Source organism: Apis florea, unplaced genomic scaffold (assembly GCF_048593485.1).
Source record: "Apis florea isolate Af1SG1 unplaced genomic scaffold, ASM4859348v1 contig_3367_pilon, whole genome shotgun sequence".
NCBI classification, from domain to species: Eukaryota; Metazoa; Arthropoda; class Insecta; order Hymenoptera; family Apidae; genus Apis; species Apis florea.
In genome coordinates, this window is record NW_028256746.1 from 543,087 (window position 1) to 615,175 (window position 72,089).

Sequence of the window (72,089 nt, forward strand, 5' to 3'; positions counted from 1 at the left end):
TTAATCGTTTCGATTATGTACACGCGATGAATCGAATGGAAGATGAACGATTAGCGACAATAAGAGGAAAGGAAAGTGGATGCGTAGAAGCGTAAAGTTGGTAGAAATTCACGAGTGATCGCAAACTCGGCGAAGGGCCGAAACCGGCGGCATAGCGGAATTACTCGACGGCTGCCTCCCACGGGGCCGAACTTGTCCGCGACAATTTCAAACTTATTTTAACATTCATATAAGCCCTACCCCCACGTCCAACGCACCGTCGCCTAAGCACGTCCCTTTCTCCACGTGTAACCCGACCCGCGTAACTTGCTTTTCCTATACGGAAAGGGCGTATAAGCATAAGGGAAACGCGGGATTTACATAAGATTATGCGTTAACCTTCTCCACTATCTCATAGAAAAGGGAGCAACGAAACGGCACTCGAGGGTACGCGCTGTACTTTGCCCGATAATTAGAATCGGTCGAGATTGGGCGCGATTTTCACGGACGTAGCTTTATAGTAGAGATCATGTAAGTGGATTAATTAACGCGAGATTCTAATTCGTGTTTAACAGCGAGGCTTTTAATCGTTCTTTCAACGTTCTTTAATTCAGTTCAAATTTTTTGAACGATGAATATGCCAAATTCGAGGATTAATACATTCGAGGATTTTCTTTCAAAATGAATTGGGTGTATCGTATACAGGTAGTTGTATATTCTAATGAACTGGAAAGGATTTATTATTACGCGCCCTATTTCTCGTCCCGTTGTTAAATCTCTTCACCACTCCCCGTAATGCTTTTCGTATTCATAGTCTGAGCGAAAATTGCTTCTAGAGCACAATAAAGGTTATACGGGCCATAAAATAAGTTCAGCCTACCTTGCCGATGTTTATTTAAACGGAGGAGAAGGGCTTTGAATTTTCCTCCCTACCTCTATCCCTTCACCTCCTCGCCGTTATCCCATCCCATTCTTTCGCTTTTCTCCGATTTTCGCTTCGCTTAGCACAGCTTCGAACCACGGCACGAACTTATCGATCGAGCGCGTGTAACTCGGGAAAATAGTTTGCGCCAATCGCATCGAGGACTCTTCTTGTAATTCCGGCCCATCCTGCCCTCTATGGTGAACGCTCGGAAATCGAGATTCAAATTTACGAACACACCCGATATATCACCCGCTATCGAACACAACAGCAATACCATTCTCTTCTCTATTTTTACATTTAAACGAAACAGGCGAATATCGCGAATTGATAAAATGGAGAAAATTATTGGTTAAATAAAGATCCGACTCGATAAATTTTAATAAAGAATAAAACGTTCGTTTTATTTTTTATCACATACCTTTTTATATATTATGTTACGACGAGTACGATTCTTGTCAGTGTTGCAAAATGAATCTTTCGTATTTGGAAGATTTATTTTATCGTCTAGTTTTCACACGTCACAAATTGTTAATAGAAAATGTAGACAACAAAGGCATAAGTGCGATAGAAGTCCAATACCCGTTGCTGTTGTGAGTAATTTATACGCGTTATACATGTTATATCCTATTTGATAAATTATTATTATTATTATTATTATTATTATTATTATTATTATTATCATCATTATTATATCAAATACTCGTACGTATAATTAAGATGGAACGGGCGGATATTTAATTTCGCAATTAATTTTGCAGAGCGCGAGCTAGATAAAAATAATCTTTTTCTAAAAAATAAACGATTTCGTCTATTTCTTTTTTTTTTTTTTTTTTTTTGAAATGTTATTCTCGTCGTAGATTTTGTGCGGCTGCGGTTATCTAGATGGTACTGAAATTTCGGAAGCCATGTCGGCAATGATACATATCTGCCTGAAAGATATGAAGCCACATTTTTACGCGCCAGACGTAAACATATGTGAAACTGTCGATCATTTTACGAAAAAACCGGATCCAGATAGTCCAACCAGAAACGCTCTAGTCGAAGCTGCCAGAATCGCTAGATCGAATATAAAACCGTTATGCCAATGCCAAGCCTGTAAACACGAGGCACTCGTTATCCCCGGAGGATTTGGTGCTGCAAAGACATTGTTAGTATTCGTTGTGTGTCATCGGTTTGAAAATCGAGAATAATTATAAGAATTTCGACGAATATTCCATATTAAATTCGATCGAACGAATGCAAAAAAGCTAGCTCTTGTTCGTTCGTTCAGTTTGTAAAACCAATCCCCGTCGACGTATCGCGTTCTCTCGTTTTTATTTGTCGTATTTCTCAAAAAGGAGCAATTTCGCAGAGAAAGGTGCAGATTGCACTATACATCCCGATTTAGAACAAATTATCGAAGATTTTCACTGCGAGGGCAAACCAATCGCATCGATCTGCATTTCTAGCGTCCTTGTAGCGAGAGTACTCAAGGGTGTTAAAATTACACTTGGAAAAGAATGTGAGTCGACAACAAAGAAATATCTTTTATCCTAAATTCGATCGAAGAACGCGTGCAACAAAAATTAATGTTACAAATTTGAGTTTATATTTTTTTGACCATGTATATCGTTCGCGTAATAATTACGATTTCAAATTTTTCAAATTCGTATTTAGCACCAGCGGAAGAGTGGCCGTTTGCCGATGCTATTAAAAAGGCTAAAGCGATGGGAGCCAAGGTCGAGCAGAAAAGCGTAAAGGGAATGACAAAATGTAAAAAATACAACGTTTTTAGTACACCGGCTTGGATGTATAAACCTGCGACGTATGCAGAAATTTATACTGGAATCGGAAAACTAATCGGCACGATGAAGAAACATATGAATTAGTAATATCATAATTTTCTTCCCGTGTTTATTTTCGCGTTTATTTCTTTAAAACGCTAAAATCCTATATAAGATATATCTATAGGATATGTTTATAATGAATTATAAATATTTCGATTAATGTTAAACTTTATTTTATAGCTCTTTTTTAAATGTATTGTTCGCGTGTAAATATTTATTAACTAAAGAAAAAAAAAAAAAGAAAAAAAATAGTGATGTCGCGTGTATCTATTATGTATTCGAAATATGTTTTTTTAACCATTTTTACGATAAATAAATTTTATTACGATTGTAAATGGTAAAGTTTACTTACCTTGAGAGAGAGAGAGAGAAAGAGAGAGAGAGAGAAAATTTTTTTTTTTTCGTATTAAATCGCAGGAAATGATCATAACAGGTTTTCACATTCGCATGAATTATGAAAAATATACTTTATTTCGATATATACTTTATCACGTGTCCCTTGCAGTGTACAGTCTACATATACGATACGAGAGACACAGTGATCGAGTGATCATTTAATTATCATACCTATACTACTTATTGTACTTAAAATAATCAACAACAAAATCTTTATATAACAACACGTCGAAATCTACAGCGAAAGATTCACTTGTGGACTTTTCGTCTTTGTATTGAGTATTTCTAGAGTATATGCGATGGTGGGATGGTGAATCTTTTTATGCTTTTTATATGCCACGATTCGAATCATCGAGAAAACTTTCGAAACGAACGACGAATCGTCGTAATCGACGATTTGGAAACGCAATAACTCGACTCGAACTTGAGAAGAGAGATATCAAAAGGATCGTGATGTGAAAAGAAAAATCGTTTACGTGTATATAAATCTGAACAACAAAAATTCGATTCACTTTTGTGGGGAAATATTGGTTTAATTTAATTATGACAAGAAGATGGACAAAATTCTACGCCAAGCCGATAATAATAATAATAATAATAATAATAATAATAATAATAATAATAATAATAATAAAAATAATAATAATAATAATAAAAATAATAATAATAATAAAAATAATAATAATAATAATAAAAATAATAATAATAATAATAATTAGTAGATGAACAGTCTTTGTGAATTTAATAAATGCAGCGAGACAGTCTGCAACCGTAGAAAAGAAAAAAAAAACAAATACGAGGATATATACTTATCTATACGATAAATCTTAGTGTAGTTTACAACTACAATCTCATACATATAGTTAAACGCAAGAAATACACGGTCCGAACGAACGATTAATACACACGCATGTTCATCGAATGAAGACGCAAATGTTAGTCCGGTTCCGCTTTAGCTAAAACACTAAAGAAAACGCGAGGCAGAGCAGTAGAAATTTATTTACAAAAGGCCGTGACAAACGCAAATGTTTCTCCTTCCGTTTTCCGTCTAATGCGAATTTTCCCTCTTTTTAAAACACTCGTGTACAAATACACGCGCGTGTCAAGCGCGTGCGCGCAGCCTGTGAACGGAGATTAACGGTGTGTTGAACGTTACGCGCGTACACGGACTCAGGTTTACTCGAGCATAACGAAGGTGCACGCGCAAAATCCATTCGATCGATTTAAAACGTGTCCGTGAATCGGCCATGAACGAGTTTGACACGATCTTCTCTCGTTCGATCGATGAATGATTAACTCCGACTATTTCCATGCAAAAAAAAAAAATTAATCGATCCACGATAGAAACGCGATTTTAGATACTGCGATTTAATATCCTTCGACACGAGTATCGGATTAATTAGAGTCGGACGCGATATCATCATTTTCCGATAGTCCAATTCGGATATCTCGTTCGATCGAATTAGAGTAGTTGGAGCACTCTTCGATTCGAAATTTTTGAAAGTAATTTCAGTCAAGTGTGCGACTGTCCACGGTTCCATTATTTCACCAGTTCGATTTCGATGGCAACCTATATTTTGACGCTTTTAAGTTTTTCTTTCGGAAAGGTCTGAAACGTGGAATTACGAAAGCGAAACACGATGGATACACACAGTTTATCCTTCGTAGCGAACGATTTAAATAATTGGAGAAATATAATACTCGGTTTACACGCAATCCGTACAATTGCCACGAAAATTGGAAAGTACGTCGAGGCGCGGTTACGTTAATTCCAATAATTCAAAAGTACGAAACGGAACAACGCATCGATATAAAATTTCTAATTATACGAACGTTCTTCTCGTTAAATACAAAAAATCCAGCCTCGAGACGCATCGAATTATTGAAAATTAGCGAAAGAAAGAAAGAAAGAAAGAAAGAAAGAAAGAAAAAGAAAAAATTCACGCGAGTGTCCCCCTTTGATCGATCCTTTTCCTCGAATTCTCCGCGCAAAATCCTCCCTCTACGTAAAATAGGATGCAAATGACGTTATGTTTTTCACGTATATCTTCGATTCTAATCTCGTGATTCCACCTTTTTTTTTTGATGGGGAAGGGGAGGAGGTGGAAGATTTCTTAATTCGCGTCCGCACTACCTTATACAATTTCAATTGGGAAACGTTCAACTGAGCGCCAACAAAGGCTCGACGGTGATGCGGGATCTCCTCGCCTTGTCCTCCTCGTATTGCTTCATTTTCATCAACTTCCTCTTCCCCTTGCTCTGTTTCTTCCTCGGCAATTCCTGCTCGGTGCCGGCCGCCACCTCGGAGCTCGTTTGCCCCTCCTCCTCCAGCATCCTCAGGGTTTCGATGATATTTCTCGGCTCCGTGACACGCGCCCCCCCGCCGGTCGCGTTTTTATTCGCGTAAACCACGGACAAGTGGGAGAAACTGGACTTGGGGGGAGCGGTGATGTCGGCGAAATCTCGGAAATTGGCGAAGAAATCACCACCGCGGATCGGTTGCGGTTTAGGATTCCTGAAATAATTCGCTCGGCCACGGTTCCCCGCGTGATAGTAAGGATTGTACAGCGTGTCGTCCACCGAATACTCGTCGTTCTCCTTCTCGTCGGGGTAATAAGTGCCGCCCCGGATCACGCCGAAGTTGCCCGATCCCAGAAGCGGGTGGTGAACTTCTTTGCCGATCCCGGTCCCCTGCGACGTTTGATAACCGCGATCGCGTTGCAAGTATCCCAGGAATCTGTTCCTGTACCTTTGCTGCTCGGCGAACGAACTCCTGTGATTGGCGAACAAGTCGGCGAACGAGGGGAAGAAGTTCTGACTCTCCGTTTCTAAGCTTTTGTCTTCCGAATCGGGTGCCGCGCCCTCGGTTCGATCCGTCTCCTTCGTATTTTCCGCTTCCTGATCCTTCCATTTGGACGCCTCGCTTTTTCCCTCCTTTTCGACGACTTGGCCGCCGCCACTTCCCTCGCGAGGGATCGTCGGACGACGGCCGGTTGTTGCATTCGCGTAACTCTCGCTCTCTCGCCGCGTCCCCTCCTCCTTATCGATCCGATCGGCCTCGCCGCTCTCCGCTTCCATGTACATGTCCGAATCGTCACCGTCGTCCTCGTACTCCTCGCCTACTTCCGAGGCGGACGCCACGGAATCCTAAAACACAGAGGAGGGAGGAGACATTTTTCAAAGTTATATTAACATTTATTAGAATGTAATGTATTTAATAATATTATAAATATTTCGTAAAATACATATATCTTTATGTCAAATGTGTCGTTAAAACGTACCTACTTAAATAAAAACTCGTTTTCTAATGATGCCTATGAATTGATTAAATTTATTGCGCACTTGGGTGAAAGGATAATGTCAATAAAAGTATATATATTTATTAAACAAAGGATTAAGCACTTGGCCAACGACTCGCTCCTTTTTAATAAAATGTCTTTTACTTGGGAAAGAATATTAACTTTGAATAAATTATCGTTACCGTCCGATAAATATTGTATATAACTCAATTCAAGAATCGAATCAGGAATCTGTGAAAAATCGTATAAAATCGCATTAAAACTTGTACGATTATAAATGAATATCTATCATCGTTACAAACTCTGATAAATCCCGTCTTTATCCCGTTATTATCGATCGTAGTTATTACAAATTTAAAATCGATCAATGTCGCACAACGAAAGTGCAAGTGGAAGAGATTCGTAAAGTGTTCGTAAATTTATCAGAAAAATTTCAAACTCTCTCTCTCTCTCTCTCTCGAGTTTTTTTCTCAAACGGATTAGCCCCAAGCAACGTTTCGAAGATAACACGACTCCGGATGAAAGATAGGCGAGGATGACGCGTGTTCCTTTCGCGGAGCTCATTGACCGATCGCATAAAAGGCGAGGATCTATCCTCCAGCAGGACAACCCCACCGTGTCCTCGCCTTGACATTTAACGCATCTTCGTGGTGGCGACGACCGGCTGCAAAACTGGTATCGTGGATATGACGTGGATTACGAGCTGCGCCTATATCTGTTCGCCGTTCAATATTACGCGTGGTGTACGACGTGTATACTGTTATCTGCACGTGCGAGCAATGCTCACGCGTCGATGCTAATACGGACGCGACTCGAGTCGTATTGAAATCGGTTGCAACACGCAGCCGACACGCCTAGCATTGTTACCGATATGTCAGGTCAAACTTGCCCGCCGTTATAACTGTATCTGCCTGCTTCGTATTCCTCGAATTTTTCCCCTCTAACATCATTCCTAACCGCCGTGTTTTCCCCTCCGATTCGTATCTACATCTCCATCTTCGAATTATTTACCGAGAGTTCAAGATACGCGTTTCACGATTGTATGGTAAATTCGACGCGTTGTGTGCATACGTCGAGATGGTGGCCAATTTAAACGGTAATAGGCGTTTTCCATGCGTCTTAGGTGAATTAAAATTTCTTCTTTTCCACGTGCATCGTAGTCCACGATGTCGCGATGTTCGATCGAACACGCGAAATAGTTCCAAATATATATATATATATAATGATAACTTTATATATCCGAATGTAAAGTATTAGGTAAACGATCGATCGTTGTGTAAAGATACGGGTACAAGTAAATTTATATTTTCATGCTGGAACGACAAATATTTTCTCACGTATGTACGACGTGTGCGTGTACGAGGCTGTGTTACGCGCGAGAACATAAATAAAGTTGGTTACAAAATTTCAGATGGTTTACGGATGTGGCAAAGTTATAAATCAACGAGGCGCGAAAGATTTTCCGGCAAACTGACATCGGGTTAACGTATGCGCCTTTTTCACGACTGACCTATAAACGAGTATTGCGTCACGAATCGTAGACGACCGAATACCTTTTGCCCTCGTAAATGAAAGTGATAGATGAGCCCCGTTGTGTCGCGTAAGAAGAGGTGATCACGATTCTGCGCCAACAGATCTGACCGTGATTACAATCGCAAAGAAGAGAACGTCCCGGTAAATTATTCCCCTGTAATTCCTTTGTCGTTTTAATTAACGCGATAGTATTTTTATTTTTTTCGCTTGCTAATGAAGCGAGTTTTGCATACCGTAGAAATTTGTTACGAGCACAAGGACGAACGATGTTTCTTACTAAAAACTACGATCGATTTATAATGATATAAAATGCGACAAAGAAAAAAATCTTTATTATTCATATCACAACGGAACATTACACTCAATTCGTAGAAAATTGCAAAGTTTGAGTTTTCGTGTAGAAAAAAAAAAAAAAAAATTTATCATCAAAAACTATTCTAAAGAAAAAGCGATACACCGTTCGAGTCACTTTTTGCTTTAATTCTCGAGCGGACGTCAATCAAAGTATCTGCTATGCTCAACATAATACGAAGAGATTATGAATGGACTCGGTGACTTATATCTTTTCCTAGAAAATGCCTGCTTCCAGGAATCGCGTCTGCCACTCGTCTGAAACTTGGGATAGGTCGGTGAAACGAGTGCGAGCGAGAGATCCGAGTAAGCGACAAGAATAAGGATAGTAAACGAGCGAAGAAAAATAATATCCTTTCCATCGCACGACGATATCTCGGGGACCGGAAGTGGTATCGAGATAATTCGAAAAGCGTTTTAAAGGGCAAGATTGTTGCAACCATTGAAAATTTTTTAATTTTCAGTTTTGATAAAGCGATAATTGCTAAATATTTAGAAATATTTTAATCGATTTTTAATAATTTGATAATAGTATTAAATTATGCGAATAATGCCAAATTTTCTGTCGCTTACAATAATATATAAAAAGTATACTCGTGAAAAATTTGTATTTGCATAAATTTTGTGACGTTTTAGAAACCGCGTATCTTTAAAAAATGTAATTAATAATACGTTTTTATTAGATCCTTTTTTAAAAAGATTCACGACGAAATTTTGCGATATCGTTTTTTATTTGTGATTAAACTTACTGATAGAGAAAAGGGAATGAAATAACGGAGAAGTGAAAGGGTCGTTCGGTTGAAAAAGATGAAAATCGTGACAGATCTGCCGAGTATTCCGAGCAACGATCCGAGGACACAAGAAGATGGATCGTTGGATCGACTGACCGCAAAAGAAAGAAAAGGAAGTGTTATTAACACGCGATTACGGAACGCGAATTAATCTTGCGGCTCGTTCGGTAATGGCAACACAACGCACCCATGATTATTATATTAAGTCAATATTTATATGCGTGTACGTATATATATATATATACACGTGAGCGGAATCCAATTAGATGCAACGTCCTATCATCCCTCTCCTCCCGGTATAAATTATATGTGTATTAAGGGCAATCAGTCTGCCAAGTGTGCACAGGCTATAGGATAGATGATCCGCCGTGCCAACAGATATAATCGTGCGAGCTTTATTACAGGTGTACGGGCGCGAAAGTATCGCAGAAATGGAGCGGCGGTGATACGTTTCGACGACTTCGATCGTGGGATCTACCACCACGTTTTCGTCCCATTCCGAAACAAAATGATCGGCACGTTGCAATAATGATTGATCGAGATCTTTTCGTTTCTAGAAATCTGACTGACGTTTCGCCTTATTTCTTACATTCATACGCACAACACCACGCGATTCATTAAAATTCCATCCTCTGCTTTTTGGTCCGAGCCAGGTGAAGGTATGTTTCTTTTTTCCTTTTTTCTTTCTTTTCTCGCAAATTTTCTTTCCTCGATTCGAAAATTCGAGGAGAGGGGGTAAAACTGTTTCGATCGAATATTTTTCTGAAAGTATTAACCATGTTCTAGAGAAATCATTATGCAATTTAGATAACGACCCGTGTCACTACTACTCCATCATTTTTTGCAACAGCATTTAAATCATCTTTTGAAATAAAATTTACATGTCGTTTGAATATTTTTTTTTTTTTCTTTTTAAATATTTATCAAACTCGTTGCGTCCATGATGCTCGGTTGATTTCGCAACGGTAACGAGTCTAAAGTCTTTCGCTCGATATTTCGACCATCATTTTAAAATATTTCACCCGGCATCGTCGTTTTTCCTCTGAAACATGCATCAACGTGTGTCAAGTTTTTAAAGTTTCAGCATCGATTTTAACTTTTACTTTACTTTGTTTGACAGGAAAGCGTTGCGAGACGATAATCTAAACGCAGATTTTGCCACGCAGTTACATAAAGAGCTAATGAGCGCGTTTTTAATCGATGTCATTATCTTCTTTCGTAACGAGAGTTAGTTTAAATACGTACGTGAAAGAAGAAGGTGTGTGGTGGATGTCTTCTCGCTTGATTCATTCGCGATTGATCTACATACTTCTTGTATCGCTAATTTGAATTGAAAAATACATCTCGCGTAATACGGCAATCTCATAAATCTCTTGGTATTTCTTCTATCGCGCAATATCGATAATGAAATTTTTTTAACGTAACAGCGGAATGCGTTTGACACGCATTATCTTCCTAACAAATCGCGTTAACTCTCTTCGAACGGGAGTAATTCCAAATGTAAATGAAAAAAGAAGAAAATAACTGTCTTTCTTCCTCCATTCGATATTATTCGATTTATTTATAAAATTCTTTCAACGATGGATACACAAGTGGCGTATAATATTGTAAAGTATAATGAAATGTGAGTTATTTTACGATATTTTCTAAAATTGACCCACGATAAATAATCATCGAGCATCGCGTTTCCTGATATAAATCAAGTCGCCAACTTTCTCCTCCTCCTTGTATTAAAAAGCTAGAATTATATTAAACTGTTGTCCATACGTGTGTTTTCCGTCCAAGATTTTCTTACCTCGTGTACAACAGCGTCCGTAAGAACTGGCGCTCCATCTGAAATAAACAACAGACAATTCTTGTGAAATAAAATAATTTTATACATAGATACGGTTCGCTTCGAAAGCTTACAATTATTAATACAATTTTTAACACGATTCATTGCGGTTGACATTTTCGAACGCCATATAAAAGATTCTATCGAGTATTGTTAAAGTTAAAATAAATATCGATCCACTTATTACGCGTTAAAATACGCGGAAAGGAACGATCGTTTTATCACGGGCAAATCTGTTGATTAATTCGCTAATAAACTTGATCACAAAATTACTCATCTAATAAGGGTTAAATTGAATACCGGAATACAGTCGTTGATAAATGATCGTCCTCTCGGTGTTCGAGCCGTAGCGAGGCGCTCCTTGAAATTTTCAATCGACCAGCAACGAAGCTGCCTCGGAATGATAAATGCGACCACTCTTGACGATCTACATAAAGACGATTATTATCGATACGTTTACGATGCATTTTATATGGAATTTCAACGGTTAAAATGACGACCGTGACAACGATTCTTTCACACCGTGTTCAAAACGTTTCAATCTCCTACGATTATAATAATCCTACGCGCCAAGTATAACAAATGCACGAAATTTATATCGAGATATAAATTGGCCGTAGAATTCGCGCGATATCTTCTATCCACGTCGCTCGATCTCTCTAAAATTTATTCTGTTCCTCCCGTCACAAATAAAAGGATTAATCAACGCAAACTATTCGAGCAGGACAGTTTTTTCTTTCATCGTTGGCAGGAGAGAAAGTCAATTACTGGGATGACAAGCCGCAAACGTTTAGCGATGACGTAGTACGTCTCCAGAGATCCTCGCCGGTACGTGTTCAAAGTTAAAACAGCTCGAACAGTTGCTCCCTTGGCTCCACCTGTCAACCGTAGTTCGAAAGACAAGACGCTTGGATCACCTCGCGCGCATTTCCTACTCACCGTTCCTTTAAATTTTCGTTTCGCCAATGCGACCAATTTCACGACCACGTAAAAAACTCGGGACAAACTTTTTTCCCATCGTATCGATCCATTCTAAATCGTTTCGAAAATAGTATTTGAAATGATGATAAAGAAAAAAAAATATCGCAAATTTCATTCCATTTTATAGAATTTTATTGCGCGTGCTGATTTTTCGAAAATGTGTTAATTTTTAAACAATCAAATCGTGAAGTTATCGTCGCGTGATCGTTGGAAACAAATATCATTGGAAATATCGTTGGGAAAAATGTTATTTATCAAACAAACTTGTTAAATCTAGGAGACTATTGGCAGTATTTCACCACACCGATTACGGCCACCGCAACCGTAATGCGGCACCGGCCGGTAATTTGTTGAACCGATTCTCTGAAATTCACGCAATTTATTGAGATGCGAACGAAAGATGTATACGTGTTCTCCGGGTTTAGAAAGGATTTATCAATTTTGCCCGCATAGTTGTACTCGTTGGAAAATTTTCGAAGACGAAAGATATTTTTCAATCAAGTCTATTGTCCTACTGCACCGATAACATTTCCTTGTTTACTTTCCCGTATTCTTACAACAGCATTGCCGTGAACTTTAAACATTTGATTCAGCGATACGTGGAATAAAATTGCAGCATTTCATCATTAGTGAATACTATACAATTTTATGGCTCATTAAATTATTTATTTCTTCGAGAATTATTATCGTATAATTAGATATGAATTGTTTACAGAAAACTTATATTTTTTTTAAAATATGTTCATGCGAAATAGAATATGCCGTAACTCATTTATATTTGAAAATTGAAAAAAATATAAAGATTAATCATAATAAAAAAAGGACGCTATATAATATACGTATTGAATAACAAGTAGTAGTGGTATAATAAAATTTTTACAACTTCATAATTTAAATTCGTGAATCATCAAGATATTCGAATAACCGCTTACGCGTATAAACGTGAAAAATGCATCGTAAAAACTATCGAAGGTGTGAGTTTAGCATTTGCAGAACTCGATGTAAATATTATGATAGTTTAATATTAATTTGTAAACTTCAAGGATAGTACTTTTCTATCGAAGTACGCGCAGACGCACGCATACAATACACGCGCGCGCGCAAAAAGAAAAAGGGCGGGGGGAAAAAAAATACCAGGAAATATCGTCTACCGTCAACGATAATTATTAAAGATAATTTACGACAAAGACGGTAAAGAAGGTTTTAAAATTAAATTATAATTATTCGCTTCTTCGTTATTTTAGAAAAATAATAAACAGAATGGAATAATGCACCTGTGGAACCTATAAACGTGAAAATAAAAATAAAAAAAAAAAAACCACGCTTAAAAACGGGATGTCACTCGCGGTATATACACGCTGTGTGATGCGTATTCCATATTGATCTCATCGTTGTGTACTCTATGTTACACGATGATGACATAGAGATACCGATCTTTTAAATGCATCGATGTATATACACCTCCACTTTCTAAAGAAACGATGCCAGCAACATCTTCGACCGAGGGAACAATCGGTAAGAAGATGTCGAAATATACGTAATCCTCGCACTGTGTACTCAGGTAATAATATATATATATATTATATGCTTGACGCGACACCGTTGCTTTAATACACATACGCCACTTTCAACGGGCGACAGTGGCGATTATCAAGCATTAATCTGTCACGACCTCGTTTTTCAACGTTCGTATATATACTTTCTGAGATCAACAATAACGAGGATGATCCCGAAGGGAACATGCGCGTTCGCGTTGCACTTTCGACACACTATTTCACGCCATTGTTATACGTAATAACGTGAAGACGTGATCTTTTATTATTCTCTCCATTTATCGCGCTGAAAAAGAAGGAAAAAATAAAAAAAAAAAAAAAGAACGTGCGATCATCGCGCGATAGAAGAAAAATTGTAAAAATCGCTTTAAATTATTTAAAACGTGTCTTCGTAGAAAATGCATCGAAACGAGCGTAGAGATATCGGATATCTCTTTGACCAAGCGTGGATAGTACAAATATAGCATACGAATCGATTTGATGGACGAGCGATCAATGTCGTCGACGGAGAAAAATTCCACGCTTGTTTCTGTGTCCCATCGAAGAGACAGCATACCGTTTTCCGTTTCTAGATAGAGCCGGTGCTTGCTTTGAAATTGTAATACGCACGCGAACGACATAATCAAATCGCAAATCAGACCGGGTTTTCTTATGACCGCGCGGCAGCACACCGACGAGGAAGTGATTGCCATCGTTCGAAATACGAACCTCTCTCGTTTCTTTTTCGCCCTGGGTTCCAACTTGAGAAAGGGGACTACTCAGGATATTACGTACCCACCACGAAACCGGAGGAAAATTTTTCCACTCCGACGATTGGGCGGCGCTTCCTACTTTCAGATCTTTTTCAAAAATCTGGTTAAAAGCCAACGGCCACTGCCTTCTATCAGTATTTACTGCCTATTTAACGACACGTTTCAGAGACCTTCTCTAAGTGATATCTCGACCATATTTTACAGTCTGGTGAACTCTAGCCGGCTCTTAACGATCGAAATCGTTTAAAATCGTTGAACGTGATATAATTAATATAATCTAATTGCATTAAGAGGAAATTGTTCGTAACTTCTCATATAATACAACTTCAACTTCTCGAACTCGTCGAGAATACGCGTTTTTCTCTCAAAAGCGATAAAAGCGAGATTCTAAGATCGTAAATTTTTCGAAAAACTCGTGAAACTTTGTGTCGAAGCCGATCGATAATCGATAGCCATAAGATAGCCATCTCTCGATTCCTGTTGCGTTAAATGGTAAAATCGGCTCGTCCATGGTCACATCAGCGGAGATTATCAAAAAAAAAGAAGATATCTACTCGATGTATATGCAAATATACGTCGAATAACTTTCTTCGATATATTTCATCGTTTTAGCTTACAAGAGTAAAATTAAAAATGGTTCTTCGACCATGATTTTTCGTTTACTTTGTCACAACACGAATCCTCGATATTTCTTGTCGAGTCATAGAATTATTGTTCGTAAATCAAACTTATCGCGCGATAATTACACGCATTCTAGCCGAAGAAATCCGATTTTGAAGATCACGATTTCACGTGGCTCGCGTTCAACGATTACGCACGGATTACGCGGACTATAAAGTTGTATCTCCATCCGTTGCATTGAACGGTGGCACGAGAAACGATAGAATAAACTACTTCCACGAAGGAATCGTATATAAAACGTATATATTGAAAACGTTCGCGGTCCCATCGATAATCGGTAATGAGACACAAGCAGGTTTATCGACACGATTTATCCCGAATCCGCGATTTCGTAATGTAATTTAGTTGTGAACGGTTTCGTCTCAAGTGGCGAATCCAAAACGTATTCCAGGAACTAACGCTGCCAGGCGCGAGACTACCTCGTTAATTCAAACTATCTTGATCGCGGAGCCTCGTGCTGCAATCGCCACCACCGTTCTCGGATAGACGTCACCGACATCGAGATGCGGGTAATTGAAAGTACACCGAGGATAGAATACGCGTACACAGCCGACGAGTAGTAAACCGTCCCGATAATTTGCATTTATTCACCGAATCGTGAGCCCGCGCTCGTAGAATCGTGGGCGCCGTGTCGAATTTAATTGAACGGGATTTCATTAATCTTCGCACGAGTAGCACAGGAATCTTGTCGCTCGTTTCTTTTCCTTCGTTTGTTGCTACGTCTGTCGACTATATCGAAACTAACTCGTTTGCATTTCTCGTGTTACGATTTTGCATTACGCGTGTTTCACGCGCGGTTCAATATCGTCGAAACAAGATAAAGATGATTTTCACACCAGATGAATAGATAGAGTAACGGCGAAGAAGAAGAAGAAGAAGAAGAAGAAGGAAGGCGATGCGCATCGCATTAACAAAGCATGCACGGTATCATGGGAATGAATTGGGAGGGAAGGAACGTGGGAGTTTACGGCCACACCTTGCTCGTCGAGGAATCGTATTGAAAAGGACGTCCCGCGAACAGCATGAAGGAGGAGAGAGGGGAGAAAGGAGAAAGAATCTCGAAAATATTTCTGTTCGAGAGTGAAAGCATCCGGGGCTCGACGCAGCATCTGTGGAACTACCTCCGGCCACGAGGTACTTCGCAACACGAGGTAGCCAGCCACCCAGCCAGGCCGCCGATCGTCTCCTCCTGGGGATCGTGACGACTTAAACTTTCGTTTAATTTATCATCGCATGTGCAGAGGGTCCAATCAACGGGGACTTTCTCTCCAAGGGAAAAATCCAACCGATCGCGTACTTTGCCTCTTTCACTCTCCTCCACTCTCTTTTCTCTCGTATCTTTCGTTCCTTTCATCCGGAAATACGCGCAACGTTTCTATAACGATCGATGCTCGCCCGATGGAGAAATCTAACGTTGCCTTCTCGACCGCGATATCTCGTCACGTAATATTCGCGAAGCCAAGGACGATTCGTTCCGAAACGCTTATTTCGATCCAATTCTACGAATCGTTTAACGAGTACAACGAACAACAATATTATTTCGCTACGGAAATCGTAATTGACTCGTTATTCACCGTAGCAAAGTTTAATAACGCCCCTCGACGAGCTTCGTTTCTCGTTGCCGAAACCAATTCACGATAAGATAGAGTTGATCCGTCACTTTCGATCTTTTAACTCCGATTCGATACTTCGATAAGTGCAGATCGAGCATATTTTATTTTGCAACGAAGTTGCGCGAATAATAATAAAGAGGTTCGCGATCGAAAATAAATGCATACGCGTTACAGTTTCTGATTACCCACCAACTTTCTCGGTGCATTCAAATTGAAATCTGATAAGTCGGGTAGATTGGATCGTTATTCGGCCCTCGTAACTCTTCAGCCACGAGGCCGAACAACAACATCGCCGTATTATCTAAGATCGGATGCACCGAAAGCTTCCGTATCCTTACATGGCGTGCACGTATCGCGATCGATACGTACGATAAGTAGGAAAAGATTTGCGAGGGATCGAAATCAAGATTCGATTTCGCGAATTAATTCTTATATTCTATATTATATATATATATAATTCTAATATTATATATATGTGTGTGTGTGTATAAATAAATCGAATTATTGCGAAAAATTACGAAATAAACTCGTCGCATAAGAAATTTTAAATTCCGAGTTTATAGCTATTATACGAAATTTTTCAATTAATGCTTCCGACGCTTGTAAATAACATTTTTTATATATTATATAGCAAAAAAACATACGAAAGCATGAAACCAATTTTATTTTCTACACTCGGAGTGTCGTTTCGAGTAGTTAAAAAAATATTTATGAAATATATATTTAATAAAGAGGATATTTTTTTCATATCGGATACGTTTCCCGTACCGTTTAATTACATTTTAATTACATACCTCTCTATCTTAGAATTCCTATTTTGAAGTAATTTTTACGCGTGTCGTGTTTTTTGCCTGTTTTTACCTACGCGACATAACAATAAATGACATTTCCATTTAATATCGTTATTTTTATAAACGGAAAATATTATTTCGATTATTGTATTTAGAAAAATCTCGTTTATTACGACTTCTAACTTTTATGTCGTACACGTTATTCACCGCCGCGTATTAATACATTTGAATATTAACGAAGTTGAAAAACACGTTTCCCATCACCCGAGAGCATGTCGATATTTAACATTTATATAAATGAGCGTTAATTAATTTAATAACGTAGAACGATAGGCAGAAATCAATTTCGAGATAAAAGTAACGCGAATTCGATTACAGATATGTCGTATTCCAGTTACTCTCTTTACACAGTTGAGGGAAATTTGCATTGACCTTGGCAATGCAACCGAGTTAATTCACAGTTTCGACATCGATTGCTCTTATTCGATACTACTTTCACCGTTCGAAATATAGATATATTCGCTTCGTTGTGCGCAATTTCTCGCTTATCTATTCGCAATAAATGAATATATTGCGAATAAATCATACGATGCAAAAATACACGCGATATATATATATATAGTTTAGAAGTTTTTACAAAGTTTCGTTAGCCAAAATATAGATGGAACGGAACAGGATTCGCGTTACTTAACACGAGTTGAATTTTGAAGATTAATTTATTAGTTTGTATCGAAATAAATCCAGTGAGGAAACATAAAGTTTTGCAAGGGAACTGTGAAATACAAGGATCTGACGACACTTTCTCTTTAATTAAAGAGCAAGTAACTCGTCACGCGAGCTATTAATTGCGGTTTAACTTTTTGCCGTTAATTTATCGGGGAACGTGGACATCAAATAACACCATTTTGTTGCAATCGTTATCGATTTTAATAACAATCTTTCTCAGCATTAAAACTCGACGTACGTTCATTATAGCTTTAATTAGATATTAGATAACTAGAGCAGAACTAAGTAGAGCAGCATATATATATATATATTTTATCGATCATTATGTAAGGAACGAAAGTATTCGATTCCCTTGAGCATTGCTCGAATTAAAAAAACAATTGAGAAAATTTCAGTCGAGGAAATCTGTAACTTAACTTGAAATACAGCATAAACGAAGGACCCAGTGTTGCGCGTCTTATTATTTACTCGTCGATTTATCGTAATTACTTCGTTTTCGCGATTTTTATAAATCAACCGAGATCGGTGGGAACGTCACATTGATCCAATTGAACGAAAACGGAGTTTCGTTCGTTGATCGTGGACGCGCGCGTTATTAGGTTGGCGTTAAATTTATTCTCGAAGGATGGATTTCAAAGGAGGCGGCGGCGATTTATTACCGAACGGGAGGATCGTACAAATACGATGCCGCAACTACACGTACGATCGGTATAATTTCCTCGGTAGAACAGTAGAATCTTACAAGAGTCACGATGTTCGTGTGACTTTCTCTCCTAGCCGTAAGGCGTCCAACTTCCTGGTAACGGACGACCGGAGTTATGACGGATAGATCGAGTACGATCGCGAAGATTCTCGATCTTCCAAACACTTTTTCAACGCCTCGAAATTTAGATTTGGAATCATTCTTATCGAATATACATCGAATCGTTAGAATCAGACTTATTACCACCATCGATCGGTTCTCGATCGTGCGTTGATCTCGATAAGCATTCGAGTCGGTATTCGTCGAGTGTTCGAAATGGCAAATTGCCCGCTCGTTCGATTCCTTTAACGGTCGTTGCCATTATTTCGAAAGCGAGAATATAATCCAAGTACACGCGGCCATATATACCATAAAAAAAGGGAGAAACGTTTTCATCGCGTTATCGCTATCGAGAGGATTTCTTCTTCGTCGTTTCTTGCTCGCATCCAGATATTTTCATATCGACGCGAAATAAGTTAGCTTATTTACGACTTGTCGACGCGCGTAATTCACCCGACTGATTTATAACGCGTGGCTACTATCCTGTCTTACAAGCCGGGGAACGAATAAAAGAAGTTACAATGTTGGCGAGACTTCTTTTCGTCGCACGCTCCGGGTGTCCAATCTTCGCTCAACCACCACCATTAATGCAACGCACGTGTTTAACGGTAGCGAAACGATTTAGTTATTTGTCATGCCTGCCGGCTTTATTGTAACAACCTGTGCCTGCCGCTCGATCGTACAACCTGACAACCGGGGCCCGATACTGGTTTCCCGATTAGAAGTTCAATGGCCATTACGGATGACATTAGACGCGGGATTCGTACGCTCCAATTCTCTACGTTCACAAATTACCAGCGCAAATGTCGGATCTTGATTGGCATTGTGCCTCGTGGAAGAATTAACTATTCCTACGATTCCACGAAGTAACCAGGCAAACCAGATATAACAACGTTCGAGACGATAATTTCTAATTATGCCGTCCAAATCGATCCTGAGAAATAATTACACATGGAAATCGAACGGAATAAATAATTAAGATCGATGAAATTTGTTTTTCAATCGTAATAACGTACGAACGAGTAATAAGAAGGCGGCGCGAACTCGAATAATTCATGCATTTATCACATCTTCCCCGGTGGCAAAGAGAAGAATTTCACGGTTTGGAACCGCGAGTGAAAAGAAAGAAATAGGACGGGTTTGCGCGTGGAACGGGCGGTGATAGACAGCCGCGAGTTGAAGCGAGTTGAATGATCGGAGTAGGTGGCGTACGTATCGTGACTGCTCGATAGGTGGGCGGCGAAGAATGCAGCGGCGCATAAGAGTGCGTGAGCGTTTCTATCGATTGCCAGGATAACGCGATATGCGTGCCAAGGCTCACGAGTCACGCTTCATCCTTACGATCACGTGACCATTATTCCGACCAGCGAGAAATCATCGTTGATCGAAATCGTGCTCAGCCACTACTACTACTACCAGTTTCTCGAAGGTATTCGATTTTTCCATCGAAACGAACGCGTGTGATATTCGTTTTTCGTTGCACAGATGTACCGATCCTTTTGCTCTTATTCGTAATCGAGTGAACCGAAAAAGATACGATCGCCAAGCATTAACAAAGAAGCCTTTCGTATCCGTTCTTTATCCGGCTTATTTTTATTTATTCATCGATGAATAATGATAAAATTACGCGATTTACGATTCAAGGATAGTATTTATTCGAGTACAAATTACAAAGCTTGCGTCTCTGGATCCTGGCTAATTTATCGAGCTTTGTTACTTCAGTTTCTTACATGGCCCGCTCGATCGAATTTATTGGTTAAGCATCGATCATTCCGGGACAAAGCAATGGGTTTCCGCAATGATTACGGTATTGGACAATAATATCGAGAGTGTTAAAACGTTTCGAAACGTTCACCATTGTGGGCCTTGCTATATATGCAAATTTGCAGAAAACCGGTCGCAATTTACGGAATACCAGGCTTGTCGATTTATTTAAAAAATATAGCAATAACAAAGATATCTGTCAGCGCTATCATTTCATTTTGTTTCTTTTTTTTTTTTTTTTTTTTATTTTTTTCCCTCCCGGATAAAAGAACTTATTTTTCAATCGTTCGTCGTAACCGTCGAATATACATCGTTGGAATGTGTCGCTCGAAAAATGTATTCCACGATCTTGTTGCACCACATGTCTCGTGTACACGATAATATTCCGTATTGCAAACAACGCGAGAAATTTTATTTATAAAACGCGCTCGAAACGTGTCTTGTCAATCGAGTACACGTGTTTTACATCGATTCATTTTATCAACGAATATATGAATGAAGAATAGTCGCTGCTTGCTCGTATCGAAATCAAAACCAAGTTTAATCAAAAACCTGATTTCTTAAATACACGTTTCTTTCCACGCGCGATTTGTCCATTTAATTGGTTCGCGCCTAAAGTTTGCGAAAATAAGGAGCGTGCTAATTTACCTTGCGTAACTTAATTAGATGATAGACCGTTACGCGCGGTCTTGTTGTTGCTTTATCTTTTTATCGCGGCACGTTTTATCCTTGGCTCGAGCAACGCGCATCACAACGTTGAATTAATACACTTTCACAGCGCTCGTAGCGCGAAGTAGAAAGTTCGTAAAAAGATTTGAAACGAAATCGAAAGGTTGCGCCGTACGAGAAATTGAGATAATAAACGAGCTGTCAAAATTAATCGTGAAACGATCGTCGATCGATCGTCGAGACAGGGATGATCAATTGGATCGAAATGATCGAACGATCGATTTACACGTAAAGTCTTATCACATTCCAGGAATAAGCGATAAGATCGTGTAATTTTGCGTTCAAAGGGGATAGATGTGTAAAAGAGAGTTCTTTGGTAATTATTGAGTGGTATTATCGATCGTGGTTCTACGAATAGAGAAATATTTTTAAACAGTGATAACTCGATCTTAGTATATCGACTTGAACAGTTATGCGAGAGATGTCCATCCGTATCCATAATCTGAGGAACGTATTAAAACGGAAAAAACAGACGGAATGCTACGATCAACACATTCCTATAATCCATTAATCCGCGTAGAAGATATCAAAAGGAATTAAATTGAAAAAAACTTTTATCTCTTCAAATTTTCCATCGTACACGCACGCGTTCTAAACCTGCATATTCGAGAGTCGAAGAAAGAATATTTTAGTCGGTGATCTCACAACAATTTTGTTTCGTATTCGAGAAATCTCGAAGTCAAGGACAAAACCGATATTTCGGTCCATGTGTATTGGAGAGAGAAAGAGGGGGAGAGGAAGGAAGGAAAGAAGAAAAAGAATTCAAAAGAGATCCGGTGAAAGTGAAGAACGAAAAATGATCTGATTATCCCCTGTGAGAGAGAGAGAGAGAGACCGATCGTGGCCGGTCTCAACACTTTCCTTTATATCGTTGTACGAGTGTGAATATTCGTATACGTGTCTCGTTCTCGATTACACGTTAGTTACCACGACGTCCGTTGAAAGAGGCTTTCTTTCTTCCTAGGGGGCGGCAAATAATGAAACTGATTTCAATCAGTCCTTATTAGCACATCTTTCCGCCTCTCCTAACTTCTGTCTTCGACTCGATCGTTCGAAAAGATATATCCCTCCGCTCCCCCCCCCCCCTACGAATCGTGAATTTTCCTCGTTCCGCCTTATTGTGTATCCATTTTTTAATACCCACGGATTTCCTGTTTTCGCGAATTATGACTATCCCATTCTGAAATATAGCACAGGCATCGATAATAAATCTGTCATATATGCACGCGGAGATTGAAATCGCGCGTCGTTTAACGAGAGCCGCTTAAAATATTCTCTTCGTGTCTCTCTCTCTCTCTCTCTCTCTCTCTCTCTCTCTCTCTCTCTCTCTCTTCTCTTCTTGTATAACAAAGGAAACGGTGAGAATCGGCGACTTTCACGATGAATGAGCGAACCGGTCACCGAGGCAACGTTCGATGGGACGTAAGAAATTCCTTAGGGTCCACGACCTGGACGAGTTGGCCGTGCATCTTTCATGGCCAAGGTGACCAGTGTCGTGGTTAGTTGGACGCTCGATTCTCTTCACCGCAGAGGCCGGTCAGCGCGCGCGGTTTATTATAGCGATAAAATATCCGAGTCACTTTCACGCGTCGATTCGTTTAAACACGAGAGTCGGAGGAGAGTTGGTGTCGATGCGCTGAAATTCAGGAAAGAGAGACTCGTTGTTGCCTTCGAAGAAAGAGGCGCGTGCAAGCCGGCAAAGTACTTCCCGATTCCTCTAACTTTCCTCTCCACCGTTTTCGCCAAGATTCTTGCCGATCGTTTAACAACTTCCTTGAAATCGTTTCGGTCAAAAATAATAAATCACCGTCTCGATATACGCCTGGCTTATTCGCTCGATCCGACAATTATAAGTAATAAATTAAGAATTACCAAACGGAAGGATGTAGGAAAGAGAGAGAGAGAAAAAAAACAAATTGAAATTAATAGAAAAAAATACGCATTTTCGACCGGTATTAAACGTATTATCGTTTTCCATCACCGATCTTCCGCACTGGCGAATAACAACAAAGATGAACAATTCCTCGGCGAAAAGGACGAAAAATATTCGCTCTCGGCGCGGAGAAAGTGGTCGTCGGTTCGAGTTCGCGGTTCTCTCCCCATCATCCGTGTCATCCGTGACTGGTTATCGAACGACTCGCTGTACCATAGATTCTACCAGCGACGTGGATCCTCCACACCGTGATTCCAACGATAGAACGTTCGCGATACGAATATTCGTCGTTCATTAGTCTTCGATGTACTATCGATACGTATCTTGGGAAGATCGTTTTCTCAATTTTGGCAAGTGGCTCTATTAATTACGCTTACGTTCAAATATTTTATAATTCTTGTTTCTGCAATCTCGAGAAATTGTACATTTTAATAATAACGCGAGTAAAAAGAATTGCGAGCGTTACAATTTATAGCGAGATAAGATTTGTCAAAAACTCGTTTAAAAAAGGATTTAATTAACTTTATATATATATATATAGTATTCGGATAGCAAATGGATTAAGATTAAATAATTTAAATATAAATTAATTTAAGCAATTCTCAGAAATGTTAACGAGCGTAATTGGGCTACCGATCGATATGTTAATGTAACTTCGAATCGAATAATTCGATACTCGGTTTCACTTATTGAACCGGATTTAGATAATCTGAACGAGAAATCGAGCGTTTCGATCCATCTTATTAAAACGTTTTGCTCTTATCGTTTTTACCCGAGAGAGGAAAACTTCGTCTCGGTGATTATTGTCAATAATCAAAAATACGCGATCTCGACCGAGTATGTTTCGCAAATTGCACAATTTTTTTTTTTCAAATCTATTCCAAATCTATTGGCGTGTTATTATCCCTTAATGACGAATGATTAAACATTTTCGAAAAAGTGTCTCGAGCCACGTAAGCTGCATTCCCGATGAGAAATTTTCAACGTAACGCAGCAATTGAAATTGCGCTTTTACAGACCGACTCTGTAACTTCCCGCTCCACTTTCTCCTATTACAATGGAAAATAGAACCTTTAGATTCTTCGTGTAAACCGTCTCTAAACCCTAATTCTCGCAACGCAAATTGACACACCTGTCGATCCCCCAATTTCGCAATCATCCTACTACCTTCTCTATCTATCTATTTCCGGAATGAAATTTTATTAATTGCTCCGCGGTATCCACGAATCACAGTTGGAAACTTTTTCCAACCGGAGGATTTCTTCCTTTCCCTATTTACTCGAGCCGCAAAAGCGATACTCGGCATACTGACCGTTACAAATCGCGCGTCCTTACGCGCAGAGAAACCAGCTGGAGAACGTTTCCCATTTCGGTTGGGACGCTACGATTGCACGGACGAGTACGCGGATACGAGCGGAGAAAGGACGCGTTACTTTCTGTCACTTGTCTCTACAGGAAGACCCAATCGGTTATAAAGAGATTAATCGCTCGCGGAAATATCATCTGGTGTAACGATCCACGTGAAAATATTATTCTGAAATCGTAATTACAGCATCGTAAAAACAGGATCGATGTTTTCGCGAGATCGAATGATTATGATTCTTTTTTTTTTTTTATGGATGCCTGAAAACGCTAATAAGAAGAAATATTTTCTTTCGCTGGTTGCGTTATTTCGTTACGTTTATACAATAATCCAACCAAGATTATATGCACACCGTGCAAGGAAAAACAACGCAGAGAAGCGTTGTCCGATGGAAAATTAATTGAAATTACGCTCGGTTGCGATTCTTCGTTATCACGCAACAGTGGTCATAAAAATCGATTCCCCTGTTACAAGTGTGACCCTAATTGGTTTTTCAATGGATCGCGAACACCATCATCGATCAAACGATACAGAAACCACTTGCAATCTCGATTAATCCCCCGACAATAAGATCACGTATTCAAATTATTGCACGAACGATAACGATCGTCCTTTTTATTCTTATCCCTTTTCTTCTCGAATACACGCGTATATATATATATATTCGGAAGGAAGAAATTTTTCAGGAAGAAGCGAAGAAGAGGAAATGAAAGACGAGGGGACAGAGAAAAATTTGGACGATTTCTCGGTATATCGTCGGAACGAGGCGCCCGGAAAGGCGAGCAATGCTTTAAAAACAAAATAGCAGTTACAAATAACGCGTCCTTATTTACCTGAGTTGACCAGCAGGAGAATGTCTCACCTGCCATTTTGGTCGGCCGATCGAGCGGCCGGTCCGAGCTCGCGAACCATCTGATCCTGACATGAGAGCCGTGCAAGGAGGTCGGCGAAAGAGACACCAGAGGCGACGTTACTTCACCAGATCGGATCGCTTAAAAGGTGCGAGATATGAGGAACTCGCTTTACTCGCCATCCGTCAATCTTTCCTGCCCCGATTCCTTTTTCTCCTTTTTTTTTCCCCCTCTTCTCTACTTCTTCGACCATCTTATCCGCGTAGTAAGAGATTCGAGGAACGCATCTCTTTCAAGGTTCCATCATAATTTCGTAAATTTAACGATGAGTTAGTCGTTCGACAAACGAAGAAAGAAGGGAGACTCGAGGGGAGGCGTGGCACACACGCGTTGCGAGGAATTTTACAAAAGTCGCCGCACGAGAGCATCCACGATTGGCACACGTCGAGCAGCTCGTTAGCCCGGCATTCGGGGCCTCTTGAAATTGCTTCCACCGGCAATTATGAGCTGTTGCGAAAGTATGCAACGATTGAAGGTGGAAGGAAGGCAAACACGCGTCGAAATCCCGAGAATTTCCGCTATTTAAATAAGCGGCCAAGCGATTTTGCAAATTAGTTCCTGAATGTAGCGGCACAAGTTCACGAGTTGGGTAACTCGTGTGATCGATTTTACATATCTCTCTCGACCGATCCAACGAAACGAGATGATCGTAAAATTCGAAATAATTTACGTTTCACGGGGAAAATTAGGACGAGAAGAAAGATTATGAGAGAACGATTCGTCGTTAGAAAATTCTTCGAACATTCGTTCTCCTTTTACGATGGAGAGCGAATCTCTGCGGGGGAAACCGGAAAACCGAAAGAATCCATTGCAACACTGCAGTCTAAAACTATTTCTGGCGTTTAATTAAGAATTATTTTACAAAATAGCTCGTTAAGAAAGATACGTTATTAACCAATCTTTTCCACTGTTTTTCTCGAATTATCGCAAAACCCGTAACCCGATTCATTCCATTTTCGCTTTCTAGAAAATTTTCAATCTTGGCATCAAAAGTTAATAGCATCGAGCTAGATCTCAAAGATCGAATCGATCCAAGTTGGAGTTGGTCAATTTCACGAGTACAATAACTTATAAAAAAACGTCTGTCGGGATACACGTATTAGGGAACGATACAAAAAAAAAAAAGAAAAAAAAGGAGAAGAAAAAAGGAAGAAAATAGAAACAACACACGGTATCGATTGCTTCGAGTCGTACAAGCGCCGATATATTTATTCGTGCTTCCCTGTTCCATACTTGGAAATGCTCTCCCGTTGTAAATGCAATCTAGTTTTTGAACGATTTATGCGCACGACAGGTATTATTCTACACCATTCTCGTAATATTACATGTGAAATTTCAATAACGGCGTTACTTATTGCACACCGATGATTAATATCCGCGTATGAATCAAGGTAAGGATTGCAAGATAGAAACGTTAGACGGTCGATTATGCGCGGTGAGCCAAATGATCGCTGATCGCCTCTATTACCATACGCACTTGTTACGCATAATTACGTTAAATTGGCGGATACTAGGAGCGCCAAGCTACGGAAATCTGGATGAACGTAATTCTACGCTCCAACTGACATTGATCACCTGGAAATTTCATCCTGGATTTTTCCCTCGCCTTAGGATCGTTACGCTCGTTTCATTCGAAAGAAACTAAACGTCGTTATGCAAATTCGCGCATTTTTTCCCTTTTTTTACACAAATAAAAACGTGTAAGAGGAACGTGTGTAATATCCGAAAAATATTCCTTGCACGGCAAAGAGTAACGCGATTTGTTAAAGCCCCGATTGATACGTCGTCCGCGTATACGTTATGATCCAAGATTTTCAATTACCCGTGCAATTGTAAACATCATCGATTAGTAACGCGGCGCGAACTGAATTTCAATGCTCACCGGGGCCTTGCTCCATACGTCTTCTCGTTCGCTTTCCGCCTTTTCTATTTTACATGTTCATGCGCGCGTTCACCAGACGACATCTAATTGCACGATCGGTAATTTACCTCCCGTTTAAATCATTCATCGGAAAAATCTAAATTACCGGATCGTGTAACGATCGTATCAAGTCCTTTTACCGTGAAACCTGTCACGTATAAAACCCGACTACTTCTTTCGCGTTCTATGAACCTACAATTACGCACAATGCGGACAAAATTCCGCATATATATTCGAAAATAGTTCGAAAATAATCTTCTCTCGTTTGTTGCACACACTTTATTATTCTTTTTACTTTTTCTTTTCAATTATTTTCAACGTAATACCAAGTTTGCTTTGCAATTTGCCTTGCAATCGCGCCAAGATTCGCGTTCGAATGCCTCCGATGCGCAACTTTCTAACTCGTACATCGAGCGAACATTTTGCAACGCGTTTTATCATGCTTTATCGTCAAGGATTTACAATTTTTGACGAACGTTTATCGTTTCGTATAAATCTCCTTGATTTCTCCTTATCCGCGATACGTTTCGATGCACGGCAAAAAACGCCACCTGCTATAATTTAAAACCGAAAAGGAAATAAATGCAGCGAGAAAAAGTGGAGTGGAAAAATTGGAAACTCTGCTCCGCCAAAATACTCACTCGTACGTCGAAAGAAGAAGGAAAAAGAGGAAGAAAAATTCGATGGAAACTCGAATTTTCCATTGAAAGCCAATATAACATTAATTAAAAACGGAGCGAGTATCGTAACGCGATACGAGTGGACGATTAACGAGTCGTAGATCGAGATCAACCAGAGCTTTGCACAGGCTTATTACATATGTGTTATACTCCGATTAGCTCGACTTCTCTTTATCCTGTCCAACGAAGCGAGCTCGTAAATGCGCGGTTGCGTGGCCACGTGCGTTATCTCGTGGACGGCCACCAGTTGCTCCGCTTCGAGAGCAGTAAGATCGACGCGTAACGTGTGCGATGAGCGTGCGCGCGCCGAGTAATTGCGTTGAACGAGATGTGTATCGCGCAGAAATTGCGTAAATATTTTTCCAACGATTCACTCGGCAGCTGATTCGACTCGGAGGGATTATCGCGCTTCGAATCCACGATACGCCTTCGTCGATCGCCAATTTCTTCCCTTTTGTAATCTCGACGAGGAAGGATGAAAGAAACGAGTGGTTGCGTCGACATCTACTTCTCGTCCTATTGTCCGTTCCAATTTCGTCGGGAGGATCGTTTCGAATTAGTGTTCAGCGCATTATCGCTCCGTCTGTCAAAGTTTCAACTTTATGTAACGAGCTACCATTCGGTAAACGAGCTATTCTCGTTTCTGCACGCTTGTCGGACCTTTTGAAACGGCGACAGCCGTGTAATTCATAATCTCCGCGTGGGTGAAGAAATAAGATCATAAAACTATCCTTACGGTAGTTATTTAGAAATGTATTTTACTCTCTCGTTTGTTACGTCTCTCTCTCTCTCTCTCTCTCTCTCTCTCCTGCTCTTCGTAGATATCGTACAAATCGGATGTATATCAAATGTTTGACGATGTTTTTAATTCAATGGAAGGATGGCGTAATACCAGCAAAAGCACACAGGTAGGTTTGCTGCTGCCACATTAATTTTGTTAATAAACTTTCCTTTCTTGGATGTATTATTAACTAATCCCCAGAGTTATCATTAACAACTGCATTACGGAAGACGTGCTTCGCGTGGAATTAGAGTCGTTAACAGATTGTTAAACGTAATTAGCAGGTATATAAATCTAAGCTGCGCAAAGCAAAAGCCCGCTTGATATTTTTTTTTTTTTAACGTTTGAAGTAATCTAAATAAACCTTTTCTATTCGTCACTCCGAAAAGTAACACGATTTTGTGGATAAAATTACAAAAATTACATTTCTATGTAATTTTAGAACGAGCGAAGCGATTATCAAATACGAAAAAAGGAAATAAAATTTACATCTTTAGCCGGAAAGAAACCTGGAGAAACCCTAATATAGAGAAAATGCATTTTTACTCGCGACAAACAACAACAAAGAGAAAAAAAAAAAGGAAGAAAGAAAAATCTCTATCAATTACCCGGGGGGGAAAAAAAGAGAGAAAAATATGTTTGACGAATCAATCAGAACCAGTCCAATGATTTCCTTTTTGAATTTTCAGCCGCGATAATAAAAAAAACTGCCAAGCAACGAAAAAGGCTCGCATTAGTCGATCAAAGAGACGGTAATAGGAGAGAAATGTTTCTTTAGGCAGCGAGCTCCAACGCTGTCTTAAAGGATATTTTGATCCGATTTCTTCTAAATCGTTCTCATAAACCACCAGCTGATTGCCGCCGCGAAACTCGAGCGGTCCAAGGAGAGGGACAGGTGGTTCTATTACATTTATCCCCCGTTTCGTTCCCTCGTTTCACCGCGCAAAAGATTTGTCGACCGCCATTTGCATACGCCACTGGCAACGGCCAAGCGTAACAACGTTTCCACGAAGGCCAGAAATCGCATGCGATCAGTGCTCTTCCGCGTAGCGAAATCCACTCAACACGAACGAGTCCCCTTCATAATCGACCACCAACGGATTTTTTTATCATCCACGAATTTAAATAGATGATTCGTCGGCCGAAACTGATGCTCGTGTTGCAACAATCGTGTCTGGCGCGCTCATCGATCGCCTTCGATCCTAATTTTCGTAGCGCACGAAATCGTGCAATCGATTTGATTTTGCTTCGAGATCGTTTATTTTGATCCTTCTTCGGGGAAATTTAAATTTCTCGAGACGAAAAGATGGGAGAGGCGGAAACAATGCGATCGGAAACAGGGAAGAGGGACAAGAGGATCGAATTTGAAATTAAAGAGGGAAACAAATACTTGAAATGGAAATAAATTTAGGATGGCAACATTCGTTTCTGTTAAAGGTTACCAAAGTTGGGAAACAATAAGGCAATTTACCGGCATTTGCGAAACGCTTCTGTAACCGGGAATACTGTGCGAGAGAGTTTATTTAGTTGGTAAACAATTATTTAGAATAACGGGGCCACCCACGAGTTCAACTCGGCGCGTATCGCCATACAACGTTAATGCAATAATCGTGTAAGAACGTTAGCAGTAGTTAGTTAGGAGGAGGCGCAGTAATCGAAGAGCAGTGATTATCCATTCGCTTTTAACGATCGGGATAAATCTTACAAGTTGGCAAATTGCATCGTTGTGTTTAAGTTGATTTGTTTAATTGTTATCCAAATATCGTGGAAAGAGTTACTACTATCACTTAGCCACAGTTTCGATATCTCGTAACATTATCTCGTTACGAGATATTCGATTATAATAATTACGTGTTTCTTTTTTCCAACTTAAAATTACGACGTTTTATATACGTCTTTATTCTCTATAATAAATAATAAAACTTAAATTGTAGGGAAGAGCGGGATCGCTTTCGTCGTCTCCCCTCAGCCACCACCATCACGAAACGAAACGAGGAAGATCGTATCGCGAAATACGGTGATTCAACGGAAACTGTGAAATAAAATAGCGTCGCCGCTCGCTTCTTTTTAATTACGAAACGCGACCTTGGTGGGAACAAGCATCGATAGCTATCATCCGTGAACGCACACTTTATCTCTCGCTTATTGCGCCTATTGCGCTTTAGCCCTGCGCCACCAGGTCATGGTCCCAACGATAATAATTCAACTTGCGTTCGCCGATAGGTGGTAGTCGGCCGAATAGACGTTGCAACGGGATGGGAATTGAATCGTTATTAGTAGAAAGTATTCGAAAAAAAATTCGCTTCGGTCGCGGAAACGTTCCGCGTTATTTCTTCATCCTTTTTCCTCTCCTCCCCGCCGCTTCCTTTTTCCTTTCCCATCCATCTTTTTATTATTGATTAATAATCCGAGAAACGCGAATCACGCGTGTATCGGTCGTTCTTCTTCACCGTAATCGATGCGAGTAGCGCGCGAAACTAGTTTTCACCGTGGTATGGAAAGAAGAGGCTTTCGTAATTTATTGATCATCGGCGCACGTCTACTCGAGCCAACGATTCGTTAGCAATGGGAGGGTCGAATCGGACAGACGCGACGGGTTAATTAGATGGAAGCCCCGATCGAGATTGATATTAATCGGGCCGGCTCCATCGATAATTATCATATCAACGAATGCGTTTAAGATATTTGCGTCGATTAATTTTCTCGATCGAGCGTTGTCGAAAGGTGTTCGAAGATGTACGGAAGTCGCACACAAATGTATTTTACCGTTTCGCTCGATCGTTCGAGTAGGAAAGATCGATCGGCGTTCATCCGTGAGACGTGAAAAAAAATTTTCTTATTTCCTGGAAGGAATCGCTTTCTAATGACGAAATAAATTTTCACACAACAACCGTTCACGAAGCTGTGCCCCGTCACGGATATGAAAATCGAGGTTTATTAATATTTGCTGTGCGGTGAAATTAAAATTATAATTGGAGTACGATTTTCCTTAACGAGGCGAAGAAATAAAAGCACTTGCATCCATCTTTTGCATAGAGAAACGATAAACCTTGGCCGAAGATTAATAGGTATTGCTGTTCGTAATAATTTTGCAATATTCCTCGTTTCGCAACTGCCGCGAATTATAAAGTTTTGTTATAATACAGGTTTGCGCGGAATCACGAGGCGATTAAACATCGAGGATTTTCCAATTGTTCCCTCGAATGACGACACTCATTCCGTGGTATTATTACAACGCTTCTTCGATTTCAACAGATTATTAGAGAGAGGAAAAGTTGCGCGGTATAAACAACCCTGATGATTATTATAATAATTTTCATAAGCGAGCGTTATCCCGCGATCTGGTTTTTTTTTTAAACGCGCGCAGCAACCCATTAACTCGAAAACAGAAATAAAGAGATTACGGGATAATAAGCTCGAAACTAAATCGAATCGAATCTCCGAGTTTCTAAAACATTTTTATTGTTGTCGGTGCCGGTAAATTAAATTTCGCTAAATGCTCGTAACGAAGCGAATCAATCGTATTCTCGATTGATGAGATGAACGAAACACCGTCTCTGAAAATTATTTCAGGAGAAAATCATTCGATGTTTCTTGCAATCTTATAATTATATTATTTACGAGAGGATAATGACGAAAGTGTTGGTCATATTTAGTTTTTAGAATCTTAATTGCTCAACGGATAAGTGATTTTAATAACGTTTAGCCGTTGACACCGTATTAAATGCACGCAGCAGTAAACCGTATTGATGGAAACGTTACTGCTCTCTTAATCACAAAATATAGATACTTTTTAGAAGAGCCATTCCGACATTTACGAGCGTGACAAGTCGTAAGTTTACGTGTGAAACGTGACTTTGGATTCGAAGCACGGTCGAAAGATCGTTAAATCGGCGAAGATGGACGAGCAGCAGCAGCAGCTTCGTTACACGTTCGCAATTCGCGTAACGCGAAGCTTTCAAAAGCAACCGGTAATTATACCAGTCGGTTGCCAGTCAATCGGCGAGAAAATACGATCGCGATTGAGAGATCAACCGACGCGCGCAGAAATCTTCATCGACCATTAATTTACATCGCGAAACCGATCGTCGCTTTTTCGACTTTCCTTTCCGCTGCGATTCCTTTCTTCCTCGATGTGGATGCTTTGCATTGGAAAAGTAAGAAAATTTAAGGAAAAATCGATCGATCGAATTCGATCAATTATAAACTCTCCATGTTTCGTGTGTACACGGCACGGAATTTTTGCCCGAAACGAAACACGAGAATATCTCTATTAATCTATTAATCACACGGTCTTGATTATAGTTTGTAACAACTGCAACTATCGTCCGTTTCTTAAAACGAAACGCTCGAGCCGTTGCAACCGCTTATACGAAAAATCAGCTTTCACTGGGATCACGATCGAGCTGCAGAACGATAGAGTCGCAAATCAGTCACAACGAATGGGCGATCAATAATGACACTACGATACATTTCAGAAATAGGAATAAGTTAAAGCCACGGGCGTAACAAGTTATTCCGTAATGCTGAAATTCCTTCTAATAAGCAAATTAAACGAATTTATTTCGTTACAAAATTAAATCTGATCGTGCTTTCACCTTTTTATCGCTCCATTAAATAAAATGATTTACTACCGATTATAAGTTATCTTTGCACATTGTAGAAAGATCGATACATCAATCCGGATACGATAACGAGAAATTAAACGACGTTGACACCTTTTCTCGTGAATATAATATATATAATATATTGGATCGATTAAATATCGATTATATCGAAAAGAATTTCTTGTTTGTTCGACCCGAAGAAGGCTGTGCTCGATCGTTAACCGATCTAATAAGTGCGAGCTAAGTGCATTCTGTTCACCGCGTGAAAATTAGATTTCAATTAATCCTACGAATCTAACGATTCGACGTATAATTTAAATCGATAATACTCACGGTTGCCAAACCACACAGCTATTATCCTATAATATAACATTCTTTATCCGTACACGACTCGAATATTTCGCGATTTCCAATTCTTTTGATAACGAAAAAAAGGAAGAAAGAGAGAGAGAGAGAGAGAGAGAGAAAAAAAAGAAAAAAATTAAAATATTGGAAATTGGCAAGAACATTGAAAATATGTTTCAGGAATCGGTAATTGGTCAACCGCGAAACTAAGATCAACATTCAGAAACATTGGTTTACCGCTCACTGGACCACGTCGATTATCGCATTAAAGCCCACGAATTCTTCCGTTTCCTTGATTATCTCTTGGTTACGACTATTTTTCTTCGAAAGCAAGACACTTTGTATTCAATGAAAATTTCCGTCAGGTTACACAGTCGTAGATTAACATTCTGATCGTAAATGGTAAAACGCGCTCTGTGTAACCCGTGTTCACTTCTAATTGCGCCAACCATTGTTGCCTATCGATAATAATTTTGCAAGGATGTTGTAATAACGCTGACATTACGGAAGGGTACACACAGCTACCAGTGCTCTGTTATTAAACGCTAACGTTACTTAGCGAAGAGCGATGTAATCGTGCGAGCTCGTAATTGGATCGAAAGAAATATTTTACGTCTGAAATTTTTCGATAAACCGAAGAAATATACTCGTACTTTCACAAAAATAACCCTGCCCCTACCGTGTAATATCGACTTTCGATTTCCTATCGCACTTATTATTCGCCGATTAAAATCTAGATGGAATGGAATTCGAATTCGGCCAATAATACTTTTCCCACTTACAAATCGTCGCGATTGCGAGTCGAACGATCGAGCCGAGAACAAAGAATGAAAGAATCGCGCGAGAAAGGAGAGTCGTCGTTTTCTTTAGGAGAGGATAAAGAAGAATAATAGTCTCGTGTGTTTGCGTTCGTTGCAAAACTAGGAAGATTGCAAGCTGTACGTTTGAGAGAGCAATTAAAGTAAGCGCGCGAATAATAGGTCGAATTTGTTTAATCAAACGTACGAAATCGAAGTGAAACTCCGTCTCGTTCGGTTCTCCATTCTCCTATCTCCATTCGGATAATTGACGTAATTATCCTACAACTCATTGTGGCACATGCCGTCTAAGAGAAAAACTTCTTTTCTCATTTACACGTAGGAAACACGAATACGCGTGGTCGAGTGCATTCGAGTGCCTACACACAGGATATATCGTCTTTCGCATTCTGGTAATTGTTCACGTCCATCCAAGGAGATCCCATGCGATCGGGAAATACGTGCAGTGGTTCTCAAATCTTTTTTCTCCCTTTTTTCTTTTATTTATCTTAATAAACCGATCATCTCTCGCCACTGAAACAGACGAAAAATAGAAAGTGATAGATATTCACGCCGATCGTTCGAGAGATGCTTAATTTCACTTTCGATAAGAAGAATCGAAGATTCCTCGCGCATTTCCAACCAACATTTCCGCTTTGTTCGTAACCGATTCTTGTTAACGAACGAGTCGATCGAATCTTATCCTCGAACCATCTCGTTTCCGCGATCGTGGCAAGGAGAAACAATTCTTCGCGCAATTCGCATCGCGAATATACTTTCCTTTTCTTCTCTCCGCCGCCAAGTTTCTTTTACGGCCTCTAATTGTTCCTACTCATACAATATTCATTACTACTACTCGATACTTACTACGACCAACTGTCGCAACTGTCTCACATTTCGCAAGTTTAATTTCGTCCGCGACGGATTCGATGGAAATCCTTTCTTCCCGCGAATTTAAAAAAAGGGGGAAGAAATAAATCGAAACACCGGTGGAAACACCTCCGAACAAAAATGCAACGATTATGAAAAAAAAGCGTTTTCTCCGTGACCCGCAACGAACGTAACGTTCATTCCGTTATGCGAAGCATTTGTAAGGAATGCGTGCACGACATGACAGGGTATTGTGAGAAACCTATCTATCCAGTTAGCATAAGAACCGCATTATACACGCTCGAATTGCACGCGCCGATTTCGACTCACTCGTTCCAAGAAAAATCCTCCCGTTGCGCGTTACACACGTTGCACAACGACAAAACCAATATATACCATACATATATATACACGTGTATAAAATACGTCTATAAAAGTATTATGCGAGATATAGGGATATTTTTCTCCCCGCAAATTGAGAACGTATTTATCGGGGCACGAACAGATAATTTGCACGCATCGCGAAATAACCGAATAACCGAATATGCGCGCTCGATTATTACGGACACAGTTGTAATTTAACCGGAGAGGAAAAGGAAGGAGAATGATCGAGAAATGGATTCACGTGCGGGGTATTTCATTTCTCATCATCTATTAAAACCGATTAAAAACCAGGCTACCTACGTGTAACAACGTAGCCAGAAATCAGCCGTAAACATCTCGGAACATTTTTGTTGCTCTTCTGAATAGATTCGAAGGAAGGAAGAAAACGATCGATTGGGGCGAAATCGGGCGACGAGGGAGTCGAATCGAGCCCGAGGAATATAATCGCGTTAGGCGATCGTGCAAAGTGAAAAGCGGTGTACACGCGAGACAAATCCAAGGGGCCATTTTATTGAAACGGAACAAAGTTGATCTACCGATTTATTATCTTTCCTCGTTTCATAAGAGGTCGGGCCGGACAAAAAATGATTAATCAACGCGGATAAACGACAATGCGCGGTTGGTTGAAACGCTCGCAACATTGTAACAATGTGGAACAATGTTAGGGGACCAGAACGCATTCTTTGTTACGCGCCCGTTCTACGATTTTATTATTAAACCGTTCGCATAAATCATCGTGCACGCGAGGGAATTATAAGAGCGAGAAAATTGTCTCTTGATCGATTTTATCTCCGTGAGGAGATAATGCATGGAACGTCTTCCGCTTGCGTCGAGTAACAGCAAATCGTTCCAGTATGTGTCGAGTTGAATATACACACGTTGAATGTGCATGAACAAGAGGAGATGGTTATAAATAATTACACGAGAATTAATCGGATTAATCCATCTGTAATTTTTGTAATTTTTTCGTTTTTATCTCCGCGTTTACCATCGAGGAGATCGATAGATAATCCACTTCTCAATCGATTATATGGAAAGTTATATGGGAAGCGTGCGACGACTCGGTAAATTAAAACTGGCCCGTTGAATAGAAGATATTAGCTGTCGTGAAACGGTGGTGCAGTTTATCGCGGTGTCGATCGTCGATCGTATCGGCGCCCTTCTTAAAATTGCGAGTTAAACGGTCTCGCCGCGTTATTCGTACGCCGACAAGTGGCGACCAAGCAAAGCGAAGCGTGCCACCGCTATTTATGTAAATAGGATCGCCGATACGATCTGAAGTCTGAAAATCAGGTGCGTGATCACAGTTTTGGAAAGTGTAATTATTTCGATCCACGCGTCACGGCCAGTTAATTGCATGCACGACGACCGAAACCACCGTTCATGGATCCTGATCGATAGGTGTTGCACACCTGAAGGCGAAAAATCCACGTTAGGTGATTATATTCGAGGATATCGTTGCTCTCCCCATAGCTCGAACCCTTCACCGAGGCTGGAGAGCTCTGCACGTGCCCGCCAACCACGTGTCGCTCGACTTCTCCATATCGGAAACTGGGTTAGATCCAGGTGAAAAGTTTGAAGAACTGGTGGCGCAAAAAATTCTGAAACGTTCGTTCGAATTTACGATTGAATTTATTATACGCGCTGGATCCAGCGGCAAAGAGAAATTCGGTCGCAAGATGGTTTTACGAGATTCGGAGGGCTACTATTGGAGAGACCGGTTTATCGCGGGACACGCGATTAGTGTCACAAACGACTCTGCCCGGGACAATACGGAACGATTTTGTTTCGTGTTCGAGCACTTTTTTTCCCTCCCGCAAAGATTAGCCGAGTCGGGCATTTTTTTTTTTTTTCTTCTAAACGCGGCGCGCTTTGCGTGCGCTCGACTAAGTAGTTCGTTGGTTCCTGGGGACAGCGACTGGGCAGTCGGAAACGATGGTGGTGGTGGATGGAGAGAAGGAAAGAAAAAGTCGAGTGGCGAGTACGGAGACACCGTGGTAAACCCTGCCCGATTTCGAAACAACAACGGGCACACGTTTCAGGAATAAAAAGTAGCAGCAGGCTACTACTATTCGAGACCGTTGCTAAATCAAAAAAAAAAAAAAAAAAAAAAAACAGGGAGCAGTGACATCGAAGGTGGCTAGCGAATTCTGCGTGGAATCGTGCCACGCCGATTCCATGTATTTTGCGCTCCCTTCGAGAAGAAACGCATGGGCGAAACCGGTACGTAAAACGTAAGGCGCGAGCACGAGCTACTCTGCTCTAAAATAAGATATAGCTCGGCCCACGGCCCTCCTTAATTTTATACTCCACGAGTTAATAAACTCGTTTTAATATTAAGGTAAATTCAAAGAGTCGGGTTTCGAGAGTCTGTGCCACGAACGTTTACCAAATTAACGTACGCATTCTGCTTATTATACCTAATGGAACTGATAAACTCGATCGTCGAGATGTATAAATAAACGATGTGAATGCATATCCGAATAGATGGCCGATTTAGAAAATCGAGGAAAACCACGCGTCGAATTAAACTTAGACTTCGGATTTAAAAGCGTTGGCTCACCGAAACAGTAGAGGCATTTTGCATTCACTTTCAAATTGGGCAAGAAAGTGAATAACGAATCAAAAAATAAATGTTTCCGCGAAAACGAAGTAATACTAAATACGAAACTTGCGAAACCCCGAATGTGAATTTATATAGTCACGCTGGTTTGAACGTTGAAAATATTTTTGTCTAAAAAGATATAAAATTTATCATTATATGTAAATAAATGCCATCTCTCGCGATAAATGCCATCGATTACTGTGAATACAAAATACAACATTTCTCATCGATTAAATAATAATTATATTATACATTTAAACGTGAAATTATCTAAATTACACGTTAACGAGAAAGAATTTTTGATTTATAGTACTTACATAGTACTTTCGTCACGTCATCGCGAGGAATTAGCCGCATTACTCGTCTGCATTAATCGACAATTATGAAAATAACTACTGTTGGGGGGGAGGGAAACGAAAAAAGAGTATCCATTGCATTGAAAGAATATTTATATCGGCGTGCACAGCACGAGCCACGAACAATAGCCGTTAAATAGCATTCCAGAGGCACGACTCAAGGTCTATCGCGCAAAAGTGCAAAGCACTCTGAAAAGGTCTATGCGAGGTCTGGTGACCTCGTGTGGCACGAGTGTCCATTAGTCAATAAATAATACCGATATTGATGTTATCGCGTCTTAATCAATACTTAGATTAGATTAAAACGAAGTAAATTACTGGTTGCGGATAAAACAATTTTCATATTATTTTATATATATATATTACGATAGTATTTACGATAGATAAATGACACGATAATAAAGATAATTCCAGCTACCGAAATATTAATCGGCAAAATATGTTACGAAATTTCGATTTTATAATTTTAATTCGAATTCCCTGTTATGCCTCGTTATTAGCATTTTAATTAAGATCGATACGACAAGGAGGAAATTATGGATGTCACGTGGTATAGCACGCTGTGACAAAGAACTCGCAAGGTATCGTCGATTCACGACACGTTGCACCCCTAATACCAGCAATTACAGTCTTTTATATCGGCAGTTTTTATACAAAGTAATCATTACAATACTATGTCGAACCAATTAGAGCAGAGACATGCCGAGTCGATCATTTTTACTCGTGTCACACGATCGAAGGAATTACGTGGGAGATCGAACGATCGTCGAGTCGAGTCGAGTCGAGTCGAGGCGAGGCGAAGGTTTTCCACAGGGGATGGGTAAAGAAAGAAAGAAAAAGAGGCAACGTCGCGTCGATCGGCCGATCGAGTCACGAGAGTTTGCTACGTAGCATCGCGTTGCATCCGATTCTTCAAGGACTCATCGGCGGTGGTAAAGTTCACCACGGTCTCTGGGAGTCGTGGGTGCGCGAGAAATGCATGGCGCGTTGCACCACGCCGCGAGTAGCGTTCCCGTCTCCTCACGTGACCGATACTCGTTACAAACTCGCCGAGTTATTATCTCTAAGCCAATTAGAAGCACCTGAGAAAATAGGGATAACCGCATTCTGATCCACGTAAGCCGGACCTCCTCCTACTACTCCGTTGTCAATGTTGCTCGTCGAATTCTTTTCTTTCTTTCCTTTCCCCCCTCCCCCTCTCTTTGATCCGATCTTTGTTACACGAACGTCCAGAAGGTCGACTTGCAAATTGGAGAACGCGAAGAGCTGAAAGGTTTTTCTCACGAAAGGTCATCCGTAGCGAATCCAAAGGAGCTCGCCAACGTTACCGATTGTAATTGGCTCCCCCACGGCTAATTCTATCACAGACGCGCGTTTCAATAGATCTGTGTATTCTCACCATCATGCTCGCTCACCAACACGAATGTTTATCTCTTTTATCGCTGAAGCCGCTCCAACCGCCTTTCTAAATTTAAACGAAAATATTTTTCACCTCTCCTCCTCTTCTCTCTCTCTCTCTTTTTTTTTTTTTTTTTTACAATCTCGAAGTTTGCAAACACTCGAAAAATTGTGGAAACACATCCGTGCACGGGACTTAATTATACAAGAATTTTATCAACATTGTTCGTAAGAATCGAAAGGCACCAACAATTACGCGAGCTGTGCGCAATTTTTCACGGCTAGAAATTAAACGCTGACCAACCAAGAGCAAGTAATAATTTATGTAATCCCATTCGAGGCCGGCGCGCAACGAGAACATTGTAATAAGCCACGATCCGACTCATTCGAGTCGACTGTCTTAATTGCTAAACCGTTGATTACTACTAATCCCGTAATACGTTCTAAATCATCGCGTCGACGGGCTCATTTGTATCTTTGTACGTATTACCGGTAGTGAAACAATGTCTCGCAATCGTATCGATTCGAAAAAATTGCAAATGGATGTGGCGGTAATTCAGAGAAGATTGATAAAATAAATATACGAATGTAAACCGGTCGCGATTTAAACAAACGGAACGTCAAAAACATTTACGAGCGAATATACGCGCCTTTTCCTTCCTTGCTATTATAACGGAACATTATCGAGAGATATTCAGAAATATCAAACAAATGTAAATTCACATTTGTCAAAAATACTTCGCTCGATGTACAATTAATCGTGTTACAACGCGACGCAACGAATCGAGATGATGACGAACGAAAGGAATGGTGTGCAAACACAAGGAGAGATATAGTTTTTTCTAATTTTAATCGTGGATGTAGCGGTAGTAATGTAACGGCGATATATGGGAGCGGATACATATTTTTACGCATTTCGACGAGGCGGAGTGGAATAAGCGGCGCGCAAGATCAAGGGAATCTGGTTTTCTAGGCGCAGTTTCAAGTGTATGCGCGCTTGAACCGGACGCATTTGCATGAAACCGCTTCGTCTCGTGACGAAGAGCGCGATAGGAACGGGTCCAGTCATCGTGCTCTTGCGCGCCGCAGATCTTATCCCTTTAATCACCACCGACCCGCGCACAAATGGATTCTTTCGATTCCAATCCTCGCCTTCTTCCAATAGCTATCCGCTTGTGCGTTCTGAATAATCGCGTTTACGAGAACGTTTATTCTTTTTCTCGCAAAAATAGCACAAGATAAGATACATAGAATCGAGAGTGTCGGATAATTTGGTCAATGTCATTTCTACGAAAGTTTAACTTTCTCTCGAAGAAATTTTACACGCATACGTTTCTCGGATAGAAACGAAGCTAAGCTGAGCGGAACCTTGACTCGTTTTAAACACGGACGAATAATATTACTACGCTTCACGTTGAACACGCGGAGGAACAATACACGCAAAATACAGGTTCGAACAATAATTCGTACGCATAATTCATCGCGTACGAATGATTTATATCGATAAAAATTGTCTAATAAATTTTCTACCAATACGTTTTTAGCGCAATACATATATTTTTTTTTTTTACTCTGTAATTACACGCTACGCTATATATGCATATGAAATTCATTAATCATAGCTTAACTTGCTTTCACGATGCTTACCGATACCGACATTTTAAAATGATTTCACAAAAAACTGTTTACACTCACGTTGGAGAGAGGGGAAATTTATTACGCGTACTTGACACACGAATTTATAATATCCCGATATGAGAATTATAGAATCGTTTCGGTGAACGACGCGCATAAAATTCTCTCTTCTCTCTCTCTCTCTCTCTCTCTTTAAACTCGCCTTTTATGCACGTTCATCGCCACTCGCCGTTTCTTTCACCCTCTCACCGCCCCAATAATCCAACGATTTTGCCATAATAAAAACTGACCGAGTGACGCGATATATACTTTAAACTGTCTTCTACTTAATTGAGAAATAACAGATAATTTTCCACCGGTTAAGGTATCGCAAACGTTCACCTTCGTTCACCAGGAAGAATGCGTTCTTACGTAAAAAAAAATCATAGCCGATTTCAGGTTATTTAATTGATATCGCGTTCTTGTATATATATCGGTCAAATTTAATTTTATAGTTTGCGCGTTTTTCTTCGTAACAAACACATTCGACGACATTGTTTTTCTAAACCATCTTTACTAATTATTCGTGAAATATCAAGAAACGTAAGACTATTTCTCTATTATCGACGATTTAAAAGAAGGAAATATCGTTTCATCAACGGAATATATTAAATTATTAGAAAAAGTAGTTGCACCATTACTAAGCCAACGCAACATTAATACGTTTTATCCATGTAATTTAGCGTATTTAATTTATTATAAATTAAAGCGTGCATAATCGATCCATTTCGAATTACACGAGTTACGAGGCGTATCCGAATTTTAATCATTATTTACATACATGTATATACACATTATTAAGGGAAATGAAGGAAATAAGCGCTGCACACACAGGTTAATAATCCGTCGATTACGCGACATCGTTTGCAAACACGTGTCGTACACCTTTAATTTCCAACGCGTATACGTAATACACCGAAATCATGATAATGGAATACTTGTTGTCTACTTAACTCGAGTATCGTTCCCTTACTTGTAATTAATACTTGACAACACACGAAGCATCGAGCAATCTACAATTAATCCTAAAATCCTGCGTTAATCGAATCGCTTTTTATCAAGTTTTTCCTTAGAAAGCGTAGTTATGAACGACGGATAATACAGGAATACATGGCTCTAAATTAAACAAGAATTAAACCGTTTTTCAAGATAATTCGCTTTCTCTATCTTCCGTTTACCTTATTTCGAAAAAAAAAGGAATGCATACAGGAATGATATTTGAATATTACATTGTCTCCTCGAAGCGAGTTAAATTTAATCAATAATTCTCCTATATAAAATAGGAGAAAAAGCAATAAATGAGGAGTAGCGCGATCCCAGCATCGAGAGTTATTTACTTGGGCAAGAGTTGGAGCAAAACAATCGGTGACAAATATAACGGAAAGCGTGGGTGTTAATTTTTCGAATGCCCGAGAGATTACTCACTGTCTTTCCCTCTTTTGTTCCGTCTTTGTCTTTCTCCGTCAAGCTAAGCGTGATTGCATCTTTACATTCAAGGATGACTGGAATATACAAGCTCGACATGCACGAGTGGCGATCGCTCGACCCCAAATCTCGACTCCGCGTTCGAAGCCGGTTAAAAGCTACTGCTGTACCCGTATTGACCGGCGTTAAAGACTCGACGCTTCATTGGGAAACGACAGGGCGAGATACATTCGAAAATAGCACGTGGTGAAAATAACGATAAATTTACGAGACACATCGTTAAAGCGCAACAACGAAAACGAAACATTTTGTATTCAAAATTAACGCGTATCGTGTTTTGAAAAGATCCGAAAGATAAGAAAATATGAAACAAGCATGATCTTAAATCACGTATATTATTATCGGAAAAATTGAAAAGAAATTTTAATCCAAAATAAAATCGTAACGATTATGCAACAATCTCCTTCCTTTTCACTAACACGTTTCGATATTTATGCGAAAGGGAAATGATAAAATTTTGATGTAATTTTGAATAATAAAATGCTTGCTTTGTCGTAGCATTATGAAAAGTATTTTGTCAAAGAACGAATAAATTTTAAAAATGAATTCAAATATATATACGTATCTTCTTTTTTTTTTTTTTTTTTTTTCAAATCGAAGTATTCTTTACAGATGAAGTAACCGGTGAAAGGAAAATGAAAGCTAAACTCGTTGAGCTGTTTTATGGAAAGTTTAAAAGTGTACAAGTTTTAACTTTACCGTTTTAATGAACCTTAGGAAAATTGTACAAGTACAGGAAGCCAACGAACACCGGTGATCGCATTTACGAAGACGAACAAGGAGATGCACGTAATCTCTCAATTTCACTCGAAGGGAGGCGTTATAAGAGATCTTGCGACTCTTTTCTTTTTTTTTTTTCTTTTTTAAACTAGCGACACATTCTCGTTGCCGAAAATGGACAAAGTAGAAACGAAACTCGTCGATCGATGTTCTTTTCATTGCGTGTTTCTATTTTACTTAGCATTCGATATTTGCCAATGTTACGAAACGATTTATTCGATTTCACATCTATCGACGTAGATGCAAAATTCGTTGGAAAATGAATTAATTTTTATGAAATCGTTATTTCAAATTCGTAACGGTTAATAAATTTCAACGGTTGCAATTTTCTGCATCAAAGATGGCGGAGTTATTTTGGAATAATCTTTCAATCGTTTCTCCTTCTCCTTCAATATTTAAAGATATTTTTGTGTAGAAAATCGTTGAGAACCGTCGTTCTTTGAGTGCGATCATTTTTGACGTAATTACTTCTCCGCAATTATATTCTCCGAAGTAATTAATAAAATTGCAATGACATAATTTATATATACAGATAATAGGTACAAGAAACTGGAACAGTAACAACGTCTGTTTGAAACGCGGGTGTCAGCGGCTGTACCTTATAAATCAATAGAGTTAGTCTGTAAACAGGATGTTAAATTGAAGGCGACAGCACAGGATCGCATTCCGATGAAAAAAAAAGTCAAAGGTGTCTCGCAATTTATAAGTAGTATAATTGCACAAATTGGAGTAAGACAGACCCTACAGGTCGTTCCAGAATCTCGATAGATCGTGGCCAACAGTGATAAATATACAAATTTTGCAAACAAATAATTACACGTAAGGATATTTTTCAAACGGATTCCTTTGAAGTTTTTTTTTTTTCTTTTTTCGATCAATTTCAAACAAAGAAACGACTTTACCAAAAATGTCTCGCGAGCATGTCTGGTATATTTGATCGTATTCATTATGTATATAAACGCTGGCAAATCTGTACATTCGCTTACCTCGTTCCAGTGTTTCTCAATCGTTGACGTATCACAACACACCGATCTATCATTCGCGTATCATTATTATTTCCATCAGACGAACTTAATCGATTTTAACTTTTAAGATGACAATCCTGATCCTCTCGATCTGAGATGAAAAATTTGTTTAATTTTAAGAAGTATCGTAATCCAAAAATGTTGGGAAACACTGTCTCTCGGAGAAACAGAATGAGCTTGGCCGGTGCACGTGATCATGGCCGGCGCAATGTGTCTCGCGTCACGTGCATCGGGCACTGCACCGACTACCACGCTCTTGTGCACGTGAATTCTGCATAAAGGAATATATCGACAGCTTTTATATAGCTGGACGGAAATCAAGTCTACCCGAGCTCGCGCCACTCGTTGTCAATCGAATTAATAACATCCGTTTATAAACCTTTTAATCTTTTCTGACCTCCTACATACATACACTTATTTCTTCACTGTCCGATATTAAATTTTGCTATTTAAAAATTTTCGATACGGATTTATATTACGATACTATCACGCCTCCTACAGAAATTTTACATATCTATGTTCGAAACATTTCGCTCGAAACACTCTAAATGTGAATTATTCGTCGTCTCGACGACTTTTGCACAAACTTTTGTCTGTGTTATGATATTTGGCTGCGAGTATTTTTGAATTTTATTAATGCCGCTTGCGTTTTTTTCTCTCCTTCCCAACTATATATACTGGAATATAAAACTGTGAAAAAAAAAAAAAAAAAAAATGTATAAACTCGTAAGTTTCTAAAATTGTCAGAAATTTGTTTCCTACTTTTGACAAATGACGCATATAATTCGTTTATATAATAGGAATCGTTTCACGAACGCAAGCTTACGAGAGTTTAGCCAATTCTCATCATTTCCTATACATAATGTCACCTCGGAATGATGCAATCCAATCAAGAAAGTCCAACTTCCGCAATTCCAACGATTTCTTTCCAGCCGTGGGATTAAGAATCGGTTCTTTCTTCTAGGGTAGTTTCTCAAGCGAAAATGGAAAGAAAGAAGAAACACAGTTATAGCCTCGCGGCTATATAGATAGATAAGTGGGCCAATCGCGACCTAATAATTGGCAAGAAAGAAATGCGTCATACTCGCGAAAAAGTAAAAAGTATATTAGTAAACTGGTGGAAGAAACCTACGTTTAACTCCCACCTAGCCACGATAAGTCACCACGATAAAAATATATATATATATATATACATCGACTACTTGACGATGTTAATTGCTCGAATGAATTCGATTCGCATAGTCGTTTGGGGACTCGGTTATGCCATTCGATACAATAAACTTGTCCGTTTTTCCGCAAATCTGCCAGACGTATAGAAACTAATTATAGAACTTGCGTTTCCCAACTTTTTTCACGCAAAATCTCCTTCTGCAACCGAGCCGAATAAACTCTGCCGCTCTTACTTCTCGAAATATTTGTCGAATATACGAGGGATCCCCGACGACCATTCGAATCGCGAGAGCAGGAAGAATAGCGTTGTTGCAGCAATTGCCGTTTCAAGTTTAACCGAGACGAAAAAAAGCACGCGTAATTAACCACCCATAGACTCGCAAGCAATCTCTGCGAATTCGCAATCCTCGCGTCGGACGTATTTCACTCGACCCAAATACGTGGGTGACTTACGCGTTCCACAGATAGTCCAAACATAATTTTCCAGAAAAGTCGATCGTTGGTTCGTTTGGAAAGTACGCGAGATTATCCGTGGATAGTAGTATCGCTTTCTCGTAGTACCACTTTCCGCTCGATAAGAATAAGAGAAAAAGAGGGGGAAAAAAAATCGAAAAAGTTTTCAACGTACAGGATATATTCCTTTCCACGGGTAAGAAAGTAAAATCTAATAAGCGAGTGCCAGTAAAAGATATAAATTAACGACATCCACGACCTCATTTTCCTAGTTTAATAGTTTTGTATCTAGAAACTCGCGTTTCTAATTAATCTGCCAATAATTCACCATAAGCCAACGCTATTAATATAGGAATAACGCTGTTTATATATATATATATATTCGAGTTAACGTAAATAATTTAAGCGGAAAGAAGCGTAGAAAAATTATCAATTAAATATAATCTCGTTACACGTTGCTACATTCATAACCTTGGCGTACACTGCGAGTAATAGTAATAGTAAATTTGCATACACAGCTCACCGAAGGCCCGTGTACGGTAAATTCACTTCCGCGCATTAATTATGTGGCTTGATTTCGCTAATAATTTACTGGATCGACACGCCGTTACATGCACTATGACACATTAATTCAGTTCCTCGTATGTAATTGATTCGCGAATCAATCACACATTCGCGGAACATGGATACTCGAAACATGGTGGAAGAAAATCTTGTACAGTTATATTTCGCCGACGCAATTAATTTCGCGTGAAAGCAAACTTTGATGTATATCGCGTGTACAAAGATGCGATAGATTCTGGATAAGATTTTAATCGGGTTCCCGTTATCCGCGACCCAATATATCCATCGCTCGAAATTGGAAATTTTCATCGATTTCGTTTCTCCATCTCGTCCAACGACCCGATGATTATTCTCGTTATTCCTGGTTCGAAACGAGAGACAGCCTTGTATCGGGCCGGACGAACGAACGGCGAAGACGAGGCCGGTGTTAATTGACGGAACAGCCGCGGTGGTCGCGTGAATCGAGCGGAGTGGCCGACGCGCGCACGTGACTCGGTCACACTTTTCCTTCCACGGTATTAACCCGTACGAGGAAAGGTGTAGCGACTCTCTTTCTTTCCACCGACGATCGGGGTATGTACGATCGGCACGTGCACCGACACGTGGAATTCATGCGCGGCACGTGATCTCCGCTGCTGCACAGCCTGTTTGCGGGGGAGGGGGAGGCATTGATATTATCCTCCGTTGCCCCACATCATCGCTATAATGACTAAGTATGTAAGTAAGTAAGTAGTTTCTCCATCGACGCCCGTTACTCACGTTCGTCCCCGGCTCTCGTCACTCTTGTTCCATCCATCGATGTTTCCTTCCAACAATTCTTCTTTTCTTTTTTCTTTTTTTCGTACGATCGAATCAACGATCGTTTCGAATCAACACGTTCGTGTATCGCAGTTTCAACGAAGATTCGACGTGAAAAGAAAAAAAACTCGACGAAGGATATTCGTTCACGGCCAGTGCACAACTACTTCCTCGCTCTGTAATTTCGTACTTTTTGCACGCGAATCTTATCAATCAGGTTAGAGAAGATTCTCGATCAGATGAAACGGACAAATAGGGGGGGAATAGATGGGATGCTAACGGAAATTCAACTGGATGCTGGTAAGTTTATAGAATCTTTGCGATTCCCTGTAGTAGGAGCGTTTCACTGCTGAAAATATCAACGTTTCGCGAACGTAAGGAGGTTTCGTTTTTTCGATGTGGAAAGTCATGCATAATTGCGTGTTAACTTAAAATATAAGTTTCATAAGGCTTAAGAAAGGCTTCCTGTTTCATATAAAGATGTTATGTAACTGTCATCGTGATGAAAATAATGGTGTTGAAAACAACGATATACAAGGTGTTAAAAAGAGCACCACACCAAGAAGGAATAAATGATATTTATCGATGAAAAAAAAGAAGTGTTATTTCTCTCGACGAATGTTATCATTACATTTATCCTCCACATTATATCACAAAATGTATTACAAAGGATGATAAATAGCAAAAGTAATAATAATTTTGGGAATATCAATAATATTTCGCAAAATCAAAAATTCTTCTTTATTCTCTCGAAATATTAAAATTAAAGGAAAAAAAAAAAAAAAAAAAAAAAAACAAACAAAAAACAAAAAACATGGAACGAGGATAAGATATCGCGTTGAAAAAATTTTGTTGCAAAATTATGATTATTACTATTTAATTTGCATTCGTATGAAGATGAATACAAGAAGATAATCGAAGAATAAATAAACTAAACATTCTTGAATAAACGTTCTTTAACCTTCGACTCGTAGTAACCAGACCAATTAAAAAAACATTCTGTAGATTTAAACTTATTAAATTGAATGGAAATCTGGCACGATTAGCGACGTGAATGTTTATAATGGCATAAATTCTCGTATATAATTATAATTCATACCATAAGTACACACTCTTTCGTCATTTTCTAAATATGGGATTCTTTATGGCTGCATTAAAGAATACAGCTTAATTATACTAAACTCTCGTGATTAATATTTTATATATAAATTGAAATGATGTATGCATACGTAAAGTGAAATACAAGGACCGTTTCTATTCTTGTCTCTCTGAGAAACAGTGCGAGAGTTCAAGGTTTTGTATAAAAAATGAGACGGTGGGACAGACGATGAAAGAAGAAAAGTGGTGGAAGAAGCGTAATATATTATACTCTGTAAAGGAATTATATACTGTAACAATTTTGAATGCTGTCACGTACCGAAAAGACGGCTCGACCGTGTCGGATTATCGTGATTAGCATCTGTAGAAGGAAATGTTCTACTTTCGTGAGAGCGAAAGAGAAACGAAGAATGGGAAAAGGGTAGGGCTGTAATTGTTCGAAATAAAAGCAGAGAATGCAAGTGGGAATTGAAAGGGAAAGAGAGAGAGAGAGAGAGAGAGAGAGAGAGAGAGAGAGAGAGAGAGAGAGAGAGAGAAAGAGGGAAAGAGAAAGAACAGCAAAGATTGACTTGACGCTCTTAGCTAGTTAATTGCAACGATTAAACATAGTAAACTCGACGAGATTTGCCTACCTACTTTGTGCCCATTAAAAAATCAAATTTACTCGAACGATGCAAAAAAAAAAAAAAAGTCATTTTCTTTGATAATTGAATAATTTGATATAATAATTTTAAATATTTAACGACGAAATTAAAAATAGAATTATTTAAGTTTTCCAACTCGTTTTAAATTGAAAATATCAAAGTTACATTTCCAAGGATGTAACGATTCAAAAAAATTAAGCAAAGATTAAAAAAAAAAAAAAAAAAGAAAAAGATGGATCGCTCGCATACCTGGTGTGAGCCTTTCCTGCGGAGGATATCCTAGCACCTGTGTTCCAGTTAAAGACACGACGATCAGGATTTTGACAACTATCGTCTTCATTCTCACTCCTGATCTAACCTACTACTCTATTCACAAAAATAGTTGGAAACACGAGAACAACGATTTGATGGACACGTATCCGAAAATGTTCAATTTCGTTGAAGGAAACTTCCGATTTCGATCGTGAAAAGATTTGTTAATTGACAATCTAAGTCTGGCGTGACGGTAGTCGGCAGAGCTCCTGCCACTGTCGTACTGTGCGATAGTCTGGAGGGTCGGCAGGCGCTTTCACTGGTTTTATAGGTGCGCAGGAAAGTAAGTACTTCTTCTCGAAGGGGGGGATTCTACACGACTCTTTGATACGTCACAACTATGAACTCCGTAGTTCAAGTATCATCTCGTAAAATATATCGTTTTCCAAATTGTTTCGAGCAATTTTTTTGACAAGCGAATCGATAAGTGAGATGATAAAATTGCACTCCCTACTAGATGATCGTGTCCCTGAAAATCGTTTTACTTTCAAACTTTTTACTTTTACTACCAAAGAGTACGATTGAATCCTTTCGATTTTCTTTCGTATAATAATCGAGTAACGCGTTCGAAGATATTTGAACATCGAATTTAATCGAATAAGCGTACATTGTGTCAACTCAAACAAAAAATCCGAAATAAATTTTTCATCATTTGAGAATTACACGCGCACGCTTCTAATCGGACTCTATTCTAACTATTACGAATCGGCGATTCGTTGATAAGAAATACGGCAAAAGTAAAAAGTAAGGGAAAATATGCAAACGAAGCGCCTGACGGTTCAATAGAGGTGGCGGTTTCGTTGTCTTTCGTTTCCTTAACAATTTATATCACGTTGACGTACTACGCTCCGTTCACGAGACTTATCATCGTTTGCCGGGTATTTACAATCGCGTTACCTCCGCCACATTGATCGATCGTTAAACTCACATGAATTATGGTTAAAGTTGTAAGATTCAGGATTTCGATCGAACATTTATTCTCGCAGATATCGCGTTTTGCCTCGATCGTCGTCACACGTTGCTTAGTTCGTCGATCGAAATTTTATCTATTTAAACGAGAAATCGATCTTCGATATGTCGTTTCCCAGTATCCGATCGATAACGTGTCGGTTTCTATTGAAAGATACCTCGCGCCATTTTATATACGCGCACGGAGAAACAGTGGAATATAAACAGTGGCCGACGAAGCGAGAGAAATAAGATTTATACAAATTTCGATCGAGGAAATTCATCTTCCGATTCGAAAGACGGTTGACAGAGGAAAGAAAAGGATATTTCAGCAAGGATAACGCGATATTAGAGCACGAGATTAATACGTCCCTCTCGTTTCAATATCTCGTTCAGTTATATAGCAGGCCGATCGTTCTTACAATTCAAATAAAAAGTAATAGAAGCAACGGATCATTTTTAAACGTCTTGAAAGCCTAGGATGATGATGATGATGATGATGATGATGCTGAACTGAACGCATGATGCTGCGCAAAGAAAATTATAAAATTGGTGCTTCAAAGTTTTTTTTCTCGGCTCGTTATACGAGAAACAAACAGACACGGCCTTAATTTGTCAATATTTTTTCTTAACAAGCAGGAACTTGTAATTATTGGCCTTAGTTTAAGTAAGAGGAGCGAGAATATATCAGAAAATCAGCGTGTCGTTTTTTACGGCACAAGATTCCCTAGAATTTTTTTTTTTTTTTTTTTTTTTCTTTTACTCGTGATCATCTAGAAGTATTGTTCGACAATTACGAGGGACGCGAACAGTCTTAAAGCCGTTTGAATCATTGTCCGTTGCACCTTGTCGGTCGTTCACGAGATGGAACATTATTGCGGCCGAGATTATTATCCTTGCTTGTTGAACATAATTCGTTCGTGTGTTTCGAAAGGCTGAGCGATCCTCCCGAGCGGTGTGTATACGTTTTATATTGCCTAACGCGCGGATACACGAGTGCTCCAGTCTAACTCATAACGCCACGAGCATTCTCGGGTCACTTTCGTGATCGTGCATCAACGTCATGTACATATTCCGTTGTTTCGAGATCGGCCAGGCTTGAGAGAGTCGACAGCCGAAAACGAGATAAATCCATTCCTTTTTCGGCTACTTTGACAAATAGACCTTCGAGTTTCGAGTTTCAGTAGCATTGAACGGCTTGAACAGTTAATTAATACACCGTTGCACAATTGTCTGCCATTTCGTTCACACACGCCAAAAATTTCATATTTATCGTGATACGTAGGCAACACGATCTTCTCCTTAGATTAATCCGTTATATTTCACATCGAGCGATTTCGCATCAAGTTTCTCTAAATTTACATTTAAATGTAATTAAACGAACGTGTAACTTTTGTCATCCCATTTAACGAGCACGATTTTTCCCGTTAATTGAGAGAATCAATGTATTTTTGTATTTTCGTATTTTTACGTGCATTCGATCCTTTTCATTTTGCTAATTTATTTGCAACGAACGATAACAAAAGTGTCATTTAAATTGTCCCCGATCGTTATTCGTTTAGTAGTTCAATTGTACACGAGCATTCTCCACTTTTAAAAATAGAACGAAATTGATGTGAGAAAGAAAAACTTGAAGCAACTGAGCTGAATAACTGCGTCACGACAACGACGGGTTCGTGTGATAATCGCTGATGCAATTCTACGAGCAATTCGTGCTCATCGTCTCAATGAAGATCGATCGATCTTCCATTGATGCATATTCCGTTGTCGTGTGAAAATATAACCTCGATGAGATACTTCTCGTTTCTTCTACGCGCTTACATTTCTTGCTTTCGTTAAAAATACGAAGAAATTCTCGTCATAAAAGGTTTTCGATTTGTTTGCTGTTACAATTTCTTCGAAATTAAATCGGTTTACGACAAGTAAAAATGGCGGGTAATATGAAACGTATCATTCATAGATGTACGTTTTTACGAGGTTGTAAATGACACATCACGATCTACGCTATTCTAAAGTAACCGAGAGATATTTTTTCTTTATGCAAATGCGATTCCTACGTGCTCGGCCTAGATGTTATTCCAGTATCTTTCATCGATATGTAAATAACATTGATCGTTACGTATGCGATGAGACCTCGTCTAATCTTATGTAGTACCGTCCGCTGTATGTGCATGCATAAATTTTACGTGCACGATGAAACGTACACGGATCGAGTAATTTTATTATGATCGACCAACTTTTTTCGTCGTGAAAAAAAAATAATACATATCGATATATTATCATCAATATCGCGCGAGTATCGAGAAGTGGTTCGTAATTATACGTTTAATAAATTTTTAATCAATTATATTTAAGGTAAAAATTACTTCAACAGCTGTTCGTTATCGTATTTTCGATCACAAATATCTCGCATAAATATGCAAATTTTGTCTCGATATAAGTGACGTCGATCTTGAACGAAATAAATATCTTTAATAATTAGCGGCCAACGTTGGAGTAAAGTTCCTGATCCTCGCTCCTCATTGTCTCGATTTACGATGTTTTCATCCAAACATTTATTATTTCACAATTATCACGGTGTCAAAGCGGTATAACTTGACCATGATCTTAATTAATACGAAAAATCTCTGCGACGCTAAAATGAAAATTAATTTTCCTCCGCCGGATCTTGTATTTCTTTCTTCTTCTTTAAATTACTGCACGTCTCATAAATGGATACTTCGAATAATTTAAATCCTCGTTTCTTGCGCGTTAAAAAAGGAGATGCACGATCAGAATGAAGGTTCGGCGTATCTGTTCTGCTTATTAATCAAAACGAACGTTATAAAAGTAACGTTTCATTGACGCTTAATGACCACGGGGATGACCTGATTTTAAGTCGGATATCAACGTTGTCCGAGAATACGTGACATTCGTTATCGCGTTACGTTCAGCTCGCTCCAAATCTTCGCTGACTTTCCGAATCTCGAATTATAAATCGTAGAATTAGTAAACGTTGGTACGCAATAAAATGCACCGTTGAAAACGATGACACCACCGTTGATACGATACGAAGATGTGAATCTTAGCAAAACTCGTAGTCGCGTGGTAAAAGATAATCAGATATTACATATTTTACGTAATAATTATACGATTAAAATAACATTTTTATAACTTTATTTGATCAAGGTATTATTTGCGACGTTATTTCGATGTTATTTTTATTAATTTAAATTAAATCGCGATTTTTTTTCTTCGTCCAATATTAATTTCCACCAATTTTCATTGCTTTTCCGATGTTCAATTAAATTTATCCCATTAGAAGGTGATTTATGCGAGTATATACCCTTAACGGTATAAACACCAGCCAATGGTGTTATACATTTTATCACACAAATAATTTCTCGCTTCGTTCCTATATGGATCGAATAACGAAAAACGCGGGTATATAAATATCGCACACAATCGTAAAATTTTCGTTACGTTAAATAATAAATCATTTTAACACAGAATTCAGTAAGACGAAATTATGAATAAATGAAACGCGCGTAGGAATTGAAAATATTCTTGGTTCGAACGAATATTATCATCCTGTATTACGATTCGTTGCAAAATAAATCAGAAAATATCTGGAACGTGAAGATAATCGGATCGTTAAACTCGATTCCATTATTTTTCATCGCCTTTGACGGAACGTGCGTAAATCAATTATCGTAAAAAAAAAAAAAAAAAAAAGAAAAAAGAGAAATCGTACTCCCTTCGTCGTCGATAAGAATTTCACTCTTGACATTGAATAGGCGAGAGGTTTTAATATAAAGTTATCTTTCCATTAGTTCCCGATATATCGTCTTATTTCACTCGGTGATCATCGATGCGGAAGGGATATAACAATGTAATCTGAACCGAAGTCGTTAATTATCCGCCATGCCTTCGGCAACGTCAACGATATTCATGGACGATATTTTTTTCTAATCGATTTGCTTCCGGATGCTCCTTGAATCGGAATCTATGTCTCGTGGGTGGACGTGAAATAGCGGCGAGCGTGGGTGCGGTATTGGATATCAGCATTGGATTATAAGCACGTGCCGTCCGTTAGTCTCGTCTGGTCGCGGTTGATCAATCTCAAGTGCCGTTCAATCGATGGAAATCGAGATAAAGGAAACTGATACGCGATCCCATTTAATTAAAACTATCCGGATATATTTTCCGTATTCCTTCCGAACAAAACGCATTCCGAAATAGAATGCGTATCGAGATAGGCCGCGTGTTAAATAGATCATAAAGTAGGCGTTTCGTGTTCGTTCCGTGAAATCGTGCAGTAACGATACGTGGAAAAATTGCCAAGTCCACGATCGACTGTATGGTGCAAATCGGTCGTGCATGCCTCGTTAAGGGTAGAACCAAGAAAATGATATAGTTTTTCCGCGGACACGATCGAGAAATACAATCAAGAAATAAATAATCCAAGGATAACACGAGGAGATATCGTACTATGTGTAAAAGGAATCGCTTGCCATTAATCGCGAACAGATAAAACGGAGATCGAACTGTCGTTCGGGCATTCTCCTTCTTTCTTACATCTTCACGGTATAAATCATTGGCTGTTTAATTGGGCAATCGATAATTTTTTTCACATGTCACACGATAGCAATGCAGACGGTTTAAACGCCAACCGTTCCAGTATAATAAGTCGACGCAGGACGAGATTGTTATTAATTAACCGTCCTGAAACTCGAATCATTTGGTTAGGTTAGGGTGAATTGTTCTCTCGCTTTGGAAAAAGAAAAAAAAAAAAAAAGAAAAGAGAACGCATAGAACGAATCGAGCGTTAAGTAATCGCCACGATGCGTGAATAGTAAATGATTTTCGATCACGAATCATTTAACGATGTTACTTCGATCGATCGTGCTACAGTTTTAGCTCTGTACACTCGTTGAAAAGCTTCTAACGAACAATTTCCGATCTCCTTGCTTGGAAAGTTCTAAGCTAATGTTGCTTACCACCATTAATCATCAATGGACTAACAATTATGCAAACTGTGAAGTAGTAAAATAATATTTGCCGTATCGTTACATAAGTTCTGCTAATTGACAGAAATAACAATAAGATAAAGTCAATAACAAAAGTATGCGAATGTCCGTACAGGAATGCAATCTCATGGAATCTTTCTTTTTATCGTTTGTTAATTTGTAAAACATTGACTTCGTTTATGTACTTGTAAACAAATACAAGCCGTGGTCAACCGTGTAAATTTCTCTCCTAACGACACCACTTTCCTCCCCCTATAAAAACGGTCGAAATAGAACAATCGAGGCGAAGGGAAGAAGAAATCGAGGAAAAAGTCGATTCGTGCCGTTGTCACGATTCGTGCCGTTGGGTAGTTAAAGACACTCGCTACTTTCTTTTTTCGCGCTCGGCTTAAACCGACGACGAATCTTCCACGCGACGAGATCTTTCCTTGGGCCGAATGCACAGGTAAGAACACGGTGGCGAGGAACGCCGGTTAAATGGTTCGTTGATCGACACTCGCCGCTTGTTATCCGCCTACACCCGAGGCGTCTAGCTGTTGCCACGTAGCGGTTCATTGTTCACCACTACAAAAGGGATAATTGCGTTTGATCGTGAATCTACACACCGCTTGCACTCCTTAATAGACACTTAGAAATGCGAGATTCTCGGACCGGTGCAACAATTACCGATTATGGAAGATTTAAAAGGTTAAGTGGAACAACGATCGTGTTTTTCAAGAACAATACCATTTCATTCGCACGTCGGTATAAATCTTTCGGTATCGATTTTAAAATTTTGTAAAAAGTACACGAGTACAAAGATCAGAAAAAAGTCAAACTCTTATCTCCATTTCGAGGAATATCGTAAGATCAATTTTCGATTCAATTAGATTTGCATCGATAAACTTGTTTCAAACTCAATGCCTAGGTATCTTGGCAATTTGATTAATCCAAACGAGTTTTAGAATTTCGTTATATCGAGGAGGAGACAAGACAGCTTCGTTTTTTAAGATATATCATAGATTAAAAACGTACGTTTCAAAAAATATATTGGAAAAGATGCATAAAGTTCTCGCGGCGATTAACTTGTACTTGTATAAAGCTACACCCGATAAATATCTACAAGCATCGTTAGACTTGAACCAATAGACCGTGATCTGTTGTTAGCTACGTTCGCTCGAGATTCGATACCGGGACGTTGTTGTGAATACTCGATCGATCGTCAATTAATATCGATTACTTTGGAGAATTCGCAGCAAATCTCGATAACCGATTCGTTTTTCTATACGTTGAGAGCACGTCCCGATGACGACAGAAGCAGAAAACAGGCGAGGCAAACACGGAGGGTACAAGCTCGAAAACTGGCAAGAAATCGCGATAACGATCCGCAGCAACTGGCGACACCTCGACGCCGAGTAAAAATGGGAAATCTTATGGGACTCGGCGGCAATTCTTGCATGCTGTTGTCTCCCGCCGATCGATCCGCGATCGATACGTGCTATCGGCGTGTTTCCACCGTTCTCAAAGACAGACACAGGCATTCCTCGCGCTCGACCTACCGTGATCGATCATTACTTCACCTATTAATCCTCCGTGTGATGCAGGTTCCGATTTCGTTTTCCCGAAGGGGAGAAACCGGTAACGCACTAATGAATTTTGATACGTTCCACGGGCGGCAATTTAAAGTCGCCGCTCGCACAATGAATACACACGGCTGTTTCACCTCGTTTCTCCTCTAACTCTATTTTTCTATCCTATGAAAATTGTATTTCATAGGCCGGTCACTTTAACCAACGAATTAAAAACCGATCTCGCGTAACGTAGGATCTCGTTACAACCCTATTTATTACCGTGCCTCGATGTTCTACTATTCACTGAAAACAGGTATAAGATATATATATCCTTTATTTCTTTTTTTCTACAATTCCTTGTAGAAACCCGCTACTTCTTGTTTCGTGTATCGAATCGCGAAATAAAAAGCGAAATAAAAAGTGAGATATTTCGGCGAAACGTGCATACACAGCGAAACATTTTAATATTTATGCGCGATATTTTTAATAACCGTTCACTTTTGTAGTTTTTATCGAAAGTGTGGAGCGAGATCGATGGTACGGTTTCAGGAAACGCCTATGTTATCTTTATTATCCAAAACGATACGTATTAAAGTTCTGTCCTGAATAGTGGAGAGTTAAGAAATCTGAATTATTACCCGGGCAATAAATCGTATAAGGTAAATGTTCTTCTGACGTGTATAAAGAGACCTACTCAGTTTCAACGCTAAATATTACGTTCTAAGGTCGTTGTACCATATTTGCATTGATTAATGACGTTAATTGCTTTCGTTTCAACGTCCTCTATTTTTCTCCCCTTTTTTTCTCCCACCAATGTATTTTCGATATTCCATATATAGATTCGAAGAAGAAGAAGAAGAAGAAGAAGAAGGATATTTTATTGGGATCCGATAAAAGCGCTTTAATTAAATTCCAAGAATTTTTATCAGATCACGAGGATATTATATTTTCACGGAGCAGAGCGAAGATATATGGACTCTCTAACGTTACTCTAGCCTTGAAATATACGATAGAACGGTATTTGTGTGATCAGAACCGTAACACGGAAGCTCGTTCTTTAACGTTTGTCGCCAGTAGCGTGGTAATTATTTTTATGCGTGTGCGTTGATTATTTCATGCTTCGCGAATCTTGCAAGACCATTTAACGTCCGTTTCATTTATCGTGACAAAAAAGGTGGAACGTGTGTCACTCGAATTATCTATTGAAACTTAATTACGCGTAGGTATCTAGATACACATTTTCAACATTTTCTTCCAATCTTTCGTTCTACTTTGAAAAACGTTTTAACGTTTTAACCTCGAAATAATAATACTTAACAATGACTGTTAATCAACGATCAAGCATAGCAGCAATTGCATAAACTTAAATTTTTCTGTCGCGCTATTTGCAATAATCATCTTCTTTTTATCCTCATCAACTGGCAGCGTAAACTTACTTTCATCAAACTTTACCACTTGAATTGAGTTGCGCAAGCAAGAAGAAGATTCGCTGGACAATGCAATCGACGTTCGATATCTTCGTTCCAGATCTTTCATAACAGGCGCTTAGTTCCTATAGTCAACGAAAACGAACGAACAGAGTAAAAGCGAACAGCGAGGCAGGGAACTATCTCAACTATCGCAATGACAGTTCCATCATCCCGTGATTTTGCATACAATTTTTTCGATCGTTCCTCGCTTTCTAATGCAAATATTTTTCAATAATCGTTATTACTTGCTCGGACGTAGTCGTTAACGAAATCTAAATTACTATAGTCGATACATAATGAATCGTTTAAATCGTGAATTTCCTTTTCGATTTATTTAAAAATACCTAAACTTCCTGTTCACATTTGTAGGAAGTAGAAGAATAAACTAAACTAAATTGTACAAGATTGTACGATAAGTATTGAATACAAATTTCCAATTATTGTTTCGCGCGTTATATTCTATTCCATCGCTTAGTTCACAGCATTCTGCGTGAAGCACAATGTATAATAATGACAGTTATAAAACATGTTGGAGAAACTGCAATAAGATTCAAAGTACTGAAAACAGTAATAAAGTTCAGTTTCACCATCACCTCTTTCTTAATATTTTCTAAGTAATAATAACTTCGTAGCATCGTTAGTTTAACAAAGTTGAATAGATAGTAGCTCGAAAGTATTTAGTTAATTGTTGCTCTCGTTAAATGGTGTGTCTTGTTGTTATGATAATCGGTATATGCAAGAGGAAAGTAAATTCGAGTTATCCGTAAACGTTATTCACAAACGTGTTACTGCATTGCACCATACACGTCACCATTAATCTTTTAAAAGATTTTTATTATTTTTTCCCTTTCTTTATTCTATCGAACGAAGCAATTAACATTCTTAAAAATAAGTTTGTACACTGATTCTGCGATTGGGACTGTTTAGAGAAGAATGTTGTTTTAAAATGATTAAGTACGATAATGATATACGAGATATATCTCGTCGTATATATTTCGATAAATAATATAATTTCATTTGAGAAATCGCGTTTTTGACATATTAAGCGAGCTTTGATATCGGAAATATAATAACGCGATTAAATCGAAGCCCAACTTAACTTCGTTTCTAAAACAATACATACAATTGTTCTGTTCGTATATCTGCACGCATCGAATAAAGCAAATTTATTTTATAATAAAAATTATGTGGTGTAAAAGAGATTTTCGTTGTTACGATTCTTTTTTTTTTTCAAAATAAAATATCGTATAAAACAACAAACCATTTTTATTTTACGACACGCTTTACTTTTAAATTTACTTCTTCTTCGAGTGGCAATTCATAAATGCAAAAATATTTAACGCAAGGTCAATCAAACCCGATTTCAGAACTTACTTTCTTCTTTTTTTTTTCTTTTTTGGAAATAATTAATCTTTTTCAATTATTATTACCATAAGATATTGTTTATACATTATAATTCAGATATCTTTATAATTTAGAAACGTTAAAAAATGATCATATAAATAATAATTGTCCATGATTCTATATCCGAAGTAATATTGATATTATCTTGTATCAATCGGATTACATACATTATATCATTAAATTCGACCTTGTTATTTTTACGAAATAATAGCCACGATATCCGGAATATTTAAATTTTTTCCTCTAAACGATAAGAAATTACTATAAAAATATTAAAAAATATTTATCTCTTTCTACGAACAATAAATTACAAATATAATAAGTAAAATAAAAAGAGGGGAAGAGAGAAAGAGAGAGAGAGAGATTCGTGAAAAGAAGAATACAATATTATACATCCATTTCTACACTCAGCTAAGGAAGTTCGTATCGATGAATCTTTCTCCTTACATAATTATTTCCGGAGTTCGCATAAGAAATGAATGTTTTTGCCACTTTTGCTTATCTTTTATGACAACGTGACAATGATTTTGTGTACGCAACCTTACTATTGTTCGAGAATAATCTTACGTAACTTCGTGATCGTTTTCAAGCCTACTGAACGCGAGACAAGATAAGCTAGTTAGAAGTTAATCATTCCCGATCCAGAGAACGTTTAACCGCGTTAAGTTTCTTTTACTTTCGTAACATAATGTACAATCCAATACCGTTTTCACTATTTTCTGACACATTACCGTATCTCGAATAAAAATTATTCGGTGGTAATAATCTTTTCACAATATAATATACTTTCCCAGTTTTCATAAGATGCTGTGTAAAATACGCGAATGTATCGCTTTCACTGGCCGTCGTGGAAAGCAATCATCCAATATACGCGCGCAGGTCATCCGTGTCACGCAGCGAACAAGGTGAAACATACAACTTTCTTCTTCTAACAAACACGGATATTGGTCGTATCAAATGCGATACTGTCTCTTTCTCCACTCTCGGATCCGCGTTCGAATTGTTTCATTGCGCTGTCCACTCGTTGCGATCGAGTTTTGTACATATTTTTGAAAGAAATTACGCAATAACCGTAAATATTCAATAAATTCGTCGGCAATAACGTTAGCAATGATATTAAGCGTTACGTTATTTTCAATTTTTTAATTATCTTTTCGTTTCGTTTACTATCCATCTGTATACCGCGTAAAACGCTCAAGAACTCGTCGTAACAATTTAATAATTGAAAATAATTTCTGTAAATTTTACTCGTATTATATTAACGATCGTGGAGAAATGGACAAGCATTTCGTCGTGTTGTAATACTTTTTTTGCGATATTTTCTTATATATCGTAGATATATGTACAATAGAGATGTACGAGCATTTAACTTTCGAACCATTATTTTACATGCACGCGTTACATAAAGAAAAATTTAACGTATACGTTGTTACGGTTACGCAATACGGTTGCCCGTTTGTAAGGACAGAAAACACGAGTAAGTGTACTTTCGTGTTATGCTACTATAATAACCATAAAAAGATGGCTTACCGCACGCGTAACGTTCCAGAAAAAGTGAAGCGATACGTCGCGCTAAGCAAGAAGATGTATGTATTTACTTTGGCGTCTACATGTAGGCTGGTGTAGCGGAGAATGGGGGGGAGGGGGGGGGGAATGTTTATCGTGAAAGAGTCATTACAAGGTATTTCCGTGAAATTAGAAATAACCACTCGATGATGACAGATCGCAATCTGTAGCGCGATACTCTGCTCGTATAAATACTTGTTAATTCGGATATACATCGGGAATTGCGTAACAACTTACGAGTTTTAGTACACAACTAGTTTGAATCTCTCTCGAATAATCTCCGTTTGATCGCATCATCGATCGACGGAATCACAAGACGAAAAGTTTTCGTTTCTGACAGATCCGAGAGATCTAAAATATAGAATAGTGATTAGGGTTTCGAGTTAACGAAGATATATATGCGAGAGAACGTGAAATTATAAATGATGCATTTGCCTCGATCACGAGGTAACGGACAATGGAGTGTAAATATAAATTGAAATTGGAAATAAATCACGAAAACTATAATCAAATCGCATTAATCGTATTACTCACGATTCCGTTACTAAATTGTAAAACGTTGTTAAATAACAACACGAAAATTCAACTTTCTCGGTTATATAATTTTTCATAAATTTTACTCCGTCGAATTTCATCCGTGTCCGATTTACGATCTATATTTTCTACGTGAAAATCTTCTTCTTAAATTTAAATTTAATGCTATTACACGCATAAAAGATAAAATATAAATGTAAATATAAATATATAATTTATTTATCATAAACGAGATGTAGATATAAATCGTACGGTTTATTAAATGAACTTGATATTGATAGAAGAGGATTTTCAAAGGACGACCATGTTATTGGAAATACGTAGAAGAAAAATTATTACACGGCTATTGACATTGTGGTGGCACACATTCTCAACGAGTAATCTTCCGCAATCCAGAATACTTACAAGTAAAAGAATTTATCCATTTATATTCACGCGACTACGCAAGCTGGTTCTATCCTCAAGATAAGATTCAAGACGCAGCATCGAAGATGTGGTATAAATCAACTATGGATGTCTAACGTCGAATAGGTCGTCTTCCATCGATACACACTTTGTGTATAGCGTTCACGTGCGTCATAACGTGTTTATAACCACACAGTTAACGAATCGTGTCACTCATTTATAAACACACTCGCATAACCTATTTCTTCCTTTATACGTTTCCTTTATACGTTAAAGATCTGGCTTGTAATTCTTCCAAATAAACTATACATCTTGTTGTTGCGAACGATCGAATTAACTAATTGAATTAAAACTTCGATCTTCGATAAGTAATGTGAATTTCAGCTAGACGAAGTATTTTTAAAAAAAAAAACTTAGTCGAGTTATTTTAATCAATAATTCGAGAATAGTAGTGGTACACGAATTTATTAAATTTCTTGTTATTAATTTTTTAATTAAATTACACGGTTTAAATGGGAAGTATGTATGAAATTTTGAAACGAAAGCCATAAAGGTATAATAAGGTAGAAAAAGATACGTGATTTGTAACTCGTTAGGGATGCAATTATTAATATAATTTAATAGTTGTATAGCAAAAATATACTCATTCCAGAGTCATAAAATACTGGCGCAGTTTGTAGAAGCAATAATTCTCGGTACCTTCGACGAAGCAAGGTAAGTAATTAGGTTTACGTTTTGTTTGTTGTACGACATTCGTTATCGTGCTCGCATTATTTCTCGATACTTTTTATATCTCTTCATTCGATGAAATCAATCGTATTGTTTATAACAGAACTGTATTTTAAACGAATAATTTTTTCTACAAATATAAATATTAAAATGTAGAATAATTATTTAAATTTCATAAATTGTTTTCGCGAAGATTAATTTCACTACACTTTTTAAAAGGAACGTTAACTGAAACGTAATTATCGTTGATCGATATTAAACATCTGGAATAAAAGTCGAGTGAGAATGAAGTTAAAGTACAGTGCCGTTACTTCGTCGCGTTTCCATCACGTAAATGGAACGGTTATATTATATCGTACGTAGCTCTCCAAATCCTATATATAATTGACAAAATTATAGCGAATAAATCATGAGGAGCATCCACAACGTTTGCGACTAGTTACGCGTTGTGTAAACATATTTCGATTCGCTTCCTAGTTTCTCCTGGATTCGATGCAGTTTCCATGAACATACGAGTTTGTACAATAGTTTTATTACAATGGAAACGAAGCGAACAGGTTTATGCGAAAAGGTTGATAGACGATCTATCGGTGTCCTTGCATTCTTGACGATCGCCGTCCCAAATGCCAGGACGCTCCTTCTTCTTTTCTTTCATCTTCTTCGTCAGGATGAACCTTAAATCCTAATACGATACATTCGCGTGATTGTGATTCCGATCAACGAGGAATGAACGGGCGATGTATCGAGCGACCTTTGTAAGTACATTGCCTCGTGCGCTAGGTTAAACTGCGCGATTATAGTCACGTGCAGAATGCCGTTCCTTTGACCTTAGTATCGCTTTGTGCATCGTTGCAGAAGATCAACCATTGTCCCACTTAAATGGAACGAGTATTCTCCTTCGATTCGTGTTATTCGCCAATTTTTCATCGTTGAATGTAATATATATTTTCGCGTGTATATTTGATATATATATACGACGAACAACAGCATCGTGGACGGAATTATCGGATTAACGAGATAATAAGCCAACGAACTCGTCCTGTTCACAATTGTGCGTAATGATCGTACGTGGATCGCGTAGCCAACGAGACGAGACAAACGTTTCTTGTATCGACGGTGTATAATAAATCCTTGAGAGGTGCAAAAAGGAAAAAAAAAAAAAAGAAAAAACTCTACAAATCCTGAAAATGACAAGTGGAAAGTGACGTGACGAACGTACGGATTAGAGTCGAAGATTTAATAAGTTGTACAGTTGATAACGTAGTATTAAATTTGACGGAGAAATTCTGCTGACATTTTAACAAGAGGAAAAAAAATATAGAATTCTTGTCTAAAACTTTCATCTTCGCAAGAGGTAAATATTGGAGAAAGGAAAAAGAAATTTGGAAAAAGAAAATATTTCGAACAAAATGTTGCAACGATGGAAAGAATAGAGAGAGAGAGAGAGAGAAGATGTACCGTTGTATAAATCTGGTACAATATGGAAGATCGATCGGATGATTGTGACGGCATTTAGGAGAAAACCTTTTCACCTGGCGCTCCCTCGCTCGACTAGCGAGGATAGAGCAGAAATCGATCGTTTCATGCTTTGATACCTTGGCTACCATTCCGCGTTATGTTTCCGTTGCGAAACAACGAAAAACAAAATCTTGCGCTGACTTTTGTTGCCGTGCCAGAGTTTCGATCATCCGGCAAGCAAATTACGATCGGCCGAGTTATTCGGTTTGTGGTTTAACCGCGAAACCTTTAGAGATTGTAATATTAGTATTGTAATAAGAACGCGGATCAAACTGTGAAAATAAATATCCGTGATAAAATCTAAGAATTTATTTAGAGAATCGCGAATCTTGCTAGAACGTTAAATCCATTCGAGAAAATGAATTAATATATTCATAGATTTCTATATGCCTGGCAAAAATATGCCGCTGGATGCACAATGGATGAAAAAAAATTTCAATTTATCACGTATTATCTCCTATAACATTACGCAAGCTTCTGAAAATGACGAAATATCAATTGAAATATCTAAGAATCCATTTATTTATAATCGCGATGAAACAAAGATTAATAATCGTCATTGTCAAAGATCGAGGATCGACCTTTATCTATTATTATTATTCATTTATTTAGTCTTGATTTCCATTATCTAAGAGATAAAGTATAATTTTATCGCAATAAAATCGATCCAATCCAATAGTTTCGAAATAGTGGAAGACGGAGAACGGAGAAATTCCATAATTTATGAATTTATATCTCATCCGTTTGGATCTCGCATCGATTCTCTCTCTTACGTTTCTATTGCAAATCTAAAATATTTTTCTCTTCCGCTCGCTCTCTCCTCACGCGTGTAGAAAACACTTTCGATTCAGGTTCATTGGTTTATAAAAAAAATGTTTGCATAATTATTCGAAATATATCGTTATAATTAAATTTCAAGTATTCCATAGCGTTATCTCTAGACGAATAAATTGTACGATTTGGACGGACTTTCTAACCCGCGCCGTGAATCGACTCGAGCAGCGCAGAATTCGGGCGGACAAGAATGCTTTCGTGCCGCCGCATCGAATGATGCGATTAACCGAGGATAATTATAATGAAGAGAAACTTTCGTTAGAAATTTTCGAATCGAATTCCTGAGAAACGCCGCCGCCTCTTATAATCGCGAGGCGGCGTCCCCCTCCCCCTATAGTGTCGGAATTCGAGTCACCGCAACTACCGGCTCCGTTTTCACGATTTCTGGATTCCAAACTCGTCGGTTGAGCGGCAAGCACAGAGCACAACATTTTTCTTCTACCCGCGACACGAAATGCGTTGCGAAATGGCGAGGTGACATAAGTATTATTCGATGTTTAGGCCGGTGTTTCCGATTTCGTTATCGTTCCCTTTTATACGTTACCACACTCGTCGTAGGATTCGTACTTATCTTGGAATGTTCGAATTACGTCGCCAGAGAAACGAGACAATTATGTAAAAATAAATTACGCCCGATCCTCCAAGGATCGAGATATATATCCATACTTTTATCGTCGCTTGTTTATTACACGCGACGAGAGCGAGGAAAAAGAGAGAGAAAAAGATAAGACAGGATGGAGGAACACGTGGCTCTTAGAAACGCGTTCTCGTTACAGCGATCGCGGTAAAGTTAATAATTTATTACGAGAGCGGAGCAATTGCCCGTTAAGTCCTTTAATGAGACACTTCGATTAAAGATGATTGTAATTACCATCCGCGTGTTGTTGCCGGTATACTAATCGGTAACGTAACGCGGAAAAACGATGATTTATCGCGCCTCTTGAAATTTCAACATTCTCCGCATATTCTTCGTCACTGCGCTACCCATCCTTTCTCTCTCTCTCTCTCTCTTTCTCTCTGGATAAATTATGATACTTATTCGCACCTACGTCGTATCGCTCGTAGGAAACAGCGATAGGTTATGAATATTCGAAACAGCTTCGCGTAATTGATTACCTTCGTAATTTAATTACGATCATCTGGTTGATGAGTTGTACGAAAGCCTACTCTCTCTTTAAGCCAGTTTTCAAGTTTGTATGTTTACAGCAGCCGTTTGTTAGATTTATGCGAGTTGTGTGGACAAAACGACAGCCACGTGGCTATGACGAATCGTGCCACTCTCGATCCATTGTCATCTCATCTTTGAAACGCCGTTTCCAGAGCAGACCAGTTTTCTCGTATTCGCGATCGATCTCGCTATCGTTACGTCTTCAAATATTTTCAAGAGGCGACACGAAGCGCATCGAGATGAGAAACAGGAATCGAACGATTCGAGGAATGTACGATCGATTCGAATCAGGATTTTCAACCGCGTTAAGGAGAAAAAAGTGTTTTTCACCGCCCGTGGATGAAATCTCGTCCAAATTGTGCTCCGTTTCGATCGAACGCGATTTTCTTTTTAATTTCTAAACACTTGGATCCCGAAATTTTTTCTTCCCTTGCAATTAAATCTAAAATAAAAACGAACGGGTGTGCGATAAAAATATTGCTCGACGTAAGAATACTCTTCTCTAACGATATTTTCAATCCCTTTCGATAATATCTTTTTCAATAATAAATTCAAAGTAATTTTTCATAAACAATGGATAAGTATTGGCAAGTATTGCTGGTTTTTACCTCGGAACATAAATCTATAGTTAGCCGGTCAACGCGATAATTAATACACAGAGAATGAATAAATAATAGAATGAATAGAATGAATAATCGCAAGCGTAGTTTTTTTAACGTTCCCCTCGAAACCTATCGAATACGGTCATGGTCGTTTCACGTTATTATCGCCTGTCATAATCCTGTCAATAATATTAATTCATTTACGTAAACTCCTTCCATTTTCCACAATTATTATACTTCTTAATTACCTACTTAATCGAGCCTTAGTCGACCTTCGTCTATTGTTCAGCCCCGGTCAACCTCCGCTCTCATCGGTCGATGAATCAGAAAGACAAGGCTTCGAACACACGCTCCGTGTAAAGGATTTTCTCTCCTTTTTCTCACGCTATATTCGTATAAATCATCGTTGGATCATATGGAATATTGGATAACGAATGGTAATTGGCAGAGAATTTAAGTCGGTGATCGCAATCGAGACCCGATTCATAGCGTACGCGCTTATTATTACGAGAGAAGGCGCAGCTCTACGTGTCCATACGATTCGCACGACGATACCACTCCTGCGCTTCGTAAGGGCGGCCTATGTGAAGTGTAATCCTTCCACGTGGCGAAAAAAAAACGAGCAAACAAAGAGGCTGGCATTTGAATGCCAGGGATTGGCATGATCGGGCGCAGACTTCGTGATCCTTCTCCTGGGAAGCTTCCATCCCCGTCTCTTTGTCTCTTTGGTCGAAAAACGACTGGATCTTGAGCCTAACTTCGTTGACGAAGAAATTCTATCGATTTTCGCAACATCGTGCAGTTATGCCGAAGCAAGGATATATTTCTAAATCGTCCGTTGTAACAAAACAATATCTCGATGTTGCTTTCTGCCTGGCGGTTTTACTTTCTCGTAGTTACGTCTTGGTGATGAGTCAGAATAATTCTATTCCATTCTAGTGTTTGTGCGCACGGTTCTCGAGACGTTGCATTAATGCCCGCTATGCTCGCATCTATCGAATTGCGACACCTCCCCCGTTTTCGTGTTTTACAGAAAGGGAGAGCTATATTTCGACATTTATCGAAATATTGGACCATCTGGGTATTTAATGCGTCTCTAATATTTTGTAACAATACAGACACGTTTATGTAAGTGTAAATATATAAGAAAAATGTAATGTAATTGGTGCAGCAGAAAATTGATATGCGAATATATCTTCAACGATATATTTCAATGATTGATAAAATGAAAATGTGTACACAGGGGTAATGAAAACGGGTTGTTTTAAATGATATAAATCTTTAAATCTAAAAAGTCTCGCGTGAAAATAAGACGAGCCTATGGGAAAACAAAATTAACTATTTACGCGTAATGTATATAAAAAATATTCGAAATGCATAATTATTTTTCAATATTTTTGAATATTTATGAATGAATATTTAAATCTCAAAAATCTAGATTAACGTGTTCAATTCTTTTTTCTTCGCACTCTAAGAAATATTTATAGATAAAGAAAGTTAAATGTTTCCGACAGAAGATTGAAAATGGATAGCGATAACTGATGATTTTTCACTAAAAATTAATTACATAGATTTCACTATATTTTTTTATTAACTCATTAAAATGTTTAATTTTTTAGAATTTGAAATTGTTTATTAAACATTTTTTTTTTAAGAATGGAATACAAAAAAAGATGAATATTTTATTAAAAATGAATATTATAAAAAGAATAGAGAAATTTAATGAAACGTATCCATCTTCCTTCGTTTATACTTTATAAATGGAAATATGCAAGCATTCCATTAATAAAAGTGAATTCTACAACATTTTTTTACTTACTTATATTTTCATTTCTCAAAACTTATTTAACAATTAAATATTTATTTCTATATATATTTTTAGTCAGTTGAGTAAGTGTGATGTAATTAGATTTATTTTATTTATTTCCTATAAGAAATAATCAAAATTCGTAAGATATATCACTTTATAATTTTTACTAATTAAAAAAAACATTTAGAAATTTTAATTAAAAAATTAAATTAATACTTACTTCCACATGAATATTTTAAAGTACACAAAATAGAAATACAATGCATTTTTTGAGAATATAAATTTATAGGGAAATAAAAAGTTTGGGGAAAATATAATGGGAGGGAAAAGGAGATAAGTTAAAAATTATGGAATCAGCGCCATCTCCAGAGTGCCACAAATTAAACTATACAAACAAGAAGGAAGTATAATGGAAGAAGAAGAGAGAGAATAAGAATTGACTGTAAGCACCATCTTTTGAGTGCTAAGGATATCTCTTCAAAAAAAGCAGAGTAAAATAAGAATTGAATACCAGCGCTATCTCTCGAGTATCAAAAATATCTTATTAAAAATATATTTCTAAAAGAAATTCGACAGATGGTGCTGAGGGTCAATTTTTATGCTATTTTTATCTTTTTCTAATCCTTTTTCTTTAAGTGTTTTATCATATACGAGAAACAATTATCAAATTATCAAAATGTTATTAAGCAATTTATGATTTTATATAAAACATATTTATCGATAAAAAAGAAATAGATCCTTTAATAGTATTTTCAATAACAAACTTCTTAATAAGGAGATGCTGAAAAGAAAAAAACGACGAAAAAGTTAGCAAAATAATTATCCACTCAATGTAAATCCGAATAAACCATGAGTGGAATTTTCTTTTATTTCACAACATTAATATATTAAAATCTCAAAAGAAAACGCGAAGAGTACTTTATTATATTTCCAATTCTTTATTAATAAAAAAAAAAAAAAATAAATAAATAAAAAAGACAAAAGATTCGCGAAAATATATTTGACTCTCCAATAAACTAATTTATACGCTAATATTTTATTATGCACGTAACAGAAGATTGCAGCCATAATCAGAGACTGCCTTTGTAATCTTTGTACAACCTTTTTGACTGATGAACAGATGATCAAGAAGCTGAAACGTACTTCCACAATTCTATAATACATGGAAGAAATATGGGCAATTTAAGAAATAAACGCAACGTTACTATGAAAAACGCGGTTATTTATCAACGCAACACTAATTCATTAAATGAATTTATTGACAAAATTTATTGTTATCTAAAAAACTACTTCAAATTTCACGATATCATAAATCGCTACATTAGAATAAATTTAAATTTACATTTAAAAAAAAACAATAAAAAATAGACTAATTCACAATGAAAATAATTAAAAACAAACGCGATCATCATTTTATCGCAACTCTAATTCAAATTCGTTATTAATCAATCGCAACATTAATCGCGATTTGCCCATGGATAACTGGATGAACGATGGGCCAGCATGCAAATTGGCCAGACGATACAACAACATATACTACGTATTACTAAAATGAGCACAATGACAAAGTAGTAACAATGACTTCCCATTCTTTGGACCCAGACAAGATCCAAAAGATGAGAAATCATTCGTTGCAGCCCTCTTCGTGACAGTTTGTCGGGCCTCTTCGGTCTTCCTCCTTCGGGCGCGATGCCCGCTGAAACTTAAATCTAGGCTCGAGATTCATTAATCGTAAACGAAAGAAAAAAAAAAAAAGCCAACGATCGCAATGATCGTTCTCCGTACACGCGCAGAATCTCGAGCGCAACGTTCGTTTCGAAAGCAAATCGCGACCGCGACCGCGAAATTCGAAAAATCGATGAGCAAAGTCAGATTGACGAGTGACATCTGTCGTTCATTCGTCTCAGCTTCGCTTTCGATTTCTCAAATTTTATTCCCTGAAACAGATTGTCACGCGAAAACGCGCCTACCCGATCAGAGACTGTGACAACCTGCCCGGCCCTACCTACTTATAATTAAACAGACACACCAGAAGTATACTACCTATCCTACCTAATCCTATATTTAAAAAATGGCAAAACAGGCACACCAACACACACATTCTACGATTCTCACGCATAACACTCGGGCGCAAAAGCCTACACTAGGGAAAGCGTCCCGGGACGCCTCCGACACCCGAGCTTGGCACGCTGCTCGCACACTCTAACTTTACGTACCATTTTCCTGAAATCGACTGACGATGGCTAGCGATCATTGCGTGAAA

General features: G+C 38.5%; 2 protein-coding genes across 4 annotated transcripts; one reads left to right on the forward strand and one right to left on the reverse strand.

The window, feature by feature from the left end:
* The first annotated feature begins 1,146 nt into the window (after nucleotides 1–1,146).
* LOC147656999 (glutamine amidotransferase-like class 1 domain-containing protein 3, mitochondrial) lies at nucleotides 1,147–3,065 on the forward strand. The gene is made up of 4 exons (XM_086912091.1): nucleotides 1,147–1,494; nucleotides 1,762–2,051; nucleotides 2,242–2,405; nucleotides 2,561–3,065. The coding sequence occupies exons 1-4, from the start codon at nucleotides 1,336–1,338 to the stop codon at nucleotides 2,770–2,772; spliced, it is 825 nt and encodes a 274-aa protein (XP_086768217.1). The 5' UTR covers nucleotides 1,147–1,335; the 3' UTR covers nucleotides 2,773–3,065.
* Nucleotides 3,066–3,178: 113 nt separating this feature from the next.
* On the reverse strand, nucleotides 3,179–50,519 carry LOC147657000 (uncharacterized). 3 transcript variants are annotated; one of them, XM_086911769.1, is made up of 3 exons: nucleotides 50,218–50,519; nucleotides 10,896–10,933; nucleotides 3,179–6,273 (listed from the first exon to the last, which is right to left on the reverse strand). In XM_086911769.1, the coding sequence occupies exons 1-3, from the start codon at nucleotides 50,306–50,308 to the stop codon at nucleotides 5,287–5,289; spliced, it is 1,116 nt and encodes a 371-aa protein (XP_086767895.1). In that variant the 5' UTR covers nucleotides 50,309–50,519; the 3' UTR covers nucleotides 3,179–5,286. The 3 variants fall into 3 exon arrangements, with proteins under 3 accessions (XP_086767895.1, XP_086767896.1, XP_086767897.1); XM_086911770.1 differs by lacking the exon at nucleotides 50,218–50,519 and adding an exon at nucleotides 48,188–48,348; XM_086911771.1 differs by lacking the exon at nucleotides 50,218–50,519 and adding an exon at nucleotides 11,235–11,342.
* Between the last annotated feature and the right edge of the window lie 21,570 nt (nucleotides 50,520–72,089).

Bases quoted from the DNA above. Each gene is read 5' to 3' on its own strand.
- LOC147657000 (XM_086911769.1), bottom strand. From the start codon at position 50,308: ATGAAGACGATAGTTGTCAAAATCCTGATCGTCGTGTCTTTAACTGGA. The intron at 10,934-50,217 runs GTATGCGAGCGA...TGTTTATTTCAG, and splicing joins GCAGGAAAGGCTCACACCAG to ATGGAGCGCCAGTTCTTACG. The intron at 6,274-10,895 runs GTAAGAAAATCT...TCTGTGTTTTAG, and splicing joins CGGACGCTGTTGTACACGAG to GATTCCGTGGCGTCCGCCTC.
- LOC147656999 (XM_086912091.1), top strand. From the start codon at position 1,336: ATGTTACGACGAGTACGATTCTTGTCAGTGTTGCAAAATGAATCTTTC. The intron at 1,495-1,761 runs GTGAGTAATTTA...TTCTCGTCGTAG, and splicing joins GTCCAATACCCGTTGCTGTT to ATTTTGTGCGGCTGCGGTTA. The intron at 2,406-2,560 runs GTGAGTCGACAA...ATTCGTATTTAG, and splicing joins AATTACACTTGGAAAAGAAT to CACCAGCGGAAGAGTGGCCG.